The following is a 60,948-nucleotide window of genomic DNA, read 5'->3' on the forward strand; positions in this document are numbered from 1 at the left end:
TAGCTGTTTCCCTACTATTTGTTTCTTTTTCTTTCATTGATGAAGTGAGTTTCAACTCACAAAAGCTTATGCCATAATACAATTGTTAGTCTTTAAGGTGCTACCAGACTTCTTGTTGTTTTTGCTGATGCAGTCTAACATGGCTACCTCTGAAAAAGATCTAAGCTCAGAACGACTTAGGATGACCTATCCTTTGATCAAGCCCCTGACAGAGTCGAAGAGCCCCACATTCCCATTTAAGAGCCTAGAATCTGTTACAAATAGTAACTCCACTAAAGTTAGTAGAATTGCATCAGCGTAAAACCATGATATGGGAAAGCCTAAGATGCACTAGCTAGCAAATCTCAGACTTGGAAAGCTGGTGGTTTGGACAAGGGTATTCTCCCTAGGTGGCCTTCATCTCTGCAATTCTCTTCTCATATTGGTCAAGATTGTTAACCTTCAGGGTTCACTGCAAGGCCTGTCTATTTTCTCAGGATTTTGTCCTAGGTGGTATGTGGGCTTTGGGGGGAAGCGAGGATTATATTGAGGAATTTCTTTCGAATGCCACAGTTACTACAACTATATTTCAGTCTTAAACTGACCACCTATGTTTCAAGGAAGTAAAAGACAACAATAATAAATTCAAGACAAAGTGTATTTGTTTGGGATCCTTAAACTGTTTTATTTGTAGTAGTGAAATATGGGCAAAGAGAATCCTTAAAGCAGGACCTGGGATTAGGCATCAACATGCCTCGATAGAAGGACTGGCTAGGCGTGAAAGACATGGAGATTTCCAAAATGCATGGCACAGGATTGTTTTGAGTTGTGGATAGAATACTTATGATTTGGATTACATGCATCTTGCAGTATATTGGGGATCAGGGCTTTGTGGGACTGACCTGGGTTTCAATTACAGAGCTTCTGCTGCCTGCTCAAAAATGGTCCATTTCAAAAAGTCCTGTTACTTTTCTAATTCCCCCACCCCCACCTCTCAAAAACATCATGTTACTCATTAGCTTGTATTTGTTATCACTTTATTTTTAGGATTTTTCTGTTTGTTGTCAGTGTGAGGGGGAGGGAAATTTATTGAAGGAGGAAAGCAAAAGAGACTGCTTGTCTAGAAGCGAGAAAAGACTCTGACATGGGATCAGGTTCTTTCTGTTGTCCATCTTGAACTAAATATCTTTAGGCTGTGTCTAGATTGCAGGATTTTTTTGAAAAAAGTAGCTTTTTTCGAAAAAACTTCACCTGCGTCTAGACTACAGCCATGTTCTTTCGAAATTAAATCAAAAGAACGCAGCTTTTCTTTCTATGGTGGTAATCCTCATTTCCTGAGGAATAACGCCTTTTTTCGAAAGTGCTCTTTCGAAAAAAGGCGTTCTTGAATGCAAACAGGGCTTTTTCGAAACAGAGCATCCAGACTGCCTAGGTACTCTCTTTCGAAAAAGCAGCTCACTTTTTCGAAAGAAGAGGTTGCAGTCTAGACGCTCTCTTTCGAAAGAGGCTTTTTTGAAAGATTCTTTCGAAAAAGCATCTTTCGAAAGAGGCTTGTAGTCTAGACGTACCCTTAGTGTGGCTAAGCCAGGGAACATAGTCAGGTATCTGAGGAATATAAACTTCAGGGAGGAAGAACAGTTCTCTAAGGGTATGTCTACACTACAAAGTTAATTTGAACTAACAGCCGTTAGTTTGAATTAACTTTAATAGCGGCTATACATGCAAACCGCTAGTTCGAATTTAAATTGAACTAGCGGAGCACTTAATTCGAACTAGGTAAACCTCATTCTATGAGTACTAACGCTTAGTTCAAATTAAGTAGTTCGAATTAAGGGCTGGGTAGCCACTTAATTTGAACTAGTTGGAGGCTAGCCCTTCCCAGGTTGCCCTGGTGGCTACTCTGGGCCAAACCAGGGAAACTTTTCTGCCCCCCTCCTGGCCCTGGAGCCCTTAAAGGGTCACGGTCTGGCTACAGTGCTCATGCCAGTGGCAAGCCTGCCACCACCCAGCCAGCAGACCCTGCACCTGGCACGACATGAGCCAGCCACCCGCTGCCACCCAGCCCTCCGCCTCTTCCCAGGACCAAGCTGGCGGCTCCCAGTCTGGTATTTTTGCCTCCTGTCCAGTAAAAAAATTCAGAAAATACCAGACACCTAAAATGACCAGTATTTTCTGATTTTTTCCCAGCCAGGAGGCCAAAATACCGGGCACCTGGCATCCCTATCACACACTCAGCAAGTGGGCCCAGTCTCTGGGCCTCCAAACCCGGGGTAGCTCCCTTCTGGCTTGACCAAGAAAACAAGATGGCCACCAGCAGAAAAACCTAAAGACCTGAGCAAGGGGAACAATGCCTTCCCTGGATCTTAGTGCTCAACCTCTCCTCTTCCTATCCCTATTCTGACTCTACATGCAATTAAATGGACCATGCTGTTTTATTTTATTTATTTATTTATTTTGCTTAATAACTCTTGGGGTCCTTTTTTTTTCTTTTTTGCTCAACAACTTTGGTCCCCCCCCTTTTTTTTCCCCTCAACAGAATCTTTTTCCCCCAGTGGTTTTTTTTTTTGAGGTTAGGGGGTGTTCGGTATTTTTGTTGAAACCTTCTGGCAACTCTATGAGTGTAACTCTTAGAATCAGGGTCCTGGTGCAAAGATTCACAAGCAATCTGATGTTTTCATTCTTTGTATATTCTGCATTATCCCCATAAAATATTTTAGTACATGGTCACCATTTAGTGACTAACAAATAATAATGAAACTGGTTGTCAGTTTTGCCCCAAATGGCCTCCACAAGGATTGAACTCACAACCTTGGATTTAACAAGCTAATGCTCAAACCACTGAGCTATCCCTCCCTCCTAATGATGATTAAGTTCAGATAAGTAAGAATTCAGCAAGTATTTATCAAAGCCCTCTAAGACAGTTCAAACTATAATGAGTTCAAAAGCAAAAGACTTTTAGTCTTCATACAACTGACAGGGTTATAATGTTTCAAGAATCTCAAGAATTCATGTGGCTGTTCCATTAAACACCCCTGATTAGTGAATGTGCTGATAAACTTCAAGAGTCAGAGGTCAACATTGTGAAGTCGAGGGTACCTCAGGTATCTGCAAGTGTCTTCAGAATTCATACTTCTCTTGTTAGTTAACCTTTCTTTCACTTTACAAACTACTGCTGAAAATGAAAATAAAAAGACAAAGAAAACATCTTCCAAATAATATTTTCAACAGCATTCTCTATTATTATAGATCTATTTTGAAAGCTATGAGAAAATGATCTAAGATCAGTGATTTGGGCTGCAATTTTTTTTTTAATGTCAGACTGTTAATGCTGCAGTTTGAAGAATGAATAAACATATTAAATACTGCATTTACCCTCCCAGCTCATCCAACCTCCTAATCACCCTCTTTCTGTCCCTCCCCTTGCATACCACATCACATACCTCAGATGACAAAATTGTGGCAACAGCCCATCCATTTAAATACCTTAATCTATCAAATGGCAAACTGAAATGGAATTTCAAAATACCTGACCAGGAGCAGACATGCAGCTATGCCAACAAAGTTTTCTGCTTTCTTAACTATTTCACTGCAGTAGCTTCTCCTGCTAAGTGACTGTAATAATTTTAAACAATCTACAAACGAGCTAGAAATGATTGGTAAAACCAGAGACTCACAGCAGCAACTGATGTTTGCTCCCATATAATAGACATGCTGACCAAAGGGCTAGCAGATGCCATGTACCAGTGTTAGGTTTCCTCTGCCCTAGTGTTAGATTCTATCTGTTCTTAGGCCATATCTGTATTAGAAAATTTTACAGGTAGTATTTGTGCCAACACATAACTGCTGAGGCTACATCTAGACTTCAGGCTTCTTTTGGAAGAAGCTTTTCCAGAAGAAATCTTCCAGAAAACCACACTGCCAAAACTCATTGAAAAAGTGATCTGCTTTTGCGAAAGAGAGCATCCATACTGACTTTACACTATCTTGCATATAAGGCCATCCAGAACCAGTTCAGCCAGGGCTTTAGGTCACCAGTTGCTTCTGAGTGCTGGTGCCAAAGCCTAGCTGAGACACATGCTTAAAAGGACCCCCCGGACAGCCATTTCTCTGCTTCTGCTGCATGCTTGCCTAACTGTTTGAGGACAGCAAAGCTTTCTCAGTGCCTGCTGAGGTTGCCCAGCTTTTTTGGACGCCACAGTTTTTTCCCTTGTGCCATGGAGCCAGAGCTGCCTCTGGGCTTGCGATGGCCCCACACGGCCATGCTGCAGTTTCTGCAGCTGTGTGTGTCAGCTGCCTTCCTGGTCCTACACGAGCTTGACTCCGAGTTCATTCTTAAAACTCTCTCCTTGTGTGTGGGAGCAAGACCCGTACAACCGCTCACCATGGAGGCGTTTTTGAAGGCTGGACACCAGTTCCAACTGGTGTGACTGGCAAGTCATAGAACAGTGGAATGACCAGCAGTGGCTCCAAAACTTCTGCATGTGGAAGGCCACATTTTTAGAGCTGTGTGACTGGCTCGCCCCTGCCCTCCAATGATGCGACATCCACCTGCAGCCCACCATCCCCCTGGAGAAGTGGGTCTCAATTACTATCTGGAAGTTGCCCACCCCCGACAGTTACTGGTCAGTGAGCAACCAGTTCAGCGTGGGGAAGTGCACTGTTGGGCCCTCCTCATGGAGGTAAGACATTCTCGGGTTGGAGTCCCTGAGGGGGGACGACTCCTGTAAAAGAGGGGCCCTCAGGAAAGGGGGAATTGAGGGGGCAGAGGCAGGGGCGGATGAGAATGCCGCAGGGCCCCGGGTAGCGAAATTTCATGGGGCCTCTCCTTTGACACGGCGCATGCACCGGGGCCTTGGGAAGCACGGGGCCCAGGGCAGCCTCCCCGCTCGCCCTGCCCTAAATCCGCTGCTGAGCAGAAGGCCTGGAGGTGGGAGTTAAGCCCCATCCCTGTGGGGTTGTGCCATCCCCGTGTCACACAGACCTGTTGCTGTGGGGTGGCTCATGGGGTGTTTGAGAGGGAGAGGAGATGGGAGGGGAGGGGTGTCTCCCAAGGGCTCAGGCACTCTCTCTCATTCTCTGTTTTGTGTGTTTTTTGGTCTCCTGTCAGAACCATCAACTCCATCCTGCTGCACAGGGTCATCTGCCTAGGAGAGTGACCCGATGATCATAGGATTTGCTGCCCTGCGGTTCCTGAACTGTGCTGGGGCCACAGATGGGACCCACATTCTGATCTGCACACCTCAGCATTGAGCGGTTCAGTATATCAACTGCAAGAGCTATTTTTCAATGGTGCTGGAGGCCCTGGTTGACCATCGTAAATATTTTAGTGACATTTATGTCAGATGGTTGGTCAGGGCTAGATGCCCGCATCTTTTGAAACTTGAGCCTCAACGGCAAGCTGGAGGCAGGTACATTCTTCCCCCACCATGACTTTGCAGTTTGGGATGTACAGATGCCGCTGTGTATCATGGGGAATGTGGCTTGCCCCTGATGCGGTGGCTGATGAAGCCATACACCAGCCACCAGGACCTTAACAGGGACCAATTTAACTCCCACCTCAGCCGGGCGAGGATTCAGGTGGAGTGTGCCTTTGGCCACCTCAAAGCCTGGTTCACGTGCCTCCTGGTCCGCCTCGACGTTGGGGAGCACAACATCCCCAAGGTGGCCTTGTCATGCTGTATCCTCCACAACATTGTGGAGAGGAAGGGGGAGGCCTTCCAACTGAGGTGAAGGGCAGAGGCTGGCCGTGAGGGGAGACCCTTTGAGCATCCGCGTACAGCTGCCATCTGCCAGGCCCAACAGGCTGAGGTGCACATCCAGGAGGCCCTAAGGGAGAGGTTCTCTCAAGGACCCCAGTAACTCTCCCCAGGGCCTCCCCCCTAAGTGCCTCTGGCTTGCTCCATTATCCCTTTCCTACCACAACCCCTTCCTTCCCCACTTCCCTGAACTCTGAATAAAGACACCTGTTTGAATTTGTACAGAACGAACTTTGTATTGATCTTTCATTAAAAAAATCTGGGGATAGGGAGGGGCTCATAACCTGGATGGGAAGGGGGACCCATAACCTGGAAGGGGAAGGGGGTTTATAACTTGGAGGGGGGCTCAGGGCTGGGAGTGGCATGGGAGGTAGCAGTCTCTGGTTCCCAAAGTTCCGGCAGTCTCCCCATCACTTGGTGCCTGCACTGGGTCCGACTTGCAGGGTTGCCAGGTGTCTGGTTTTCTACCGGACAGTCCGGTTTTTGGGCCTTCTTTCTGGTAAAAAAAAATCCAGAAAATACCGGACACGTGCAATGTCTGGTATTTCCTGGTTTTCCGGCTGAGCGCCAGACTGAACCCTGGCGGCAGCGGGGGAAATGACTGAAAGATGGGGTGCGATCGGCACTGGGAGCCCCTAGTTGAGTCTGATGTCTTGGGGAGCAGGAGAAGCCCTGTTTCTGAGCATGTTGTGGAGCTGGAGCCGATAGGGTTACCAGGTAGACCACCCCCAAAAAAACAGACACACTTGACTGGGGGGAGGGACTGTATGGGGGGGAATGGACAGGAGAAAGGGGGGGCGGGAAGCAGAGCTGGCGGGGGTCAGGGGCCTCAGAGCTGGCCGGGAGGAAGGGGGGCCCAGAGGAAGGAGGTGCAGGAAGCAAAGCTGGGAGGGGAGGGGGGATCGAGGAACGCCAGGTTGGCCGGGAGGAAGAGGGAGGATGGGAAGCAGTTCTGGGGAAGCAGGGGCCAGCCGCACTGCACCCGACCCCGGCATCCCCTTCCCTGGACCAGCCACGCTGCCCCCAGCCCCGCTGCCCCTGGGCGCCCCCGACCCCGGGCCCTCCCAAGCCCGGGCCAGCCACGCTGACCCCAGGCCTGGCCCCCCTCCCTTCCTGGACCAGCCGCGCTGCCCCTGGCCCCCCTCCGCCCCGGGCCAGCCACTCTGCCCCCACCCTGGGCTCTCATGACCCAGGCTGGGCCAGCCACGCTGCCCCCGGGGCCGGCCCCCTCCCTTCCCGGACCAGCAGTGCTGTCCCTGCCCCGGGCCAGCTGTGCTGCCCACGGGCTCCCCCGGCCCCAGGCCGGGCCAGCCGCTCTGCACTGGGGCCCCCTGACCCCAGGCCAGGCCGGGCCAGGCCAGCAATGCTGCCACCTACCCCGGGTCCCACCAACCCCAAGCCCAGCCATGCTACTCCTGACCCCCGCCCTCACCAGCTGCGCTGCTCCCGATCCCCTGCCCGGGACATAGGCCCCACCTTCCTGGCCAGGGTTTAAACTTACCCAAATCTGCACCGTCCTTTGTGGGTGATGAATCTGAGGAACTGTCCTAGATTGAAGTGTCATTAGAGGATGTTTTGGAACAAATAGAAAAACTTAATGTAAACAAATCTCCGGGACCAGATGGCATTCATCCAAGGGTTCTAAAAGAACTCAAATGGGAAATTGCTGAACTATTATCTGTGGTTTGTAACCTATCCTTTAAATCGGCTTCCGTACCTAACGACTGGAAGGTAGCTAACATGACACCAATATTTAAAAAGGGCTCTAGAGGTGATCCGGGCAATTACAGACCGGTAAGTCTAACTTCAGTACCGGGCAAATTAGTCGAAACAATAGTAAAGAATAAAATTGTGAAGCATGTAGAAGAACATAATTTGTTGGACAAAAGTCAACATGGTTTCTGTAAAGGGAAATCCTGTCTTACTAATCTATTAGAGTTCTTTGAAGGGATCAACAAACATGCAGACAAGGGGGATCCAGTAGATATAGTATACTTAGATTTTCAGAAAGCCTTTGACAAGGTCCCTCACCAAAGGCTCTTGTGTAAATTAAATTGCCATGGGATAAGAGGGAAGGTCCTTTCTTGGATTGAGAACTGGTTAAAAGACAGGAAACAAAGGGTAGGAATAAATGGTCAATTTTCAGAATGGAGAGGGGTAACTAGTGGTGTCCCCTAAGGGTCAGTCCTGGGACCAATCCTTTTCAACTTATTCATAAATGATCTAGAGAAAGGGGTAAGCAGTGAGGTGGTAAAGTTTGCGGATGATACCAAACTGTTTAAGATAGTCAAGACAGAGGCAGACTGTGAGGGACTCCAAGAATATCTCACCAAACTGAGTGATTGAGCAACAAAATGGCAAATGAAATTTAATGTGGATAAGTGTAAAGTAATGCACATTGGGAAAAATAACCCCAACTATACGTACAGTATGATGGGGGCTAATTTGGCTATGACAAATCAGGAAAGAGATCTTGGAGTTATTGTGGACAGTTCTCTGAAAACTTCCACACAGTGTGCAGCGGCAGTCAAAAAGGCAAATAGGATGCTAGGAATTATTAAGAGAGGGATAGAAAATAAGACCCAGAATATCTTACTGCACCTGTATAAAACTATGGTATGCCCGCATCTTGAATAATGTGTACAGATGTGGTCTTCTCACCTCAAAAAAACCAAGAGATAAAATGGTGACCTTGGCCTCTGTTTGTCCGAGGCTGGAGAGGGATGGCAGGAGACAAATCGCTTGATCATTGTCTTCAGTCCACCCTCTCTGGGGCACCTGGTGCTGGCCACTGTCGGCAGACAGGATACTGGGCTAGATGGATCTTTGGTCTGACCCAGTACGGCCATTCTCATGTTCTTATGTTCTTATGTGGTGATGATCCTGCTCCCTGCCTCCTGTTTCCGTGGGTTCCTAAGACCCGCTGGTTTTGGCCAGGCATGCGTGGCAAACCCGGCGCAGCGTCCGTTCCCCAGCTCACCAGGGCTGCCCTTTGAAACATTAGGGTGTGCCTGGGCACACCCGGCACATCCCGTGCGCACGCCTATGATGCTGGTGTGCTGAGTGTGGCACTCCTCAGTGTGTATGGAGTTGTGCCTGTGCCCTTGTGACTAGCCTGCTTTCAGCCATGGCAGGTGGTGGGAGGGTACCCTTCCCCCTTGGCCAGATGTGTATGTGGCCTCCCCAGTGCCTCGGAGCAGGAGCCTGGGTGTGCTCAGGGGCTGCCTGCTGAGTCTGTGTGGCACACAATAACGCTGCATGGGATTCCATGTCCATGAACTGCAGCACGATGTCCAGCCCAAGCAGGTCAAGTGACACTCACCACCCTCTGTGTGGCTACGTCTAGACTACATCCCTCTGTTGGCAAAGGGATGTAAATGAAGCACTTAGAAAGTGCAAATGAAGCTGGGATTTAAATATCCCGCGCTTCATTTGCATAATCATGTAAAGGTGCTTTCGAAAAAGCGCTATTTTGAAATTGAAACCTCATTTTTTGAGCTTTACAGGATCTTTCAAAAAAGTGCCCCATTTTTGACAGAACTGCGTCTAGACTGCGGTTTCAATTTTGAAATACCACTTTTTCGAAAGAGCGCCATTACGTGATTATGCAAATGAAGCATGGGATATTTAAATCCCGGTTTCATTTGCACTTTCGAAGTGCTTCATTTACATCCCTCTGCCAACAGAGGGATTTAGCAAAATAGGCATTGTGCCCTATGCCACCATCCAGTGCACTGCCCGTGGGACTTTCTTCAGTGCATTGTGGAATACCAGTTCTCCTCCCAAAGCATTATGGGAGTGAAGTTCCCACAATTCCCTCATTCCAACCCATAATCTTATCTTTCATGTCATTTTTTAAAAACTCCTACAGGTCCTTCTGCCCCATAATTTATTGTTTTTCACAAGAATTTTCAGTCTCAAAACATACAATGATTCAAACTACATGATGTTTTTGACTATCCAGCATGCACAAAAGTTCATTGTTTTTTCAGGTTAGGACCATAGCTTGGTTTACCAAGAAGTTTCTGTCCAATGAAATGTCCAAGACTGTGAGAAAACATAAACAGAGCAGGGAAAAATCATCTCGGAGACAAGCAATGTCCTGTAATGGCTACAATGATTTTGAAAAACACAAGGTCACAGACAATTAGGAATCTAATTCTCCTTTGAAAGAATCTGTCAAGCTGCTCCCTTACCACAAAAAAATCACTGATTGACATTATTGCTAAGCTAACAAATTCATTGAAGATAGTTATACTGCCCATGCAAAACAGATGAAGGTCAGTAATTACTGTCTTGCCTTCAGGTAAGACCAAATGAAGATTTCCATCATTTGAAATATTTATAACAGAGCCTGGGTTTTCAGAGGTGCTGATTGAGCACAACTTCCAGTGAAGTCAAGCTGAGGTGCAGGTACACAGCACCTCTTAAAATCAGGCCCGGGATTGTTTATGACGGATAAATCGATGCATCCAGGTACTTTGTAAGGCTGTATCAGAAAGACTGAGTTCATTTTCTTAGAAAGAGACAGAAATGATTGTCATGCAAATGTAATATTAAAAAATGAGGAAACAAGCAAAGAATAACATTAATTTTCACCAGTGTCTGGTCACAGCTGGCTGATTACTATGAAAGTATGTACTTTTCTTTAAAATTCTACCAAGAACTCAGGTAGGAGAGGGCTGGCAAAGGTTTTAGCAGAAGCTTTGCAGCAAGAGAGAGAGAAAGATGGCAGATCTGATTTTGAGAGCACTGCTTTGCTAGATAGCAATGTACCTTCCTTTCCTAAAGACTTCTGAGCACTTGATAAGCTATAGATAGTACCAGTCAGCTCTGGGGTAGAGTACACTAACATAACAGTACTGGAGATGGATTTTGATCAAAGAGGCAATGAAACACCTTACTCTTATGGAAAGTACCATGGAATATGTAATGTCTATGCAGAATCAACATAACAGCCATTTGGTGTAAACAATATAGATATCATTGTATCTACCTAAGAAAGATGCAAGGATAAGAAGATCATGCTCCAATTTAATACTGTGGTTATTAGCAATCTAACAATTTCATCTGAATGGGATCCCAGAGGATGTGAAGGGAGTAAGGGAGCAGTTTAGCTGCAGTACATTGGACCCTGTGAAGCTTAGAGTTGTATATAGGACGACCAAAGAAGGAGTTTGCAATATCAAGGGAAGAGATAATAAAAGCATGGCTAAAGAATATAGCAGAAGCAGGGTCACTATAAGGTTGACTTCAGAGGGGTAAGAAGTGGGTTGCTCCCACAAAAGCTCATGATACCATCTACATATTTTAATAGTCTTTAAGGTGCTACTAGTCTATTTGTTGTTACTTAAGTTTTATAACGATGACATCTGGCTATATCCTGGAGTGAGATGCAAGCTTAAAGCTAAGAGAAGGATAGGAGGCAAAAGCTGTGTGCAGGTTTTTCTATTTGTCAGAAGAAATACAGGGCCAAATCCTTAGTTGGTGCATAATGGCCTAGCTCCATTGAAATCACCAATTGACACTAACTGAGAATCTAACCTATTGATTCAAAGCAGACATTCTACATACATGGTTTGTTCCCAAACAATTAAACAAACAAAACTTTGTTTCCAAGACCAGCTGAGATTGCTAAGTGACAACTCAAAGTTATATGGCCCATAAATTACAGAATCTAAGCTGCTGGACTCCCCCCAGCAGACCAGGGACACCCGAGCAAAGCCGCCGTCTCTCTCTGGTATTTATCCCTCTGAGGGTACGTCTACACTACAGAGTTAGTTCGAACTAACTTAGTTCGAATTAGTTAATTCGAACTAAGCTAATTCGAACTAACGCGTCTAGAACTAAAAACTAGTTCGAATTAGCATTTTGCTAATTCGAACTAGCAAGTCCACATTGAGTGGACCCTGAACAGGGCTTAAGGATGGCCGGAAGCAGTGCCGGCAGGGCATCAGAGGAGGACTTAGAGCGTGGAGATGCTGTCTCAGGCTAGCCGAGGGCTGCGCTTAAAGGGACCCGACCCCCACCCTGGACAGACAGTTCTCAGGGGTGCCCCGCTTGAAAAGCAGTCCTGGCTTGGAGTGCCCGGAGTGCCCACACTGGGCACATCATAGCACTCGGCCATCAGACCGGCTGCACTTGCCGCAGGCTGCCATCTGGGGAGAGGGGGCAATTGGGGGGCTACAGGAGAGCTTCCACCCCCAGAAGCCCGCAGAGCCAGCCCAGTCCTCCCCATCGGGGGCTCGTACCCCATTCCTCCCTCCCCTCCTTCCACTTACCCCTCCCTAGCCCCTTTTCTTGATGTACAAAATAAAGGACAATTGTGGTCAAAAATGGAATCTGTCTTTATTGAACAAAACTGGGGGTGACTGGGAAAAGAAGGTGGGAGAGGGGAAGAGAGAGGCTGGGAGAGGGGAGGGCAACTACAATGATCAGGGGTTGGGAACAGGTCCCATATGAAGAGAGGCTAAAGAGACTGGGACTTCTGAGCTTAGAAAAGAGGAAATGGAGGGGTACAGGATAGAGGTCTCTAAAAGCAGGACTTGGGTGGAGAGGGTGCATACAGAAAAGTTCTTCATTAGTTCCCATAAAGAAGGACTAGAGGACACCAAAGGAAAGGAATGGGTAGCAGGCTTCAAACTAGTAAGAGAAAGTTGTTCTTCACAAAGCAAAGAGACAACCTGTGGAACTCCTTGCTGCAGGAGGCTGTGAAGGCTAGAACTGGAACAGAGTTTAAAGGGAACTGAGATCAAGTCATGGAGGTTGGGTCCATGGAGTGGTATTAGCCAGGGGGTAGGAGTGGTGTCCCTGCCCAAGGTTTGTAGAAGGCTGGAGAGGGATGGCACAAGACAAATGGCTTGGTCACTGTCTTCGGTCCATCCCCTTCAGGGTCCCTAGGGTTGGCCGCTGTCGGCAGACAGGCTACTGGGCTAGATGGACCTTTGGTCTGACCCAGTACGGCCATTGTAAGCTCAGGGCTCAAGGTCGGGGGTCTCAGTGGACCACCTTGATTTTCATGCACACCTGCTCCTGGGTGGCCAGGCTGGCAGCTCTCCTGCCCTAGACGGCCACTTTCCTGTGCCTAGTGCGGAGGTCGTGGACGAGGTCCACGATGTCCGCACTAGCCCAGGCGGGTGCCCGCCTCTTGCGGTCCCGGGCAAGCTCCCGGAAGCCGCCAGCCTGGTCCCGGGAAGACGGGGAGGGCTGGGGGGCATCGGGTGGATGGCTCGAGCCGTGCTAGGTGCAGGGTCTGCTGGCTGGGTGCTGGCAGGCTTGCACCTGGCACGGGCACCGTAGCCAGCCCGTGCCCCTTTAAGGGGTCCGGGGCCGGGAGGGGGGCAGTAGAGTTTCCCTGGTGTTGGCCAGAGTGGCCACCAGGGAAAGCTGGGGAGGGCTAGCCTCCCACTAGTTCGAATTAAGGATCTAAACACCCCTTAATTCAAACTAGTAAATTCGAACTAGGCTTAATCCTCGTGGAATGAGGATTACCTAGTTCGAACTAAGCGCTCCGTTAGTTCGAATTAAATTCAAACTAACGGAGCGCTGGTGTAGCGCCTATGAAAGTTAGTTCGAACTAATGTCCGTTAGTTCGAACTAACTTTGTAGTGTAGACATACCCTAATATATTTAAAAAGTGCAATCATGTCCCCCCTCAGCCTTCTTTTAGTTAAAGTAAACAAGCCAAGCTCCTTGAGTCTCCTCTCATATGACAGGTTTTCCATTCCTCGGATCATCCTAGTGGCCCTTCTTTGTACCTGTTCCAGTTTGAATTCATCCTTCTTAAACATGGGAGACCAGAACTGCACACAGTATTCCAAATGGGGTCTCACCAATGCCTTGTGTAATGGCACTAACTCCTCCTTATCCCTACTGGAAATACCTCGCCTAATACATCCCAAGATCGTATTAGCCTTTTTCACGGCCATGTCACAATGGCGGCTCATAGTCATTCTATAATCAACCAGGACTCCGAGGTCCTTCTCCTCCTCCGTTACTTCCAACTGATGTGTCCCCAGCTTATAACTAAAATTCTTGTTATTAATCCCTAAATGCATAACCTTACACTTCTCACTATTAAATTTCATCCTATTGCTATCACTCCAATTTACAAGATCATCCAGATCTTCCTGTATGATATCCCGATCCTTTTCTGAATTGGCAATAGCTCCCAACTTTGTGTCATCTGCAAATTTTATTAGGACACTTGCACTTTTGGTGCCAAGATCAGCAATAAAAAGATTAAATAAAATTGGCCCCAAAACTGATCCCTGAGGAACTCCGCTAGTAACCTTCCTCCAACCTGACAGTTCACCTTTCAGTATGACCCGCTGTAGTCTCCCCTTTAACCAGTTGCTTATCCACCTCTCAACTTTCATATTAATCCCTATCTTTTCCAATTTAACCAATAATTCCCCATGTGGTACTGTATCAAATGCCTTACTAAAGTCAAGGTAGATTAGATCCACAGCATTTCCTTTATCAAAAAAATCTGTTACTTTCTCAAAAAAGGAGATCAGGTTGGTTTGGCACGATCTACCTTTTGTAAAACCATGTTGTAATTTGTCCCAATTGCCATTAGCCTCAATGTCTCTAACTACTTTCTCCTTCAAAATTTTTTCCAGGATCTTACATACTACAGATGTCAAACTAGCGGCCTATAGTTACCCGGGTCGCTTTTTTTCCCTTTCTTAAAAATTGGAACTATATTAGCAATTCTCCAGTCAAATGGTACAACCCCTAAGTTTAGAGATTTATTAAAAATTTTTGCTAATGGACTTGCAAGTTCATGTGCCAGTTCCTTTAATATTCTTGGATGAAGACCATCTGGGCCCCCCGATTTACTCCCATTAAGCTGTTCAAGTTTGGCTTTCACCTCGGATATGGTAATATCTACCTCCTTATCCTCAGTCCCATTTGTTAACTTACCATTATCCCTAAGATCTTCATTATCCTCATTAAAGACTGAAGCAAAGTATTTGTTCAAATATTGGGCCATTCCTAGGTTATGCTTAACCTCCACTCCATCCGTAGTAATTAGTGGTCCTACTTCTTCTTTTTTTGTTTTTTTCCTATTTATATGGCTATAAAACCTTTTACTATTGGTTTTAATTCCCTTTGCAAGGTCCAACTCTACCTGACTTTTAGCCTTTCTCACTTTATCCCTACATGCTCTAACCTCAATAAGGTAGCTTTCTTTACTGATCCCTCCCATTTTCCACTCCTTATATGCTTTCTGCTTTTTCTTAATCACCTCTCTGAGATGCTTGCTCATCCAGCTTGGTCTAACACACCTGCCTATAAATTTTTTCCCTTTTCTAGGGATACAGGCTTCTGACAGCTTCTGCAACTTTAACTTAAAATAATTCCAGGCCTCCTCCATATTTTTTTTAATGAATACTGTTACAATGGAAATATCAGTTAATGTATTTATTGACAGTGGAAATATTTTCATTATGTATTTATATTGGCTATTTACAGTAGATGGAATTTAATAGGAAATGCATAACATTACTGATTTATAATAAAACTGCAGGTGAACTTACGTTTGAGACTACTTACTACAACATCATCATTCCTCATGCTTCTTGATTTTTCTCTCTACAGATGCTGTTATTTACTCTGTAATTGTATTATTTACTGTAACTCCTTTGGAAATAGATTTCATGGAAGATGCTAAACAAAGTTAAATTGTACTGTATATTGTCTTTTGAATATCCAAACAAACCAGATGGAGACATGTTTATTCAGTTTTTCTTCTATCCTTGTGGGCTTGTTTCTCCTTTATATTACAGCCACTTTACATCTCTCTAGCAATGTAAAGAGACTTGTAAGTAAAGGTAATTAATATGAGAATCAGACCCTTATGTCTCCAAGTTCTTGTCTTCCTCATATTCTTTCCCATTAACTTTATTTTAGCCTTACTGTCTTCAAACAGTATTGCTGGCTAGCACATGTATACAGAGAATTGGATGCAGGGGCAGATGACAGTTTTGCGGGGCCCTGGGCAGCGTAATTCCGGGGGGCCTCCCTTTGCCACGGCGCATGCGCAGTGATGCCATGCGCATGTGCAGTGGCGCCACCGCACATGCGTGGGGCTTTCTGAAGCGCGGGGCCCGGGGTGGCCGCCCCGTTCGCCCTGCCCTATATCCGCCCCTGATTGGATGTATAGAGGATTGTGGCCTGTATTTCTTCTGGCATAGAAGCTTGTTTACCTATTAACTTTTTTCTCTTCCCCTGGATAAAGAGTTAAAAAACTACAAGCAAGAGCCATCACATCTACTATCCTGTTTGGTTTGGGTTTTTAACCCTAGCAACTAACAATATACTGTCCAGCTATGTCTAGACTGGCATGATTTTTTGGAAATGTTTTTAACGGAAAAGTTTTCCATTAAAAGCATTTGCGGAAAAGAGTGTTTAGATTGGCACGGACGCTTTTCCGCAAAAAAGCCCCGATTGCCATTTTCGTGATCAGGGCTTTTTTGCGCAAAACAAATCTGAGCTGTCTACACTGGCCCTTTTGCGCAAAAACTTTGCCCGAACGGGAGCAGCATAGTATTTCCGCAAGAAGCACTGATTTCAGACAGTAGGAAGTCAGTGTTCTTGCGGAAATTCAAGCGGCCAGTGTAGACAGCTGGCAAGTTTTTTCTGCTTTTGCGGAAAATCATGCCAGTCTAGATGCAGCCTCCCTGTCTTTGTCTAAGCACGATCATTTCTATGCAAAGGATTGTTTTTAATATTGTAGAATGGAAGCTGATCATAATATTTATTGTGCCTATGGCCATCTGACAAGATCAATTTCAATTGATATTGTTTATGTCTACACAATGGAAATCTGTTTGTTCACACTGACAGCACAAATACCATGCACATAAATTTTGTACTCAGAGTTTCAAGCAGCTTTTTGTGGATGCACAGTTCTTACATAATTTTATAAAGTTTTATGTTAACAATTTGATCTGTCTTTTCCTTCTTTTAAATTTCTGAGGCTTCCTTCCAGATGTGTTTCTGCCTGCCTGACCCTGCTGTCAATATGTGTTAATTTCATGGCCATTTTTTCATGTGCATTTAGAAACAGGGAAAAATAAATTCAAAGTCAAGAATGAGCTTACTGCTTCTGACAGAGGGAACAAAGTTATTAATCATCATCACTATTATCACAATCCTTCTGTATCTTCCTTCATCTGATAGTATCAATATGCTTTACAGTCATTAATCCTCAAAACATTCTGGTGAGGCAGAGGAGCAATACACCCCATTTTAGGCTATATTTAGACTGCAGGCTTCTTTCGGAAGAAGTTTTCTGGAAGAGATCTTCCAAAAAAACTTTTTCCAAAAAAGAGCCTCTGCACAGAAAAAGTGCTTTTTTGAAAGCTAGCATCCACACTGAATGGACACTATCTCGCATGTAAGCTGTGATTACTATGGACAGAGTTGCCACCTGGGTGCCTGCGCTTTTTCCTCTTTCCTCTTCTTTTGAAAGAACTCCCTCTTCCCCATCCACACATGCCTTTTTCCAAAAGAACTCTTTTGGAAAAAGGCTTCTTCCTCATAGAAAGAGGTTTACCAATGTCGGAAAAACCCCTCTGTTCTTTCCATTTTTTTTTCAAAAAACACAATTGCAGTGTGAACGTAAGAGAAGTTTTTCTGAATAAACAGCTGTTTTTCCGAAAAAACTCTGCAGTGTAGACATACCCTTACAGATGAGAGCACGGGGTGCACAAAAAGACTGAATGACCAAAGTTAGACAGTGGTACCAATGGGACTGGAACACAGAAGTCCAGACTGCAGGTCCCACACTTTAACCAATCTACCTCTCAGTAACCAGCAGAGAGATGAGACAAACATTTTGCCCATCAAGAAGGCTTTAGTCTTTGAAATAATCAAGAATAGGAAAACTTAAAAACAATGAAGGTTCATCTAGACTACACTCATAGCTCGAAATAAGCTATGCAATTTGAGCTATGTAAATTGCGTAGCTTATTTTGCATTAATTTTAAAATAGCTTATTTCAAAATTTGATGCTGTCTACTCAGCACCAAAGTTCGAAATAGAACACTATTCTGAAACATCCCTTACTCCTTGTGGATCAAGGGAGATCTGAATGGCAAGCTCATTATATTTCTAAATAATGGTCTTGCTGAAAAGATGTAGAATAGCTATTTTGGATATTAGAAGTATCCTGAAATAGTTCTGCACTGTAGATGTAGCCTGAGTGGTCCTGTAGAGACTAACAAAAATGTATAGATAGTATCATGAGCTTTTGTGGACACAACCCACTTTTTCAGGGACTACAGAACCACTCATTGTTTTTTAAGTTTTTTTTTTAAGTTTTATGACTAACACAGCTACCCTCCAAGAATAGGAAGTTTGTTGTAGCTAGGAAGTGAGATTATTTAGTTCAGTTTAAGCATCTATCCAAAGGTCTAGCATTATTGATTACATAATTTTAAATAAGACAGATGAGTGTCTTATGAAACTCAGTCTTAAAAAAAATAATCTAAATATTTAAACTAGATGAAACGTGTCTTCCTTTACCAAGAAAGGTGGAAAGAGGCTGCTTGCTTTTTTATAGTGGCCCCTATCAGACAGCTAAAGATTTGCTGGCCAAGAGAAAATGAAGAGACAAGAACTAATTGAAAGGATGGAGAGGTGTCAATTTAGAATGGACTAAAAGTTGCACCTAATACTGCTGAATTCATTAATGCTTGTGAGAAGGCATGAACCTCATCTCTTTCTTAATGGCCTGAACTCACCCCCAGAACAATGATGGACATTAATGTTAGCACAGTAGCATACTGACCCCTTTCCTCCTGCACCAAACTCATTCAACAAAATTTTTAATATACTACCTATTAAATGCCTAGTACCTCTGGTGTAGCATTAATTCTGTGATGCAAAACCAAGTAGCCCTTGTAAAAGGACTAGGGCTATGGATCTCCAGCCTTTTCTCATGGTTCATTCTGACTGTCACGTCCAGACTACAGGCTTTTATCAACAGAGACTTTGTCAACAGATACTGTCGACAAAGCCTCTGTCTACAAAGAGCATCTAGACAACATCCAATTCTGTCCACAAAGCAAGCTGCTTTTTCGACAGGGAGTCTAGACGCTCTCTTTTGAAAAAGCACAGTGTGGATGCAATAGCACCTTTTGTTGACAGAACTCTGTTGACAAAAGGCGTTATTCCTCGTAGAATGAGGTTTACCACCGTCAACAAAACTTCTGCGTTCTGTCGAGTTACAGTTGACAGAACTCAGCGGTAGTGTAGACGCAGGTATAGTTTTGTCGACAAAAACCCACTTTTGTTGACAGAACCCTGTAGTCTAGACACACACTCAGACATTTGGCAAGAAAGAGTTTTGCCAGTCCTGGAGAATGCATGGCCGCAGTTCAGCTATCCGGTTGAGAGATGATGCTGTTGGGAAGAGAACACTGTAAGTCCGGACCACTGTTTCCTATCATTGCACTGACAAATGTAAGAAGAGTGCTGTAAAATGTGTGTCTCTGAGTCTATGAAGCGTTCTTCCCCATTCGTTCACTCCGGCCATTGACTTAACAGTTTTCAAGATCTTCATTTCAAGCTGTAACCAACTGGACCCCAGAACCTGGCTAACAAATATGTTGCAATGTCACTGCCCTCTAGTGGATAAAATATGCTAAACCTACTGTAGTACAGCAAAATATCTGAAGATGTTTATCTAGTTGGCTGCGTCTAGACTGGCATGATTCTGCGGAAATACTTTTAACGGAAAAGTTTTTCTATTAAAAGTATTTCTGCAAAACAGTGTCTCGATTGGCATGGATGCTTTTGCACAAAAGTGCTTTTGCGCAAAAGCATCCGTGCCCAGTATAGATGCGCTTTTGTGCAAGAAAGCTCCGATGGCTATTTTAGCCATCGGGCTTTCTTGGGCAAAAAATTAAGGTGCCTGTCTACACTGGCCCTCTTGTGCAAGTATTCTTGCGCAAGAGGGCTTATCCCTGAGTGGGAGCATCAAAGTATTTGCGCAAGCACTGAATTCTTACATTAGAACATCAGTGCTCTTGCGCAAATTCAAGCAGCCAGTGTAGACAGGTAGCGAGTTTTTGCGCAAAAGTGGACTCTTTTGCGCAAAATCTTGCCAGTCTAGACATACTCGTTCAGTCAGTGGTTTTCAACCTGTGGTCTATGGCTCCCTGGGGGTTAGAAGACTATGAACATGTCTGTTTCAAAATAACATGCACAGCCTCCACACTACCAATCCTATTATTTCAAAATAAGGGGCTGGTTATTTCAAATGGTGCACCTACACTACAGGGCTTATCTCAAAATAAGCTACACAAATTGAACTATGCCAATTGCAAAACTAATTTTGAAATAACTTATTTCAAAATAGAGAGTGTCTACACCACAATCATTTTGAAACAGAGCATTCTTCTTCTGACTTCCCTTATTCCTCATACCATGAGGGTTATAGGAGGCGGAGTAAGAAGTCCTCCAGATTGACAGTATTTTGACACTATTTTGAAATAATTGCCTGCTGTGTAAATAGAATCATAGAATACTAGGACTGGAAGGGACCTCGAGAGGTCATCAAGTCCAGTCTCCTGCCCTCATGGCAGAACCAAATACTGTCTAGACCATCCCTGATAGACATTTATCTAACCTACTCTTAAATATCTCTACAGATGGAGATTCCACAACCTCCCTGGGCAATTTATTCCAGCGTTTGACCACTCTGACAGTTAGGAACTTTTTCCTAATGTCCAGCCTAAACCTCCCTTGCTGCAGTTTAAGCCCATTGCTTCTTGTTCTATCCTCTGAGGCCAAGATGAACAAGTTTTTTCCCTCCTCCTTATGCCACTGTTTTAGATACCTGAAAACTGCTAGCATGTCCCCCCTCAATCTTCTGTTTTCTAAACTAAACAAACCCAGTTCTTTCAGCCTTCCCTCATAGGTCATGTCCTCTAGACCTTTAATCATTCTTGTTGCTCTTCTCTGGACCCTCTCCAATTTCTCCACATCTTTCTTGAAATGTGGTGCTCAGAACTGGACACAATGCTCCAACTGAGGCCTAACCAGCACAGAGTAGAGTGGAAGAATGACTTCTCATGTCTTGCTCACAACACACCTGTTAATGCATCCCAGAATCATGTTTGCTTTTTTTGCAACAGCATCACACTGCTGACTCATATTCAGCTTGTGGTCCACTAGAACCCTAAATCCCTTTCTGCCGTACTCCTTCCTAGATAGTCACTTCCCATTCTGTATGTGTGAAACTGATTGTTCCTTCCTAAGTGGAGCACTTTGCATTTGTCTTTTTTAAACTTCATCCTGTTTACCTCAGACCATTTCTCCAATTTGTCCAGATCATTTTGAATTATGACCCTGTCCTCCAGAGCAGTAGCAGCCCCTCCCAGCTTGGTATCATCTGCAAACTTAATAAGCGTATTTTCTATACCAATATCTACATCGTTGATGAAGATATTGAACAGAGCCAGTCCCAAAACAGACCCCTGCGGAACCCCACTTGTTATGCCTTTCCAGCAAGATTGTGAACCATTAATAACTACTCTCTGAGTACGGTTATCCAGTCAGTTATGCACCCACCTTATAGTAGTCCCATTTAAGTTGTATTTACCTAGTTTATTGATAAGAATATCATGCGAGACCGTATCAAACGCCTTACTAAAGTCTAGGTATACCACATCCACCGCTTCTCCCTTATCCACAAGACTCGTTATCCTATCAAAGAAAGCTATCATATTGGTTTGACATGATTTGTTCTTTACAAATCCATGCTGGCTGTTCCTTATCACCTTGCCACCTTCCAAGTGTTTACAGATGATTTCCTTAATTACTTGCTCCATTATCTTTCCTGGCACAGAAGTTAAACTAACTGGTCTGTAGTTTCCTGGGTTGTTCTTATTTCCCTTTTTATAAATGGGCACTATATTTGCCCTTTTCCAGTCTTCTGGAATCTCTCCTGTCTCCCATGATTTTCCAAAGATGATAGCTAGAGGCTCAGATACCTCCTCTATCAGCTTCTTGAGTGTTCTAGGATGCATTTCATCAGGCCCTGGTGACTTGCAGGCATCTAACTTTTCTAGGTGATTTTTAACTTGTTCTTTTTTTATTTTATCTTCTAAACCTACCCCCTTCCCACTAGCCTTCACTATATTAGGTATTCCTTCAAACTTCTCAGTGAAGACCGAAACAAAGAAGTCATCAAGCATCTCTGCCATTTCTAAGTTTCCTGTTACTGTTTCTCCCTCCTCACTGACCAGTGGGCCTAACCTGTCCTTGGTCTTCCTCTTGCTTCTAATGTATTTATAAAAAGTCTTCTTGTTTCCCTTTATTCCCTATACTCTATTCCAAAATTTTTAGGGGTCCACAAATGAATAAAGCTTGAAACCACCTGGCTTAGTGTATTGCATGGATCAGAGGCTCTCAATCTTTCCAGATTACTGTATGCCTTTCAGGAGTCTGATTTGTCTTGTGCACCTTCAAGTTACATCTCACTTAAAAACTACTTGTTTATAGAATCAGGCATAAAAATACAAGAAAGTTGCAGCACATTATTACTGAAAAATTGCTGACTTTCTCATTGTTACCATGTAAAAATAAAACAAATCAATTGGAATACAAATATTATACATATATTTTAGTGTATAGCAGGGGTAGGCAAAAGGGCCTCTGTGGGCTGGATCCAGCCCACCAAGGGGATGGATCCAGTCTGTGGAGGTCCTACGGTCCCCTGCACCCAGGCCAATCAGGGCATGGGGGTGGGGGAAGAGCACAGTTTCCTCTGCCCTGGCCCAGTCCTGTGAGGAGCACACAGCACTTAGAAATACCACATGCTCCAGGTGAGGGTGAGGAGACTTCATGCACTCCTGAGTAGAGGCTCACCAGACACAGCTGAGGGAGGAATTTACTACCCTATTTCAAGTTGCTGCCAGTGCCTCTCCGATTGCTACGTATGATGCAAAGACAATGCTTCACAGCTTATTTATTCAACTGATTTTTAAAGTGTCATCATGATATTTCAGATAATGTGTGCAAACCATCAAAGACAAGTCAGATCCTGAGGAATCTGCATGAAAATAGGGCTAAAAATTAAAAGCAGGAAGATGGAATGAAAACACTCCAGGCCAAATCGAGGCCATTAATTGATTCCTGAAAATATCCTCAGGGAAGGGCTTATATAGATAAGTTCATAAGAACATTAGAATGGCCATACTGGGTCAGACCAAAGGTTCATCTAGCCCAGTATCCTGTCTGCTGACAGTGGACAATACCAGATGCCCGAGAGGGAGAGAACACAACCGGTAATCCTCACATGATCCCTCCCCTGTCACCCATTTCCAGACAAACAAAGGCTAGGGACACCATTCCTACTCATCCTGGCTAATAGCTATTGATGGACCTAACCTCCATGAATCTATCTAGCTCTTTTTTGAACCCTAAAAGTCCCTGAACTGAGATGCCACTGGCCCTAGCCCAGTTCAGCTGGAAGGGGAGGAATGCTTGTCAAGGAATGCTTGTCAGCTCAAATTACTGGTTCAAGGCAGCGTTTCCTATTGACACAAAGCAACTAGTATGAATACAAGAAATTAAAAAGGAGGGAGGGGGGGTTGTTTAACTTGTCATCTGGGCCTGTTCAGTGTTGTCACAGGTGGGTTGTGACAGGTCAAGTAGGGCACATATCACAGTGACAGGAAACTAGATAAGTACCTAGATAGATAGAGTTTAGTGACTTGCCTGGGGGCACAGTTGCTTAGTACATTAGGCATTGGCTGTAGAATCAAGAGACCTGTATTGTGATCTTGGGTCTGACAATTTACTATTTGTTAGAACTTTTCACCAATATTTGTCTTGTATTCATAGACTCATAGACTTTAAGGTCAGAAGGGACCATTATGATCATCCAGTAGTTTGATCTCCTGCACACATATGCCTTCGATGCACAGTCATAGTGTGTGCCTTGTCAGTGTGCTTGAAATGAGACAGAACTAAGCTCGGGCCATTACCAACTAACTTAGCCAGTACTATTCAAGACTTTAATTGACATGTCAATGCTATTTATTTAAAATCTAGAACACCGTTCCCCAGAACCTAAGTTGCAGGTGAAGAGCACTCAGCACAATTCAGAGAGCATATCATGTGGGTTTATCTATTGCAAGTGCAACATAGAGCACCCCTAGGGCTGCTTAAGAATCCAACTGAGCATTCCAGCAACTAGGATAACAAGGAAGTAAGGTTATCCTGGCTCTGTCTACACGGCAAAGGTATCCCGGAAAAGCTCTGCCATGTCCAAGGAACATGTCTGCTTTTCCTAAAAAAAAAAATTAGGAAAAGCAAACGCATTTTTTAGGCATCCCTGTAAACCTTGTTCTACAAGAAAGAAGGGATGTTCTGAAAGAGGGGTTTTTCCTGACATTTGGCCCTGTGTAGACGGGCCAAGTGTCAGAAAAGCTTCTTTCGGAAGAAAAGCAGGAAAAGATACACAAATGTTTTACTTTTCCCTGCAGTGTAGACATAGCCCCTGGCTTTCCTCTTTGGCAGCTTGACATTTGTCAAGGATTCCCCCTATACTGGGAGTAGTCCTCTGTACCCTATGTAAGACTGTTTTACATCTTTGAGCTGGCAGACAAAGAGATGCTGCTCTTGAATATACAGAACATGTAGTAAAAGCATTAGTAAATATTCTTTAGTGCAAAGGGCCCATTTCTAAGGGTTATTTGGACATAGGTTAGTATAATACCTGAGGAAAGTGGGAAAGGCTGCTGCATGCCATTTTTGTGGCTCCCTGAATCTGGTATTTTGGCCCCCGCTGCAAATTATAGAAAACTCAAACTCAAAGCTGATCTTATTTGCACTCAGCAGCAAACAATACAAAGGGGAATTGCTAGAATCTCTGACACACTACACATGCTGGGATGCAAACGGTTGACATAGAGGTGGCTATGTCAGCTCTGTGCTAAGTTGAAATTCCTCCAGGCCTCACGTGGCTAGATAAGCCACTGTATAACCCCTTGCACCACCAGAGCTGCACACACAAAGGGACCAGAGCACAGTCAAAGAGCAGGCCCATGGTTTGCCAGCCACAAATTAGAAAGATGCAACTGCATTTCCATAGCTTAGTGTCACAACTCTTATGTCAAATTAGTCATTTAAAATATTGTTGTTTTACCACAGGAAATTGAAAATATGTATTTGACATATATGAAGACTGTTTTAACTTGCATTCTGATTATTCCAGATGCTCTCCAGATGTCTGAGGGATATACAGTTTGAAATTGCAGAATGTGTTGGCTTTAACAAGTCCCAACTTCAGAGCAATCAAAGAACTAAGAACTTTGTATTCATTTTGATTTTCCTTTTATAGGTAACTTCATTTATCAGGAAACAAAGCTTACTTACATATCAGTCAGATAAAATGATTTGTTCCTATTTATTTATTTCTACACAGAAAATGCTCTTGAAGAAGTCAGTTCCTTTCCCCATGGCTTCCCACTCTGTTCTGTTGAAGTTTGTATGCTGCACTCATCACTACACAATCTAAGCACTCCTGGCACTACCCAATAAGCAGTGGAAATTGTGTTGTCCCTTTGTGCAGCGGCTGGGGCCTACTGAGGTCCTGCACAAAAGGTGTGCAAAATCTGCATATTTGGGGGCTATACTTTTCATGCATTTCTTCCACTGCAACAAACATGGGCATACTGGAGCGTGGAAGTTGATATGCAAATACACTGATCCATTAATCAACACTCCAATTCCTGTTACTCTGGGGAGGGTAGGCGTGACATAATCCTTCTACAGCAGAGGTAGAATGATTCTACTGCCCTTCTCTGGTGTGGGAAGAATATTCCATTCCTACCTCCAATACAGAAGAAATCTAACCTAACCTGTCCAGGGGTCTGGCCCAGAATTTGCTGTCTCCTCTCTGCAGAGAAGAGTGCAGATGGAAACAAGGGCACCATTTATGGGAGTTGGGGGGCAGCAGTAGCCCCCTCCCATGTTTGAACCCCGGGATTTCAGAATTGAAGTTTTCTTAAAGTGCATGTTCTGACTCCAGAAGCAGCTCTTAATTGCAACAGAATTTGAGCTGCTTGCTGCTTTGCCTTTGGGGCAGGGAGCTTGTTATAAAGAGAGGGAAGCAGGGTGATAAAGAATAACAAAAGGCTGGGTATTCCAGTAACTGAAAGAGCATTAGATCATCACGAAAATATTGCTGAGTACTCCACTTAAAAGATAGGAGAAAAGAGTAGGAATGAGTGTTGTGCTGCAGGGATCTGCATTTATATCACTGCTCTTAAACATCTCATGTTCTTGAAAAATGGGTAAACAATGACTAATTCAAAGGTGACTGCAGAGTTACACAGGGATCTCACAAAACTGGGTGACTGGGCAACACAAGAGCAGATGGAATTCAGTGTTGATAAGTGCAAAGTAATACACATGGAAAATATAATCTCAGCTATAGATACTAGGAGGCTGTGCCCCCTGCTCGCTATGCTTGCCAGCCCCCCTCTTGCTCTCTGCTTTCATGGCCAGAGAGTTTGTTAATCTTGCAGAGTCCAGCTGTGCTTTCCATAGCCCCAAGTCACTCACAACCTTCTCCACTCCTGCCCCACCCCACCCCTGGACTGTCTATATCTGAACACTTTTAGCCCATCCCACCTACTCGTGCCCTTCAATTGCCAGTCAGTCTCCCCATCCAATGCCTTTCCTGCTGTTGCCCAATCTGCCAATAACTCCGTTCCCTATCCTTGGTGTAGGCCTGATGCAGTTCTTTAATTTTCATTTGCACCTGGTCCAGTGTGTGTGTGTGGCCATTCTGGGCCAGGCTGGCGGCCATCTGACCATAAACATCCACAGTCCTGAGTCTGATGTGGAGATCCTGGAAGTTGGACTGCTCACCCAACACCTCAATGAAATCCAGTATCTCTGCACCGGTCCAGAATAGGGCACTTTTTCACCCCTGGAGCTTCCAGGGTGGCTGCTGGCATGCGTGCAGCCATAGGAGGCTTGGAGGGAGCACTGGGGTCTGTCGTGACAGCAGCGTAAGCTGTGCAAGGTGCTGCAGTGTGGCATGGGGCTAGCAGGAATGATATGGTGCCACAAGCCCTTTCCCTTCTTCCTGCAACTTTAAACCCTGCAGAAGAAGGGAAACTATAGAGTTTTGAGGGGTGTGAACAGAGTGGCCACTAGAACAGCTGTGAGATGCCCTTGAGGCCAATTATTTCAAAATAAGCACAGCTGACCCGTCCACAGTCACCCTATTTTGAAATAGCAATTTTTAAATAGGCATTACACTTCGTAGAATGAGGGGATATTATTCTGAAATAACAAGCGCATTATTTTGAAATAATTTCAAAATAACAGGCTTGCTGTGTGGATGCTCACCTTGTTATTTCAAAATAACAGGAGTTATTTATAGCTCAAGCTGGCTTTACAGTTCAAGCTGTAGAAGTACCTACACTAAGCTCCAGAGGTCCCTGGTTCAAACCTGCTTGTCGGTGATTAAAACTAGAGCGGGTGGGCAGGCAGGCGGGCGGGGGGTTCATCCAAGATTGCACCTGAGTCTCTGGAGCTTAAGATGTGCTTCTTTAGCTATGGGAAGTATGTAATCCACAGACCAAGTGGGTGTGGTTCATTGTCTCATGTAGCAGCTCTTAGCCCACTTAGAGAAGGGAGTGTGCCAGCTGACTTTACAACTCAAGCTGTAGAGGATCCTACATTAAGGTGCCAGGTTCATATCTGCCTGATGGAAGTTACACATCTATGGCAAGAAACCAGTGAATGAAGGATGAAAAGCTTGTCTAAAAACTGAAGTTGTGCTGTTTTAGTTTAAATCAGTTGAATTAACCCAGTGCAACTTTTATGTGTGGACTGTTTTATATTGATTTAAAATGGATTCTATAAGTTTTGCTTGCACATTTTATATAAATAAAATTTAAAGTGATAGAAGTCTATATACAATTGCACTGGCTTAAATAAGTTGGTATAAAATAACACTGTTGTTATATTGGTAACAACTTTGCAGACTAGCTTAAGGGAAAATCTTAACTGTGAATTTCCCTGTTCTTGTAAGAACTACCAAGATATTTAAGGTTACTTCAATATCATTTTTGCATGTTTCTATTTTATGAAGAATCCTTGAATTAAGGAAATATTTATATGAGAGTCTGAGACTTTTAGAATTTATATTATTTTCAACTTACATTACTATAGTGTATTAGACAATAGTACTTACAAAATTAAATTATTGTAGGATAGGAAAAATCACCATTCTATTCAGAAACACTAAACAGGTTGAAACTCTGCAGTCTGGCCCCCTCAGGACCTGACTGAATGTAGATCAGAGAATTTGCTGAATCATGGGAGATCAATATTTGTCTATCAGCATGCCGACACTTTCACTGCTTATTGGGCTCTTAAAAAACGGTTGGAGTAAATTAGAGCTAAATAATAGCACAGGACACTGAGAGCCAGGACTGATGGCTGTAAACAAACTTTATTGGACTGTGGGAAGGTTGGCCACACCCCTGATAAGCGGACATCCAGATAACTGAAATCATTCTGGACCACAGATGTTTCTGGCCCAGAAAGTGCTGGACTAGAGAGATTTAACGGCTGCATCTAGACTGGCATGATTTTGCAGAAATACTTTTAATGGAAAAGTTTTTCCGTTAAAAGTATTTCTGCAAAGGAGCGTCTAGATTGGCACGGATGCTTTTGCACAAAAATGCTTTTGTGCAAAAGCATCCATGCCCAATATAGACACGCTTTTGTGCAAGAAAGTTCCGATGGCCATTTTAGCCATCGGGCTTTCTTGCACAAAAAATTAAGGTGCCTGTCTACACTGGCCCTCTCGCGCAAGGATTCTCGCACGAGAGGGCTTATCCGTGAGCGGGAGCATCAAAGTATTTGCGCAAGAAGCACTGAAATCTTACATTAGAATATCAGTGCTCTTGCGCAAATTCAAGCGGCCAGTGTAGACAGCTCGCAAGTTTTTGTGCAAAAGCAGCCACTTTTACGCAAAATCTTGCCAGTCTAGATGCACCCAACCTGTATTTAGTTCATTGTGCTGGTGGAACTTAGTTTACATGAGTTCAAATTGTGAATTGGTTTGTACATGTCTGCCACAGCCCTCTATTGGATTTAAACATAACTGTTCAGCTGCATAAAATCTAATGTAAGGTGGCCCCTACTGAAACCATGGTCTTTTCATTTATTTTAGTGTGGCAGAAACTAATGTTTTGAGGAGAAACAATAACTTTAGTTTTGCATTATTCATTCCACATAGGAGACAGGTGGCAACAGGAACTGCTACGGAAATCAACTTAACAGGGCAGCTTTTATTGCTTTAGTTAGTATGGAGAAAATTAGCAGCAGAGGGGATTAAGAATGAAATTCTCTCTCACCAAAGAGCAGCTATTGTCCATCCCATTTTAACATTTTTCTCCACTTAAGCTCAACCTGGAGTCAGACCAGGGGTGATGTTCAAAAAGCTCCATTTGTGTCAGCAACATTTGGGAGTCATAGTGCCTGATCTTCTGATGCCCTGATTCTCGTGTAGTCATTGTGGGTACAGGCTAAAGTTGAATTAAGCTGCGCTACTTCATCTACGTCAATTGTGTAGTTTAATTCTGAACAGCTTAACTCAGCTTTAGGCACAGTCTACACAGCAAGAAGTCGAAGGAAGAACACTCTTACTCCAACTTTCCTTACCCCTCATGAAATGAGGGTTACAGAGTCAGAGTAAGAAATCCTCCAGCATTATTATTTAGAAATATAGGCTTGTAGAGTAGATGTGCTCTGTGTTATTTCAGAATAACATAATTTATTCTGAAATAACACTGCTGTGTAGACGCACCCTGTGAGTGCAACATAAACCTCCTTTGGTCTTTGTGCTGGTGTAAACTGTTCAAGGTTCAGGGCAATGAAAAATCCAATCCATCTTGTAGAGAGGGCTTCTGTGGCTGCCCGTGTCATAAGCACTGTGTCCATAAGACCTACTCAGATGCATGTTAGATGATCTGGGCAATCCCCCTGGAGCAAGCCTCACTCTGCTTCACCCTACCCTACGCCTGCACCCCACCCTTTCCCCACCGCCTTGCCCATAGACTACTCCCCCAACAAGGCCAACTGGGTGATTACTAGGGAGCCTGGCTCAGGGTAGCAGCACGGGGTTGGTCTCCTGTCTCCCAGCAGCCTGTTCTGCTCCATTCTACCACCCTTTCCCGGTCCACTGTGCTCTGCTTCACTTCGGTGGTGAGAAGTGTTGCACCCTGAGGCCAAGGTGCTCTGCTTCCTGCTGCCACAGTGAAGTGGATCACAGCAGGTTGGGCAAGAGTGTGAGGGCAGGGTGGGTGGAGCAGAGTAGGTTGCCAGGTTGCTCCAGCTCCTTCCACCATAGTGAATGAGAGGGCACCTTGACTGCCACCCTGCACTAGGTCCTCCCTCCACAGGTAATCCCCGAGGCCACCCTGGACAGGACAGCTCTGTCTGAAAATATTTATCTCTACATCCGCAGCTGCAGATACCTGAGTATATTAAATAGATAATTGCAAATCTGCAGGATTTCTAGATACAACTTTTGTATCTGTATCCACAAAAATGAGCTGCAGATATCCACATTCACATCTACAGATGTAGAAACCTGTAGATATAAAGCAGATATCTGCTGACATAAAGGGTACTAACCGTCTCCCCACTGGGAGGGGCAGGACCTGGGCCAGTGAAGAAAAGCATTTCTCTGGGGGGCAAAGATCAGGACAAATGGAGGATAGCCTCTGACTGAGCACAGAGCCAATGAGTGGAAGCATCACCCTGAGGACAAAGGGTGGGCGCCAACTGGAGAAGAAACGGCTCTCTAAAGGCAGAGGGAAAGCCAGTGGGCATCTCCCTTAGGGCAAGAGCCAAGAGCAACAGGAGGACAGCATCTCTCAGAGGAAGGCGGCAGACCAGTGAGTGAACAGCATCTCCCTATGGGCATAGGACCAGTGGGCAGACAGCATGTCTCAGGGCAGGGGCAGGCAAAATAAAGCCCACAGGCCAGATCAGACCTACTAAATCTCTGCATCCAGCCCAAGGGAGTCTTTCCCGGGCACCCTGCCTGCCAGCCTGCTCCTGCGCACTGCTCAGCGCAGCTCTGAGCCCTGCACGCCCAGAGAAATGGGGAGAGACGCTGCACGCACAGCTCCTCCCACTGGCAGGGGGCGGGGCCAATGGGCAGCTCTCTCCTCCGAGCGCCTTTGCCCATCTCCCGGACGGGCTTCCGGCGCAGTGACCCGGAAGTGGAAGCGGGGCTCAATGGCGGCGCGCGGGGGCTGGTGAGCGGGCCGCTGCGGGGGGCGCTTTCTGGGCCCGGGGGCTAGCGGCGAGGCCCGGCTCTTCCCCGGCGGCACGCGGGCCCCGTTGCGGGGCCGGTGTCCCGGGTGGGCGCAGGGAACCTGCCCCCAGGCCGGGCAGCTGGGTCCTGACCGGGCTCGCGCCTGCGGTGAGAGCGGGCCGGGCACCGCGCTCCCTGGGCGGCGCCGGGTCTGCGGGATCGGGGCCTGGCAGCGGGCAGACCGGAAGCCGCCTGCGGGGCGCGCGAGGGCTGCAGTCGCTTTGCCATGAAGTGAACCGGCTTCCTGTGGACTTAGCGGGGTGGGGAAATCCGGAATCGCTCCGGGGTTTCAGGCTGAATCGGCGCAGGACGGCGGGAATCGTTCTGGGGTTTAGATAGCGGGGAAGAGGGGGCTGGGGATGGGAGAGCCGCTTAGTTGGCTTTGGACTTGGAAAAACAGCAAGAACGCTAGTTCCCATTCTGGATCAGCCATCCTGGAAAGCTGCATTTGATGGGCGGGTAAAATAAACCATTTTTTCCCAGTCACTGAAAAGAATTCTTCAAAGGAGTCACTGGCTGGTAAATTATAGTAGCTTTCATCCTGGAGTGAATTGTTATAGCCAAGCTATAAACCACTGCGTGTAATGGAAATGCTGATACAGCTTGTATCCATAGGACCACCTAAACACGATGACAGCAGAACGGAATAGTTGTTTGAAAATGATTAAGTGACAGGAAAATGTGTATTGTTGGCATACACATATAACATTTTGTATCCCATTTTTTTCTACACATGATTTCATTTAAACTCAAGCTGTTTTTCCCCCTCTTTTTAGGCAGAAAGATAATACAGTGAGAACAAAGTGAAGTTTATGCTAGGCTAAAATCCCTTGATTAAGTCTTCCAGCCCTTTGAACTCCATAACTAAAAATGAAGACGGTGTTTATGGTTGCAGAGAAGCCTTCTCTGGCTCAGTCTATTGCCAAGATCCTCTCAAGAGGTAAGACAGAAAGCTTGCTAATCTCTTCAGTCTTTTTTGTTTCTCTTAGAAAGGGTATGTTTGTACTGTAAGAAATAAATTTATTAAAACACATATGTGTATCTCTTTGTTTGGAAGTAAAGCAATTTACTAATTGCTGCATATTACAAAGACTACTAGATTTCAAGGAAGGTGGAAGCTAAAAAAAAACCCTACTATTTGGATGCAGATGTTAATCTGAGCTGCCAGCTGCAGATGAAACTGGATGACATTCAGCATTTAAAAGGTTGTCAATAGAACTCTCCTCCATCTTTCCTTTTGCTGCTGCTTAGTTGACTGGGTTTTTCTTGCTTGGAAAACCAACAAGAATGCTACTTTCCTTTCTGAGTCATCCAACCTGTAAAGTTGCATTTATTGGTGGGAAATTTTTCAACAATTTGAAACAAAGTATAAACCTGTGTGCCAGGAGACTGATTTTGTTACTTAATATAATGTTTTTACTGTTCTATTGTACTGTTCAGAGATTCTAAGTAAGTAGTAGATCCCTTGCTCTGAGGTTTTTCTGGCTTAGAGGCATGAGCTGGTATAGTACAGCTCTCTATATATAATGCAGAGTGTGTTCATTATACTTTGTGTTGATCCACAGGATAAGTTTGGGACATGTTAAATGGAAGGTTGTTGCAAATATATAGTGAGATGTTAATAATGGCCCAAATGAGGGAGTTCGCAAGAGAGAAACTTGTGTAGAGAATAGAAGGGGGTTCAGGAAAATCTGGAGATACAGAGGAAAGACAGAGTTTCATGATGCAAGAAACAAGATTACTTTCAGTATTTTAATGTCTGTTCATATTTATTTTATTTTTTTGTACAGGAAACATGTCTTCTCATAAAGGGCTGAATGGGGCATGCTCTGTTCATGAGTACACTGGATCATTTATGGGGCAGAGTGTCCACTTCAAGATGACATCTGTGTGTGGCCATGTGATGACTCTGGATTTCATAGGTATTGTCTATTTGTTGTCTGTTTGATTTTGAGCAGTTTGCAACTTTTTTAAAAAAAAAAACAGCACTGATGCAAAATTAACTGTGATTAGTAAAATCAGAGTCACTGCTTCACTGTAAATTGGATAAGAGAAAGGAGTTAAGTCAAAGTATAGTCTTCAGATTAAGACATTGTCTAGATTAGGAAGCTCTAAGTTTCATTCCTGATATTGCAACAGACTGTGTGATCTAGGGCAGTGTTCTCATCCAGGTGTCTTGATCCTCGGTGTAGGGAGGGACAGGGGCGCAGCAGGTTCCAGAGACATCCAAGCTGGGCCAGCATTAGACTTTCTGGGGCTCAGGGCAGAAAGCTGAAACCCTACTACTGCATAGTGCTGAAGCCCAAGGCCTTGAACCCTGCCACCGATGCTGAAGCCAAAGCCTGAGCAACTTAGCTTCATGGAGCCCCATGCAATTGCCCTACTTGCCTAATGCCAGCCTTGGCATTTATATGCAGAAAACCAGTTGTTGTGGCACAGGAGGACTATGGAGTTTTTATAGCATGTTTGGGGAAGAGAAGGGGATCAGAAAGAAAAAAGTTTAGAACATCAGATTTTAGGGCAAATCACTTATCTTCTCTGTGCTTTCATTATTTTATCTGCAAATGGGGAGATGAGTCTAAATTTTCTAATGTTTTCAAATACTAAGATTCTTGGATGCAAAATATTATTAAAAGGGCCTGGTGTAAAAATGTGATGGAATATTCAAAGAGGTATGTAATGGCTTAAGTGCATGACTAGGAACTCCTTGGATTTTAATGTTGCCTCTCACTGACTGTGACATAGAGATTGTCATTTGACAACTGTTTTTCCATCTGTAAAATGAAGATAATACTTAACTACCTCACAGGTGTTATGAGGAGTAAATAGTATGCACAGTGCTTTGAAGATGTCCGACAGTATGTTAGTGCTAACAGTTACAATCAAGAATGACTGAGATATGGAAAACAAAAGAAACAATATAATGGAGCCCAACAGATTATACAGGAGAAACAATGAAACTGACTATTTATAAAGGACTGTAAAAATGCTCAAAGTGAGTAAGTTGCAGAAATAGAGGAACATAACTTTTTTTAACTCCTCCCTCTAATGTTTCAGTTATAGTTACTTGTCACAAAACAAATTTCCTTTAGAAATGTGTTTTTGTTGCTATCCCTTTAAAATATGACTGATCTCAATATAAATCAAAGTTAGAGGCCATTGCAGCACTTGGTGGAGAAGAATGAAGCACTGAACTTTCTAAAAGAATGCCATTTCTATAGTCAGCATACTATGATTAGCTTTGCAAGCTATGTCTTTGTACAATAAATGTTTTATTTAAGGTATTTAGAACTGTTTCCCATTTCAGGAAAATATAACAATTGGGACAAAGTGGATCCAGCAGAGCTTTTTAGCAAAGCCCCTACAGAAAAGAAAGAAGCTAACCCCAAATTGACTATGGTGAAATTTTTACAGGTATTCTTTGAGATGTATTTTAAACTGTTTTGGGATTTTTTTTCAAATGGTTAGTGTTCTCTTTAACTACAAGCCTGACTAAATGGACTCTTGTACATTTCAAAGGAGGTATGCGGAAGTGCCTATCGACCTGTCGTGTAGGCAATGGAAATTCCATCAACAACTTGACTAGTAAATTAGTCGTTCGTTAACATCCCTAGATCACGGTGCATAATCAGCTCCACATGAGCTCCCATGTGGTGCTGTGGCCACAAGGGCTAATGCAGTCTGTGGATGAATAATAAATGGAATCTCAAGCAGGAGTAGAAAAATCATCTTCCTTATTTGGCACTAATGCAATTACTGCTGGAATACTGTTTCCAGTTGCAGTGTGCACAGTTCAAGAGGGATGTAAAATCTCATTTAGTTGAGTAACCGGTTAAACATATTGTTTAACCAGTTAATCAATTAAAGGGGAACAAGCTCGGATGGGGGTCTCCAGCCCAGTTGGACCACTTTCCCACCATTCCTCCCACTAGTGTTGCCAGATGGTTGAACTAAAAATACTGAAAACACCTTCCCCCCTCTACCCTCCCCAAAAAAACTACTGAGGAAAAAATTCTGTTGGGGAAGGGGAGGAGACCAAAGTTGTTGAGCAAAAAAAATTAAATAATAAAACAGCATTAAACATCATGGCCCCTTTCAGAGTGAGTGCAGAATTAGAATAGAGATAGGAACAGGGGAGCGATTGAGCACTAAGACCCAGGGAAGGCGTTGCTTCCCCTTGGTCTTTAGGCTTTTTGCCGGCAACCATTTTGTGTTCTTGTTCAAGTCAGAACTTAACTTCCCTATGGAACCAGGTAAGCATGAGGTCTGGGGACAAGGGGCTGGGGCTGGGCCCAGGTGTTAGGGTTGCCAAGTGTCCGGTATTTTCACCTCCTGTCCAGGAAAAAAAATCAGAAAATACCGGACATTTTAGGTGTCTGGTATTTTCTGAATTTTTTTTACCGTACAGGAGGCGAAAATACTGGACTGTCAGGGTCAATACCGGACACCTGGCAACCCTACCTCCCACTGCGTGGGAACAGAGCTAGCTTTTAAGCCAGCTTCTCCCAAACACCGGCTCCCTCAGAGCTACCTCCCCTCCCATGCTGCTGCATCTGTATCAGAAGCAGCAGCAGAGGGGTTGAAGGCAGGATCCAGTGCTCGTGTTTAACCAGTTAACTAATGAAACAGGATTTTACATTCCTTAAGGGAGACTGTGGTATTGATACTCTTTAAATAACCTTGTACTGAAACTCCATTTTCCACCAGGAATCCCAATTTGAAAAACTCTCGTCTCCTTTGTGAAATTTATATCCTATAGGGTAAAAATACACAAAAGATGGATTTCGTGGTCTGTGATGCACTTTTCATGGCTGTGAATTTGGTAAAACCCTAATTATATCATGGATCAATGCTCTGACATCAGTAACCAGCCTACAAGTATAACCCCACCTTGGCTTCCCCTAGCAGTTTCTTTCTTTTAAATAATCTCAAGATTTATGTTTCTGTAATAGTTAAATTCTCTTTCCTAATCCAAGCAACCTGTTTCCTCCAAACAGTTTCCCAGTGTGCCTTCTATTTTAGAGGGGAGGGCATCCATTGCTCCACAGCATCTTTCTTGTGTGCTGCCCCTCAGTTTCCAGATAGCCTTCACTTCAGATCCTGTGCACTCTTTTTTCCGTTTTCTCAATCTATGGTAATTCATGGTTATGTGTGTGTCTATCAGTCAGACTGGGTGGGAGCGGATGTCTCTTTTCAGTTTCAAGTTGTTTTAGGGCTTTCCCATTAACTTTAATTGTCCACTGTTGTCTTTTCTTGACTGGACAATGCTATGTGTTTCCCTTGACAGGCTCCATCCCTGTCCCTCTCAGCGGTATGATGAGGCAATGATGCTATACTTGAACTATAGTTACAGTTACAACTTTCTCCACACGTGTTAGGGATGTTAAAAATTGTGTAATAGAGTAACCATGTAACTGCTGAAAATCTCATGCTGCAGGCTCTGCAGCATGAAGCTTAGCTTTATCCTGCAGAGCCGGCAGCAAAGTCACCCCAGAAGCGTGGCTACCAGCTCCTACCAGCCTGACTCCCAGATTAGAGGCTTCACTGTGGCAGTAAAGCCAGGAGTGGAGTGGGCAGCCCTCGTCTGTCTGGCTCTCCTTGCTGAAGCGAAGCCTCCTCACCATCGGTCAGCCTTTGCCCAGCCAGTTCCTAGGAAGGTGGCTTTGCTTCCCTGCCACAGTGAAGCCATCTTCCTGGGAGCTGGCAGAATGTAACCAATATTATTAACTGATAAGCATCAGCTTATTGGCTATGCGGTTAATTGGTTATACTCTGATATCTCTAATATGTATACAGGTTATAGTTATGAACAGGGCTCGCCAAGTGGCAGCGAGCTCTGCTCGCCAAGCGGCAGCAAGCCCTGCTCGCCAGCCGTGTGGTTTGGCACGCTGCGCATGTGCAGACCACGCTGCGCGGCTGCGCCAGCTTGTAATCTCGCCGCGGGCAAGTAGATTACACTAATTGTCGAGCCCTGGTTATGAATATACACCTATAGCTCATAGTGACCATCAGGTCTAGGATATTATAAGCTTTCATAAAAAAAAACCTTACTTGACATAGTTGTATACACAGTACCCAGTTGACTCAGTTCCTTATTCTTTGGGATTCTCCCTGTCTTCATCTTGAGGCATCTGACTCCTGACTAGGGATGTAAAATCGGTTAACCGGTTAAACATAATGATTAACCACTTAACTGATTAAAGGGAGGGGGTAAGGAGGCTTCTCCTGGTCAGCTGGGCTGGAGTGACACACCCCTTCCTGCTGTGGTCAGGGACTCCTCCAGCCAGCCAGAGCAGCCCCTCAACCCGTGGCAGGCAGGGAGCTGCTCCAGCACCCACTGGTTAACTAGAACCATTAAGCCTCACCGGTTAACCATACACATCCCTAATCCTGACTGTCACACAATGTTCTCTGCATCCCATATCTTGGGAGCATTGCCTTTCAGTGTGCTAGAATATCTTCTGGGAAGAGAGAGATGACTGTGCTTCCAAATCTGGGGCTATGGCTACTGTAACGAGCTTGCCCTGTACTGAATGGTAAATTGTTGGCTTGGGCTAAAGCAGCCCCCCATACAATGAAGAGGACGCACCGCAGGCATAGGGATTTGAACAGCTAGTTGACTACCCGATAAGCAAATGCTTATCAGGTAGTCAAGTAGTGACTTGACTAGTTGCTTCCCCCTCCCTTGCTACCTCCATCAGAGAGAGACAGTGTGGGGGTGGAGAGCCGGAGTCAGTACTCGGGGGAGCCTCCATGCTCTTAATACATTTAAAAGACAGTCACAGCAAGGGCTGGAGGGACCAGGCATGAGCAGGACCCCCACTGTGCCTCTGCCTTTTAAATATATTAAGAGCCTGGCAGCTCTTAATATATTTGAAAGGCAGGGTTAGCTCCTGGGGCCGGGTGCTAACCCTGCTGTGGCTCTGCAGTTTCCACCCTTATGGACTAATCAAGTAGTCAATGGAAATTCCATCAACTACTCTTTAGCTGATTAAATGCAATTTAACATTCCCTATGCAGGCAGAGGAGCTCCAGCCCACCTGCCCCATTTAAGTGGTTAACTGATTAAATGGGATTTTACATCCGGAACTGTGGCATAGCACTATTTGTGCAGATGCTTTAAGCTGAGGAGAGAGAGCTTTCCAGTCGACTTAATTACTCTAATCCAATTACTCTAATCCCTGCAAGCAGTGGTGGTTATGTCAAAGGGAGAATCTCTCTCACTGACAGCAGTGTCCACACTGGTATTTACATTGGTGCAACTTAAGTTGCTAAGGGAGGTGGCATATTCATAGCCCTAAACAACATCACTTACACTAACGTGAGCTGTAGTGTAGCTTTAGCCTCAGTCATTTTCACTACAGGAGGCAGCTCTTTGTTATCTACCAGGCCTTTTCTCTTTTATTGTTTTAAGTGGCTGTTTGGTTAGTGCTAAGTTTTTGACCCACTCGATTCAATTTTGCTGTTGCCTTCAGAATTTGACCTTTGATGTGTCACTAATTACAACAGGCACACAATTCACTCTATTTGTAGTATGCACATGCCCTGGAAAGTGAGATGTTTATTAAAGCTAGTTATGTCCTTTATCACTCCCCACAAATGCAATATCCAGAAGGCAGCTGTATTGCTATGTGGGCAGCAGTTCTTTTACAAAATAAATTGTAACAATTAACACTTCTGCCCTTCTGAGGGTTGAGTGCTTTTTCAAGTAATGAATTAAGGCAGTGGTCCCCAACCTTTTGCGGTGGCCAGGGGCGCTGCCGTGCATGTGCCACGCGGCCAGGGCCCGGGGCGCAAGAATGGCTTGGCCGACCCTGGTCACTCGGCAGGCATCATGTTGGGGACCACTGAATTAAGGACTGTGACTTCCTTGTGAGATAATGTAGTAGTATCCCAGTTTTTAAAATGTGAAAACTAAACACAGAAAGGTTAAAGCTCTAGCTCAGGAATGGGCAATAATTTTTGACCAGGGGTCACTTCAGAAATTTTTGAAGTAGCTCCTGGCTGCTCCAAAAGGGCTTGCACTTGCTCAGGTGCGAGTTGGTGGGGCCAGGACTCTTCCGAGTTTCCCCACCCACAGGCCCTGATTGGTCTGAGGATGGGGGAATATGATAAGTCTTTGTCTCCCACACAGAGAGAACTGCCAGCTGTTCAGAACAGCTGGCAGTTTCCTCTAGGTACCCATGCCCCTGGTGGTGGGAGGAGTCTTAGCTCCCAACCCCTGCCCCAGGTCAATCACAACCTAGAGGAGGGGGAGTACATGAAGTCTCTAGCTCCCTGCTCCCACAGCTGGAGGTTAACTTTAAGTGCCAAGTCCCTTGCAGAGCAGGAGAAGACTTAGTGTGTTTCCCCTGCCCCCAAACCCTGATTGGCCTGGGGGTAGGAGGGAGTACATGAAGTCTATTGCTCTCTGTCCTCTGGCGTCCAGGGTTGACACATGTGCTCTCCTGTACCTAGGCTCTGATTGGTCTGGGGGCGGGGGAGATCCAGCCTCTAGAGGCCCTTTTGCCCATCCCTGGTCTAGCCCAAGATTATACACCCTGTTGCAGAGCTAGGAATAGACTCCAGATGTAATGAAGCTGTTGAAGTGTGCAGTCATTGAGAAATGCCAAATAAATAATAGTGATAGAAATGTAGCCGTGTTAGTCTGGTGTAGCTGAAACAAAAGACAGGACTATGTAGCACTTGTTAGTCTTTAAAGTGCTACATAGTCCTGTATTTTGTTTCAAATAAATAATAGGTCTTTGCTCTGAAATTTTTCTGGTTTAAAGGCATGAGTAATCACAGTACAATCATACATCAGTGTGTGTTCATACTAGCAGTATTAATTCACAGAACAAGGTGGGGGTTTTTTAAGACCGATTTTTGAAAAAGGAGAGGAAGATGGGTGATCCCAGATTTCCTGGCTCCCGGTCCCATTCTTTCACTACTGTACTCCTTTTCCCCTCTCCTACACCGCTTCTGAACCTCAAAGTGTCTTTTTCATAACTCATTTGAAATTTGAGTTCACAAATGTGGAAGATAAATAAACACTGAAAGTTAAGAACAGAAGGTAGTTTCTTGTCTATTGTTGGAAAACTTTAATTTTTTTATAGGTGGAAGGAAGAGGCTGTGACCACGTTGTTTTGTGGTTGGATTGTGATAAGGAGGGGGAAAACATCTGTTTTGAGGTAAGATTTCCATTACTATTTTATTATAAAACTATAACACATGTAGTTTTACTATTCATTGTGTTACTGGCCCATTTCTAGTTGTGAATATGTACTAATGGCTACACAAATTGGACTGGTAGATTTTTAAGTCATGGAGTAACTTGGTGAATAACTGGGACTTTCAACCTCTAGGGCACTAGCTGAAAATCATAAATCTGTCTCGTAGCTTTTGTATATGTGGTGAAGGTCCTTGTACATCTCTCAGTTGAAAGAGTTGTATTATTGTCTTTGTAAAAACTTTGCCACCTCAATGCTCTGTTAATTGGGAAGGTAGACATTTTAGTAGAGGCCACCTTACAGTGCACAAGAGGATATCATTTTGCAGGCTTACATCTGTATCTATCCCACAGCTATAATTAACACTACATTAGGGGATTTTGTTATGTTTTATTTAATGGGTTAAATAAACTTAAGTGTTCATCTAGGGATGTCAACATGTCGACGACTATATGATTAACCAATAAGCTTGGGCTTATCAGTTAATCCTGTTGACTACATGTATTTCCCGCTCCCCCTCCTTCCCCCCCCCCCCCCCCCGCTTGCTGCCTGTGTATTAGAGATGGGAAGGGGGGCAGACAGTGCCTGTGCAGAGGGGGGGGAAATCCAGCTTTTAAGACGGCTCCCTACCTTTCCATCCCTGTGCTGCTGCCTCTGATAGAGAGGCAGCAGTGCAGAGGGTGACCAAAGCAGGCAGGAGCTGATATGTGTGGGGAGCCGTCTTTTGTGATAGCTCTGTGCGTGCGCTGGCTCCGCTGACCTGCTTGCTCCCTGGCTTGCTGCTGCCTCTCTAACAGGCTGCAGTGGGAGCAGGCAGGAATCAGTTCTGGGGGGAGCCAATTTAAAAGCCGGTTCCCACCAGTACCAGCTCGATGGTGCCACGTGCCCCCTCCCAAGTTGCTGCCTCAATGAGAGGCAGCAGCATGAGGGAGGAGGGGACAAGGAAGGCTACCACAAAGCAGCCTCTGTCCACAAGGAGTCTGAGCTCCCCATGTATGGGCTACTGCTGAAAAGCAGCCTCTGTCCATGGGGAGCTCAGACCCCCTGTGGTCAGGGGCTGCTGCCGCCACCCTGTGCTGTTGCTTTAGAGCAGGGGTCTCCAAACTTTTCAGCCCGAGGGCCGCATTAACTATCAAACAGCAGTTCGGGGGCCGACTACACACTTGAGGTCCAAATAAAAAACAATCAAAACATGGATGTTGTTTTTAATTATTTATTTAATATTATTTTATTCAGTTATTATTTAATAACACATTCATACACTACACATGAACACCTGTATTAGTGTGAATGGTGAAATTGTTTCCTGGATGCCAAAATAGCAGACATTTCTGGCTTTAGATTTGTTGTCCCTAACATCAACAGTGACCTGAGATTATCATCGGACAAGTTTGTTCTCAAATTGTTCTTCACGTATTTCATTCTTGAAAATGTTTGTTCACACAGGTATGTTGTTCCAAAGATTGAAAGGTACCTTGATGCAAAAGTTTTGACATTAGGAAAGTCTTCCTTGGGCAAAAACTGGTAAAAACCCACCAGTCCTATTTTGAACTTGTCCCTAAGGAGGTCATTTGCTTGCAACTCAATGACTTCCAGCTGCAGTTCATCTGGGCAACTGGCCACATCTGCTTCAAATGGGTTTTGAAACAATCTCACTTCTTCTGCCTTTGAATCCAAAAAGGTCTCCACGGGCCGGATGAGAGGGCCTCGCGGGCCGCATCCGGCCCCCGGGCCGTAGTTTGGAGACCCCTGCTTTAGAGGATCAGGCAAGAACCAGTCTACATGAAAAACTAGTTTTAAATTGTCTCCCCTCGCAGATCAGCTCCCACCTACTACCTGAAAGAGAGGCAGCATGGTGAGATGGTAGGGGTTCCCCAGAAGTGGGTTTGAGAATGCACTGGCTGCCAGGCTGCCTCCGGGGACTATTAAGTAGTCATGTAACCACTAACATTTAATATAACTACATGACTATTCAATTACTTGCTATTTAACATTCCTATGTTCATCTGCAGCTTTATTTAAACTGTCATAATGACTGAATTGTCTTTGAAGCCTTATGAGGTGTTTTCTGATTGAAGCTGGTAAATTGGTTGCAAGGTGGTGCTGTGAACTCTGCCAAGTAAAATCCCATGGGTGTGGGTTTTGGGGTTTTTTTTGCACTTGTCTAGTAATATTACTTCACTGTCATCATCAGTTGCCAGTTCTAGTAAATAGGTGCTTATGATCTGCTTGTTTCTAAAATGTATATGGGAAATATTGCTTTTGCCTGTCTATTAATGGAAAACTTAAACTTTCCTCCTACCCTCATTGGTAGGTGGAAAGTGGTAGTTTATTTGCTATTGTTCTGTGTAATCTTTACTCTAGAGATGCACAGACTCTAAAACCCTTGCCCTCCTATGACTATTAACACACGCTTCGGTTTCCATTAGGTTCTTGATGCTGTTCTTCCTGTTATGAATAAACCTCGTGGCACTGAAAGGACAATATACAGAGCAAAGTTCAGTTCCATTACTGACACAGACATCTGCAATGCCATGAACTCCTTGGGAGAACCCAATCACAATGAGGCTCTGTCAGTGGACGCCCGCCAGGAGCTGGATCTGAGAATTGGCTGTGCATTTACAAGGTAACAAAGAGAATTTTTCTTGTGCTGATATATGCATAAACTAGGTAAACAACTAATAGCTTTTTTAATTAAAACTGTAATCTGAATTTTCTTTTTATTTTAACTTTTTTTGTGAAATACGTTAATTGCATTTTTGGGAAAGAGTGCCACTGATTTGTCCATTGCAGTTCTGATATGTATCTTCTCCAGCTAAGATGTCTTCCTGAACCATGCTCAAAAATGTTGTATACTCTGTCTTCTATCTCAATTCTGCTTCCCAGTTTTTTGAAGAGGTAACAGGATCCTATGTGGAAGGATTGTTATTTATTACATGGACTGTTGATTATTTTGGTGACTCTTGAAAAAATATTTCAAGGTCTGAGTGATTAATTAGAGCATTGACATGTATGTAAGTTTATGAAAATGTTCCCTTTGAAGGGATTAGAATTAACATGTAAAAATTTTAAACAGTGTTGTCTGTATGTTGTCTATTAGGTTTCAGACTAAATACTTTCAGGGAAAATATGGCAATTTAGACAGCTCTCTCATCTCCTTTGGGCCATGTCAGACCCCGACACTTGGATTCTGTGTAGAAAGGCATGATAAAATCCAGTCTTTCAAACCTGAAACTTATTGGGTGCTGCAAGCCAAGGTAATTTTTTACGCCATTCATAGTTGTCTGATTTGTTTGTATATATGAAATATAGTGCACATTTTATCAGTAAAATTAATTTTATTTTGCCTCTCTGTATTAACTTATAAACTTGCAACAGCTCTCTAGAATTCAGATAGGCTGTTAATTACAGGCAAAAGAACTGATGGATTTTTATTCATTTTATATGTATATGATCACTCTTCATTAAACATACATGTCAGTTTTAAATAAACTGTGTATATAATCACTTCAATCAGCCTTCTTGAATCCTAGCAGTCTAAACTCAGATTCAGCCAAAATGATCACTCAAAATGGGTTACTTCAGAAAAGTGGAGCCCCTACACTGATTCTCTACTTAAAGTCAATATAAGATATAATTAGCCTGCCAAACACATAGTGCTGAGCCCAGGAGTTCTGAAGCAAAGTGTAACACTCAGGCCAAGTCTATACTAGACCCAGAAGGTTGGCTTAAAGTACGCAAGTCTAGCAACATAAATGCTGTACCATGAGTTGATGTACCTTAAGCTGAGCTTGGAGCCATCTTCACAACAGGAAGTCAGTAGGAGCAAACGCTCTCTCAGGCTTCCCTTACTCATGAATCAAGGGTACCAGCGCCAACCGGGCGCACCCTCAGCATTCAATTTAGCAGATCTTTATTAGACCTGCTAAATCTAACACTGGAAGATTGATCTCTGGCAGGCAAGTAGAAATGCGGCCTCAGTATGCTAATTTCTAGGTGAGTTCTGTGACTACTTTGGCAGCTCTCACCAGTTTCACTAGTCTTGTTGGTGTTGAAGCTCTGAGAAGTAACCAAAGTTGCAGTTGTATTTGTGTGTACACAGGCTTCTTTAAACAAATAGTGCAGGTTGGACATCCCTGGTCCAGCACCCTGGGGACCTGATTGGTCCCTAATGAGGGATTTATTGGACCAGAGGATGTCCCCTTGTCACTGGCCTCCCAGCCTGCTGCCTCTTCCTGCTGTCAGCCTAGCCAGGGAGGCCTGGCCTGGGGGATTCATGGCTACCTCATACTCCACTGCTGCCTAGCGCAGCTGAGAACCCCTGGGACTCCCCAGCTGCCACCAGCCTCACTTCAGCTAGGGATCCCCAGGGCCAATGCTCAGCGGCTACTTCTGTTGCCAGTGCAGCTGAGAATCCCCAGCCCTGGGGATTCCCAGTAGCTGCCAGCCCTGGTGCTTCTTGGGATCAGGGATCTCTGTCTGCCACCAGCCCTGGTGCTGCTGACATGTCTGAAGATCACTGCTGCTGACTCTGCTGCTGCCAACTGGCCAGGGATTCTTGGGGCAGAGCTCCCTGGCCAATGCTGGTCCCTCTGCTGCTGATATGTCTGGGGATCCCTGGACGGGGGCTCCCCAGTGGCTGCTTGTTGGATGTTGCTGGACCAAAGATCCCCAGCATGCAACAGAACCACACATGTTGCTGGATCAAAGAGACTCAGATTTGGGAGGTTGAACCTGTAGCAAGATAATGAAAAGGTGAAAGCTAATAGTCTATTGGCTTTTTATCAAAGTTCTAATATGTGTCAGTTCATGTTGCCTTTGCCAGGCCTCAGTCCTGCATGATCCACTTCTGAATATCAATATAAAATACTGATTTCTGTTCTCAGAGAGGCTAAGATTATTAGCATCTTTACCAGGATGGTAACTGATGCTTATTCTTAGGATCAGGATTTTAAACCTGAATTGTATTAGTCATACCCATCTAAAATAGTGACAAATGATATCAGGTTGCACCTCGTCGAGCACTCTAGCATTGGTGGCTCCTTCATCCATAGGCCCTGTGGCTCCACAGACTATGCAGCCCTGTGGGCTCTGCTGCCCCACCAGCCCATGAACTCTCTTGTCCCGCTGGCCAGCTCTACTGTCAGCCACCAGTAAACTGTCACTGGGGCTCTCTGGTCCAGCAACATCCATGGTCCTGCTAGACCATGGATATTGCTGGACTGGAGAGTCCCGGGCCACAGAGGTTCAACCTGTAGTTTTCTCTATTTAGAAACTATTCTGATTTATCAATTGCCTATCCCATGCCATTCTAAATATCCACAGTCATGAAGGAACTTTAAATCTGTAGTTCAGTATTTCAGTTATTTGACTACTCTGCAAGAGCAATAAAATCTATCAACCAGACCCTGAATCTCCAGCTAGGCCATCTGCAATCCTGGTCCTAATCCAAATCAGATGTCCATGCCAAAGGGACTGTGCCTGGCAGTTGTTAATGCTTGAGTGTCAGTCAGGACTTGAATCTAGGTTGCTTGTATTTATTTATTTTTTCCTCTAGGTGAACCATGAAAAAGAAAGTTCTCTCACATTGGAATGGGATAGAGTGAGGGTGTTTGACCGGGAGATTGCTCAAATGTTTCTAAACATAACAAAGATGGAAAGGGATACAAAGGTAAGTACAAGTAAAGGCATGTATCATATGGCTTAGGTACTAAATATTTTTTGTTGGTATACAGTAGTTTTAATTCTGAAATAGAAAAAAGGTAGTCAATAAAATGTTAACTTTGTCTTGATTTTTAGTTCCATTTACTGTGCATACTGAATGAAAGAGATCTCTGTAGTTCACGTTGTTTTAGTGTTATAGGCATATAGTCTTTTCAGTAAAATCCCTTTTCCAATAGCGCCTAGCACATGGGTAGGACTCTTAGGTGCTGCAATAATATAAATAATATAGACTTGGGGAGCTGACATCACTCATGGTACAAGGCTGCTTCCTTTAGACAAGAAGTCTGTATTACTAAACATGATGAGGAATACTGTGTAGGTGTTGCTGAATATTTCCCAGCAGACGGGTTCTAAATCTGAAATTAATTTATATGGCAGTATTCCTGCAGTGAAATTCTTGGTCAGGTGTACATTTAGGGATTCTAGTTTCTGGGGTTGGTTTTTAGGCTTTTTAAAATTTTACATAGATGTCCAAAAATTGGGAGGGTTTCCAGGTTCTCTTCGTAAACAGTAGTCTCTTTGTAAATGTTTCCTGCCATGCTTTAACATAGTACTGTTTCAAACAGCACTGTATTAAAGTGTATGGGAACCTTTTGTGTGCAGTAGCAGAGCCTACACGGACCACTTAATGTGCTTAAATTAGTGTGTTTTAGAAATCACACCCAGGAGTCTTTATTACTGCGTGGACAAGCTTTTACGTACAAATAGTAATTTCTGGTGGTTTTCTAGTGTTTATTGGATAAAGACCTGGGTTTTTTTGTTTGTTTGTTTGTTTTTGGTATAGTGGGTATTTCTTGTGAAAACTTAGAATCAGACTTATATACATAGTATGGTATAATCTGTATAGCCAATTAACTGCCAGTTCCATTTTATACAGGACTTGTTTGACTTAAGTACAGGCAGTCCCCGACTTACGCGGATCCGACTTATGTCGGATCCGCACTTACGAACGGGGCTTTCTCGCCCCGGAGGTCGAGGTGGCGGATTGCTGCCTGTGAGCTCCGGGGCGAGAGAGCCCCGTTCGTAAGCTGCTCCCAGTGCCCCTGGTCTGCTGGAGACGGTCTCCAGCAGACCAGGGGCACCGGGACTGAAGCCGCAGTGGACCCTGGGGCAGAGCAGCTGGGGCGCTGCCGATTGGTCCTGCAGCGCCGCTCTGGGCACTACTGGACCAACCCGGCAGCACCCCAGCTGCTCTGCCCCAGGTCCTGATTCAGCCGCTGCTGGTCAGTTTCAGCAGTGGCTGAATCAGGACGCCTGAGGCAGAGCAGCTGGGGTGCTGCTGGGTTGCTCCAGTAGCGCCGAGGAGCGGTGCTACTGGAACAACCCAGCAGCACCCCAGCTGCTCTGCCCCAGGCGTCCCCAAGTCAGCCGCTGCTGAAACTGACCAGCGCTGACTACAGGAAGCCCGAGGCAGAGTTGCTCTGCCCCAGGCTTCCTGGAATCAGCCGCTGATCAGTTTCAGCAGCAGCTGACTTGGGGACGCTTAGGGTTCTTAAGTTGAATCTGTATGTAAGTCAGAACTGGCGGTCAGTTTCAGCAGCGGCTGAATCTGGACGCCAGTTCCGACTTACATACAGATTCAACTTAAGAACAAACCTACAGTCCCTATCTTGTACGTAACCCGGGGATTGCCTGTACATCTAGATTGGTTGAAGCATTTAAACATGTGGATTATTATAGTTAAGACTGATACTTGGATTAAGGATTGAGTTGTCAACTGCACTGAAGTGTCATGCAGCTGTGGGGATGAGAGGTAAAGAAGACAGCAAGCTACTTCTCCCCATTCCCCAACCTTTGGGCTAAATTGGCTCAGAGGACCCTAGGAACAGGTTTTCACCTTTTACTAAAACTTCCCTAATCACATGTCCTTGAAATAAGAAATATTATGCAGCTATGGAACACAAAATGGATAATACAAGCCTGTGTAGTACTGCTAGATGTATTATGAAACTTATACTAGTATCATTCACCATACAGAATCAGGACTTACTGGAGAAATGCTGTTCTGGTTTTTTTGTTTGTTTGTTTGTTTGTTTTGGTTTTTTGTTTTTGTTTTTTAAGGTAGAATCTGTGAGTAAGAAGGAGAAAGCCAAACAGAGACCTCTGGCACTGAACACGGTGGAAATGTTAAAAGTTGCCAGTTCTGCTTTGGGTATGTAAATAATGTGGAGATATCAACATTTCAGTTTTCAAACTGTTCTCAACAGAAAATGTGTTGCATTCTGACGCATCTCATGAAACAAATGAAGGCTGTTTATCATTGCAGGCAAGTTATTACTGGCTACACTGTAAAATATAATTGTGCTAGCAAAGCAGAGAATTTGTCAGAAGTGAAGTGTCCAGTATAGTAATAGATTCTGATCATGAAATACTTTTGTAGAAAATACACACGCCTTAAGACTGCATTTAAGACCTGTCAGTGGGAAACCTTTGTGGCGACAGAGATTAAATCTTCTACATAGCTCCATGACTTTTTTTTTCCCCCAGGAATGGGTCCACAACATGCTATGCAAATAGCAGAACGACTTTATACTCAGGGTTATATTAGCTACCCTCGAACAGAAACAACCCACTATCCAGAAAACTTTGACTTGAAAGCATCTTTGAGACAACAGACTAATAATCCTTACTGGGCAGAAACAGTAAGTATATGAAGCAAAATTTAAAATGCTTTATAAGTTCTTTCTTGGCCGGTGTTCTAGAAAAAACAGTATCAAGAAATCCATGCTCTCAAATACCAGAAACATCTCTTAAGATCTGTTTGTATATTGATCTCCATAGTCAATATACAATTTTCTAACTATTCATTTTCTGTGGTTTGTGTTATGGATTTGATCTGAAAAGAAAAGCATATTAATCTGTAGAGAGATTTGATGTGGTGTTAATTTTTTTTGCTTTCTCTTTTTCATTTTGTGTAGGTAAAGGCATTGCTGTCAGAAGGAATTAATCGTCCAAGGAAAGGCCATGATGCAGGGGACCATCCTCCAATTACTCCAATGAGAGCTGCAACAGAAGCAGAACTAGGTATACCCAACTCTCGTCTTAAAAAATCTGCTGTATGCAAGAGGATTGGGTACCTGAGGGGTGTGTTAGAGCCCGTTTGGAAACCCCAACTGGTATTTTCATAAAAAACTGAGTTACTAACTGTTACTGGTGTAACCAATAAAATAAGCAAAAGCACCAGAACTCCTGAAAAGTTGAAGTAGAAGTATAAGGAACACTAGATTAATGTACAGAAAACTACATTACATTAATGTTGAAAATTGACTTAACCTTCTTGGCATTATGAGTTTCAGAGATAAAGATGAAATACAATTCTTGTGCCTGTGTATTATAATACATTGATTGCCCACTGATCTTAAAGGTATGCTGTAGAACCAAAGCTCAACAAAAGGAGTTTAGAATAGAATGTGGTGTTGAAGTTTGAATTTATTTTCTTTGGGACTGTAAGTGAATTATTTAGTAAAGTAACTGACATTTTTGCATTTTCTATCATTTGTCTTTTTTATTTAAATTAATATTTGCCTTCCTGTACACTCTGATCTCTCAGTTGTACTCATAACAAAATTAGCCCACAAGATAGCACAACTAACATTCTTTACTCGAGAGTTTTGACAACAGTTTTGCACAAGTTTCCCTTTGCTTGACCTATGCTTAATTTATTCCAGTGCTACTAATCTTTCTCTGTCATGAGAACAAAAGTTACTTATAATTTAAATAAATGAAAGGTACTATTGTGCAGAATTAGGGACTTCAAGAAAGACATTAAAGGGAAATAAGTTAATTTTTTAGATTAGTTTTCTATAACTCTGCAAGAAAAACTGTTTTTAACAAGTATTCTGTTGGGCAACCTGTGCTGATTTTATATGGGTAACAAGGTGTTGTGTATCTTCAGGTGGCGATGGATGGCGTTTATATGAATATATCACTAGACATTTCATTGCCACTGTTTGTGCTGATTGCAAATATCTCCAAACCACCATTTCTTTTATTATTGGTCCTGAACATTTTACCTGTGTAGGAAAGATGATTATTTCACCAGGTAAGGAAAACATGGGAACAGCTGTTCGGCTAATTATGACCTTTTCCCTCCGCCTTCAAATAAAAAGTTGAGGAATTGAATTAGAAGCCAGAGTTGTGATGAGGAGGAGGAGGAGGAACTTATGCCTTTGGAGCCATAGTAAAATTTCAGAATTCCTCCAGGACTGATAGTTTAAAAAAAAACAACCAACTTTTGCTTTCATCCCCACACTTGGATTTCTCAGTATGACCCATTTTAAAATTTCTGTCCTTGTGCTCACAATATGCTAAGAAGCATTGCCCCTGCATGCAGGAGGATACACAATCTGTTTTAGATTGCTTGCTTCTTAGTCTGTTTTTATTTGCTAGGCATTAGCATTCCAGAATCAGCCCACAGTGATTGGTGTTGGGTTGTTGGGGAACTCCTTTGAGGTTCAATGTATTATAGTTTTAATGCTCCCAGCTTCGTTTTAAGGAATAAGAGTCTGGCATCCATGATTTTTGTGGCAGTGCAAACTGTCATTGGCAGCCTCTCAGCTTTGACTTTGTGATAAAACTCCAGTTAGAATTAGGAAGTATCTTGCCTAATGAAAGTTGTTGAACTGTTTAGTTTCCATTTGTTTTTATTTACAGGATTCACCGAAATTATGCCCTGGCAAAGCATCCCATTAGAAGAAAACCTCCCCAAATGTGAGAAGGGAGATGTTTTCCCACTCAGTGAAGTAAAACTGCTAGAGAAACAAACCAATCCTCCTGATTACCTGACTGAAGCAGAACTCATCACTTTGATGGAAAAACATGGCATTGGTAGGAACTAGTCTCCCTTACATGATGATGTAGTACTCCTTTCAGAGGGCAAGGTGTTGCTCTAGTTCAGGAATGGGCTTTTAGTATCTGTGTTTGATGGCTCATGCTTCCTCTCAAATCACGCAGCCTTTGGCATCTTTTAGGTAGCCTTCAAGAATCTGACCATACATTTTTCCCTCCTTTTCTCCCATTCTTCTCATTTTCTATTCACTATTGTGACCAAGCAGCACCAAAGAGTATTCTTTGCATAAGCTGTTTGTGTTACTCCTCAGTCAGCAAGAGATTCTATTTGCTCTCTCCCTCCAGGGATTAACTTCTTACCTTTCTGTAGCATGCTTTGTTCATGTGGGATCTGGTATCTTAATATAGCTTATACATTTCAGCATTATATTTATTTAACTTAATTTGTTTCCTAAGTACAGTGACCTGCATAACTCCAGTCCTGCTGCATACCTCCCCTTATTCTAGTGGAGTTTGTCATATATATATTGGCCGACAACATCTGATATGAGGAAGCTGCTGCCATAGTAGTGGTCTCCCTGGAAGCAGTAAAACAGTTAATATGTATTGTGGAATTCTTGTAACTAAAAAGCCATTCCTGCACATTTGAAAAGAATATGACTTGTTGAGCAAGGAGAGAAGTAGCTGAGAAATGGAGAATGATGTAGAAAAATGGGGAGAACTGGATGTTAGCCTATACCATGTGAAAGAGCTAATGTCTGACTTATAAACCAAGGAAGGGGAAGAAAGACAATTATAAAGTTATAATTTAGAATTAATTAATTGTGTGACAGGAACTGATGCAAGTATCCCAGTACACATTAACAACATCTGCCAGCGGAACTACGTCACAGTGGAAAATGGTCGCAGATTAAAACCTACAAACCTTGGCATTGTTCTGGTTCATGGTTACTACAAAATAGGTCAGTTACTGATACTTTATCTTCTGTTATTGTCTTTTCAATTAACTATGTTCCTGGACAGTTCTGGACACCAAGGTATTTTAATTATCATTCACTACCTCAAACTGCAGAACTCATTCTTGTTGTGGAAGTATAGGATTTAGGCTGTGCACAGTTTGTACACCACCACATGTTCACCTCAGTGATATCTGGAGAAAGTCACTTTTCCACTTGGGAGAGAGGAAAAGCATGTCTGAATCTCTAAAGATAGGAGTGTTCATAGAGAAGAAACCAGATAGTGGACCTTGAAAGGCTATTGCCAACTTACATATCACATTTGTCTGAAAATAATGTACTTGTAACATTATTTAAAACTAAAAAATACTTTTTTCAATTGCTTTTTTGTTCATTTGATAGTTTCACTGTCCCTGCTCCATCTTCCCTGCTTGTATTCTTGGTCAATCTCCTTGTTTAATTGCTGCTCTCCGTTCTCTCTCTGGTTTTCTATTAGATGCAGAGCTGGTGCTTCCTACAATCCGCAGTGCAGTAGAGAAGCAACTCAACTTGATAGCTCAAGGCAAAGCCAATTATCATCAGGTTCTGGAGCACACCCTTGATATCTTCAAAAGGAAGTTTCATTATTTTGTTGATTCTATTGCAGGTAAGGCTCCTTTACACCTGAAGTTCTTCAACTCTGGCTACTTGTTGGTTAGGAGTTGAGAAAATCCATTATTCTTTAGGAGACTTTCTAGGGACTAGGCCTGTCTTTGGTACACAATGACCTTGAATGAGTAGCTGTAACAGGAGGCTCACCTAGGTGAGTGGCTTTGAGTGTCAGGATGCAGTATCACAATCTTTTTCCTTCCCTCATGCCCTGCAAGCCAACATGGTATGGCCCTTCCGTGGTTTGGACAGTCTCTGTCCTTGCCTAGGTCTTAAGCCCCAGAACTGGGCTCTTCAGATTCATCCCTTTATCAGGTTCTCTGAAGTATATGCTGTACCCTTCTTGGGATTTATGCCATGTTACCCGTGGCCATTTAGGAACCCAGAGCCACCCACTACCTTGGGTTCCAATGCAGGGACCCTATAAACAGTAACCCAGTACTTCTCAGTTCTATTAGTTGTTCTCTCCTAGACTCGGTACCTTCACCTTTCTCTCAGATTAAGGTTCTTACATCCTCTTTCTCCCTGCAAAACCAGCTATTCAGAAGGCAGCCAGAAATGAACTGTAGCCATCTCTCACATTCAGAGAGAGGCAACTTGCATTGTCCCTCTGGTCCTACTTCTAGTAGGAACTGAACAGCTGATGCCAAATATCTCCTTTTATCTGGGCCAGCACAGTCCTGATTGGCTGTTATTAGCCCATCAGGCCCTTTAAAAGCCAGGTATGTGGTTTTCAAAATGGCCATTTTGGAGAAGCCTCTATTGGCAAAATTGAAGGATACTCTTCACTGCTCTTTTCCTCTTAGTAAACTTGCTTCTTAGGTCAAGGTGTAGTAGGACTATGGGGACCCCTGCTGGCAGCTGCTAAGGCTGAATACATCGCATCACAGCAGCACACATGCAGTCAAACTTGAAATCTGTCAAGCAAAACACTATAACTGTCTAAAATACGTAGGTACAGTGTCTTTTGCGTTCTCATTATAGCTCTTTTAGTATACTTTTTAGTACATAAACTTGTGCAGAGTGTACAAATAAATAAGTTCTCTTCTGGGACAACAGAGTGCTTTCTCAGACTTTGTGCAGAGAGACAGGCAACTTACACTATGAAAAAAGTCACAGTAGGATTCAAAACCCGTGCAATTTCTTTTCTGCAGGTATGGATGAATTGATGGAAGTGTCTTTTTCACCATTAGCTGCCACAGGCAAACCTCTTTCTCGCTGTGGCAAATGCCATCGTTTTATGAAATACATCCAGGTAAAGTAATCTAGAGTTTGTTTGTACTTCAAAAGTTATTTGCAACAATCAGTGGTTAAAAATATCTTTTGCCTTAATACTTCGGATTTATCTGTATCATGTCTCAAATGCATCTCTGTAAAATATATTTAAGCTTATCAGAAGGCCCAAAGAGATTCTCTCATGGAGTAGCCTAGGTGGTAATACTAGAGATTTGAACCTTATAAGCTACAGCTCTGATTCACTGTATATTTGAAAATTCGTATTCTGTTTCCAGGCCAAGCCAAGCCGTCTGCACTGTTCTCACTGTGATGAAACATACAGCCTTCCCCAGAATGGTACCATCAAACTTTACAAAGAGCTGCGTTGCCCCTTGGATGATTTTGAACTGGTACTGTGGTCTTCTGGATCAAGAGGAAAGAGTTATCCTCTGTGTCCATACTGTTATAACCATCCACCATTCAGGGATATGAAAAAAGGTAGAAATTTCATTGGCATCTAAAATAATCAGCCACACTGCAACACTTTTAAAATCAGTTATTTATTTGGTGTTTTATGGTGTACTTTTAATAGATTCCCAGTCAATGCAAAAGTTGATATGCTGCTCTGTTCAATGAAATAATTTCAAAACCAAATCTTAAGTGTCTATAACTGTTGCCCCCTGGATGCTCCATATCTAATATACAGAATTCAGAACTGAAAAAGTGCTTTTTTCCAACCAAGTTTCTAAAAGTCTGTAACTTTTTAAAAACAGCAAGTAGTCAAGGACATCTTAAGAAGTTGGGTTTTGCCCACAAAAGATTGTGATACGAGTTTCTAAAAACAAGTTGTGATTCTCTCTGCCCCATAGTCAACACTCACAAAGTTTCTGCATTTAGATCTTAATTTGGTTAAAATAATGCATGAAGAATAGTAGGAAACTAATTTGTTCTTCTACAGCTTTATTGGCTCTTCTGTACTAAAAGTTTTTAAAAATTCTGTTTTTAAAAATTGTTCATCGGCAAAATAATTGTTTATGACTTACAGTTACACGGGAACTGAGTAAAAGGGTGCTTTTAATTACCGTAGTCATATTTCTGGCTGTTCCTACACTTAAGAATCTAACAGGATTTCCTTGATAAATCCCTGACTATAGGAATTTAGTCTTGATATTAAAATTATTTTTTTGAAATTTGCTGTGAATTTCTTTTAGTCTGAGAGAAGATAGTTGCTAGAGCTGGTGAGCAATAAGTTTAAAGCAAGGGGAAATGGGCAACTAACTAATTTTAAAATTATATTTATTCACTAACTTTTAAATTTTGGTCATTATTAACTTACCTCTAATTTTTAAATGTTATTTTTGCCCAATTTACTTAGAAAAAATTCACCAAGTTTGTCAGCAAAATATTTGCCAAAACACCACAACATGAACAATTTATTTGAAAACCATTGTGATATTATTTCAGTCAAGTTATCTGACCATTTTTATTAAACATAGAGCCTTTTCCTAAATTCCCATAATGTGGAGTGGATGTTTGTTAATATGAAAACCCTTGTACTGTCATTTGCAGTAATATATGTTAGGGATGTTGGATACTGATTCATTTAATAATCATGTAACCGCATCAAATCTTAGCAATTACACGATTATTCAGTAGTCCCTAGGGTGGGGGAGGGACTAGCAGAGCCTGTGTCTCCTGGCCTCATTCTTGGGGAGCCCCCTGCCATTCCACACTGCTACCTCTGCATCAGCGGCAGCAGTGATACAGGAATAGTAGGAAATAGTAGCCCATGGACAGAGGCTGCTCCAGCAACCCATGGAGCAGCCTCTATCCACAGCAAACTGAGGCCTAGGCTTATCGGGTAATTGTGTAGTTGACTACCCATTGACATCCCTAATGCATGTATTATTTTTCAGTTTATAAAATGGGCACCATGAACGTTCAATGGACAATTATAGCTGCTTTTATAAATAAAAATAAATTAGCTGCCCCCTGAACAAGCAGGATATCTTCAGAGTGCACCATGTGTGCAGTGTATCTTATTGAGCGATCTGGTGAGGATAACTTTGAAACTGATATATGAAGTTTCATTGATCTGATTGTGGCAAATGAGCTGCTGTGTAATAATTTTATTATTTTTGTGTGTGACATGATCAGTGAGATTAAACCCAATACAGCTTTGCAGTGATATCAGGCCATCCTGTAGGAATGTTTTGGCCTAGCTTAATATGAGGCTATTGTGAAAGCAGGCAAAAAGGAAACAGAATGGCTCTAGCTAAAAAGATCCTCTAGGAAGGGCGGGAGGAGTTGTCGATGTCCCTGGAGAACGCAGACTGACACAGACAAGTCTTGCTGGATTGTTTGAAATGACTTGGGCCTTCCCTGGCTTCAAAGAAATGGTAAATTTAAGGGAAAGACAGGTATGTGTATAGATTTGGTCAGTATCTTAAGATCTTTTTCTCTAAAATATTTTGGTTCTAAATAAACAATACTTTACTTTTAAGCAGGCTTTCTGGGCATGAGCTAGGTGTAGCTCCTGGAGGGAAGGGGACTGTAGGCACTGAACCTAAGTCAGTCTTGCAGAGGTATTCATGACTGGTACTGAAGGGACTGCAACCCACGGATTGGTCTGAGTGCGGGAATCGTGTAATTTAACATGGGCAAAGTGGCATCTTTAAAGCCTGATGATCGGAAAGAGGAATGAATTTGATGAGAGACAGGAAGGAGTCAGATGTGCATTTATCCTGGGAACTCAAGAGACTGACTTGCAGCTAAAACACTATTTTTTCATTATCCTGAATCTTGTTCATGATGATAAAGAGCTTAGAGGCCTTGATTGTGGACAGGAGCTCCATGTTATGAAACTCCCTCTTCCCCCCAAAAAAGATGGTTCTCTGCTCCAAAGAGCTTACAATCCCTGTATGAGACAACAGGTGGAAATAATAAATCTGTTTTCAGTGAGGCATAGTGTATTTTCAATATAAGCTTTTCCATTATACAGTGACAATGAGAACTCTGTCAGTGCAGAGCAAAAGTTTTCTGTGTCCCACTTCACTTCTGCCTTAGCTATGACAACTATAAGTTCCACTATTCACTTTCTTGGAGCAGATCCCCAGCAAACACCCCAATAGTAATGGATTGATTGGAAAAGGGTCTCACCTCCATAAGTCTTGGACCCAGTTTATATCATTGGATTTTTTTTTTAAAGATGGGGGTGGATCTGTTACTCTAGAACCACTAAATTTTCCTTCTTTCCACATGCAATCTTCTGAGCCAAGAGGATTGAATTTAGCCTGAAATTCCATCTTTAATCTTAGGTATTGTGCTTAGAATTGTTTGTGTAAATAGAAACAATGAAGGAATCCTGTGGCACCTAAAAGACTAACAGATTTCTTTTGGCATAAGCTTTTGTGGGCAACGACCTACTTTTGGGTTTAAGTCTGGATAGTATTTTCTGCAAAATGTAAAAATAGAACACAGGAAGTTTCTGATGTGGTTTTACTTCTTTCCCTAGGAATGGGCTGTAATGAGTGCACCCACCCAACGTGCCAGCACTCACTTAGCATGCTTGGAATCGGGCAGTGTGTCGAATGTGAGAACGGGGTTCTGGTGCTAGACCCAACATCAGGTCCTAAGTGGAAGATGGCCTGCAACAAATGCAATGTGATTGTGCACTTCTTTGAGAATGCTCACAAAGTGCGAGTGTCGCCAGAGACCTGCGAGTCATGTGATGCAGCCCTTGTGGATGTGGATTTTAATAAAGCTAAGTCTCCCCTCCCTGGTGACGAGACACAGCACTCAGGCTGTGTGTTCTGTGACCCTGTGTTCCAGGACCTGGTGGAGCTTAAGCATGCAGCCATGAGGCACCCTATGCACCGTGGAGGACAGGGAAAAAGGCAGGGTCGAGGAAGAGGAAAGGGCAGAAGACCTGGAGGGAGACCCAACCCCAAAAAACCCAAGGACAAAATGGCAGCGCTAGCTGCATACTTTGTATAATGCTCACATAACACCAATTACAAGATTTAATTTGTATAAAATTTGTTTTCTTCTCAGTACATTTTTAAAATACCACTCATCATTAAAACTTTTCCTTAAAGTAAAAACGCTTGGATCGTGTACAAAATTGTTATTTGCATAAATGCAAATACTAAAAAATCCCCCTGGGACCTTGACCAACTACATGTTTATAACTCCTTTAAGATTTTAACTGAAGTTAATTTATTTGGGCACAGAACATGGAGGGGAAGAAGGACATTTCAGGAAATTTACCTACAAGAATTATCTGTACATGGCAGACATAGAGACTTAACTCTCCCTATGTATCATTCTTGAGTAGCTTTTGTCAGAGGTGCAAGAATGGATTAACATCAGTGTCCCATTATTTTAACCTTAAGGTGAGTCTTTGAAAATGAGCTTCATTTGTATCTTTTAATGATGAGCCCTCAAAAATGGGGAATAATGGTGGTCTGTTAAATTGCCAAATCAGAACCTGCAATAGGAAAGGAGCAGCACTGATCACTTCAAATCTATAATTACATACTGTATGAGGAAGAAGTTGCCCACAGATTTATAAGAAGGTATGAAAATGAGGGTATGGCAGAGAGCATTATCAAATCATAGAAATAGAGCTAGGAGGGACCCTGAGTCATTTCATCCATCTCCTCCTATACTGGGGTAGGTTTAAATATACCTTAACCATCCCTGAGTGGTGTTTATCTAACATTCTTAAAAGTCCTTAATGGGGATTCCACTAGGGATGTTAAATATCAGTTAATTGAATAGTCAGTTAACCCAATTAATGTATTGTTTAGTTGACTATTCTATAGTCCCCAGGGATGAGGCTGGCAGCCAGTGCACTCCACCTCCACCCCCGAGGAAACCCTTGTCACTCCGTGCTGCTGCCTTTGTATCAAGAGGCAGCAGCATATGGGGTGCCAGGCGGAGCTGGTCCATGCAGGGAGCCAATTTAAAAATCAGTTCCACTTGTACTGCTCTACTGCATGGGGTGGTAGCAGCTGCCTCCTAATATGTTTTAAATGCAAACTCGAAGCAGGAATAGGTCCTGGACCTGGTGCAAGCCAGGACTGAGTCAGGTTGCTGGCTACGCTGCTAAAAAATTTACTGGCAAAGAGCAAGGGAGAATATCTGTGTAGTCTATAGCATTAACCTATAAGCTTTTCCTTATCAGTTAATTGATTACACTATTACATCCCTAAATTCCACTACCTCCCAAGTAACCTGTTCCAATGCATAAAATGTAGTGCCCAAAACTGGACACAGTATTCCAGCTGAGCCCTCACCAGTGCTGAGTAAAGTGAAACAATTACCTCTGTTTCTTACAAATGACAGTCCTGTTAATATTCTGAGCCCCTGTTCTTGCCTCTTTTACGTTGGTCTTGTAGCATGAAAGGGAGGAGCAAATACAAAGGAGCGTTCCCAAAGGGGAAAGAAATGTAATGGGCATATGAATCCCCCAGTTTATGGCAGGCCTAGATGCATCACAGGCGGAGGCTGTTCTGGCCCTTCTGTGGTTTGCGGTGGGTGGGGGGCACTTCAGTTTAGCCCACTGTTATTTTTAGCCAGTTAATCAATTAACTGGGATTTTACATCCCTATTGTGCACGTGGGAAGGAATGGTAAGAGTATTCTGGGCTCTACATTCTGGATTGCAGACCGGCTCATACCTAGCCAAGTAAAGCTGCTGTAAATTAGAGCAGGCCATAGGAGCTGAACTTACCTTCTGAAAGGCATACCATACAACCTGACACTCATCATACATCAAGTGCCATCACTGGTTTCTCAGATTTTTTTTTTTTAACTGTTGATCTGATGAACACTAAAGTCTTGTTTTATCACTAGTTAACTGAGTTCAAAACAGGATGCTATCATACTTTTATATGTAACAGATGCAGAAGTGACAGGTGTCAGATAAATCTCTATAAACATTTATTCATAAATATATTGGTGAGGTTTATACCACAGCTCAGAAATGAAGGTGTTTTCTCTTGTATCCTTTAAAGCAGAATTGTCACATTATTTGCTGTCAATAAAAATATGGTAAACCACTGCCAATACCACTGGAGTACCATGTTGTGTATATGCATTTTCTGAACCACTAAATTCAAAGAGACATGAGGTTATGTTCTTGAAACCTGCCTCTGGCATAAAGTATTTTGTTGTTCTATAAATACTGAATCTTTACTGAATAAGAATTTTAGAGCATTCACATGGGATAGCTTCTTTTCAGGTCTTAAAGTTCAGTTTGCAAGAGTTTTTTCTCAGGCCCATAAAAATTAAACATTTGTTGCTAGCCCTTGAGGGATCTTTCATTGACTCCATTCTATTTTAATCTTTTCTGCTTTTCTAAGCTTCTTCCTTGAGTGGCATTGTAGTTGGGCCAGAGTGAAAATATCTATCTGCTTTAATGGATTACACTGCAGTGTGCTAGTCTGGCAATTGGTGGTGACTTTGCTGTGAGATATATGTACAGTAAAACTCCATTAGTCCGGCATCTAATGCTCCGGGACTCCTGATGGTCCAGCACCATCAGGAACCCGGAAGTGCTGGGGCAGCTGGACAGGCTTCCCACATTCAGCTGCTGCTGAAACTGACCAGCAGCTGAATCGGGGAAGCCGGGAGCAGAGCAGCTGGGGTGCTGCCAAGTTGGTCCTGTAGCGCTGCCCCTCGGGGTTGCGGGACCAACCCGGCAGCACCCCAGCTGCTCTTGGGGATGCCTGGGGCAGAGCAGCTGGAGTGCTGCCGGGTTGGTCCCGCAGCCCCGAGGGGCAGCGCCACAGGACCAACCGGGCAGTACCCCAGCTGCTCTGTCCCAGGTTCCCCAAGAGCAGCTGGGGTGCTGCTGGGTTGGTGCCGTAGCGCTGCCCCTCGGCACTGCGGGACCAACCCGGCAGCACCCCAGCTGCTCTATTGCAGGCATCCCCGATTCAGCTGCTGCTGAAACTGACCAGCAGCAGCTGAATCAGGGACGCCTGGGGCAGAGCCGGACTATAGTATAGCTATGAGGGGTCTGGGGTGGCATCCCCTCCCACCCTACTCCAGACCCCTCATAGCCCCCCCTTCTGATAGTCCGGCATATCTGATAATCCGGCCCCACCTGGATCCTAAAGGTGCTGGATTATCGGAAGTTTACTGTACTATGAAGACACCCAAAGTGTGGGATTCATAAACCCTTGGCAATAAAACACTCATTGCTTTTGAACAATGCCTGAGAAAATTTTCCTTTCAAATTTCTGTCCAAATTGTTGAGGTAAAATGGAAGGTTCGAGAATGTGGCCA

General features: G+C 43.6%; 1 protein-coding gene across 4 annotated transcripts; it reads left to right on the forward strand.

Annotated features, from left to right (window-relative positions):
- The first annotated feature begins 30,944 nt into the window (after positions 1–30,944).
- TOP3B (DNA topoisomerase III beta) lies at positions 30,945–59,726 on the forward strand. 4 transcript variants are annotated; one of them, XM_075898278.2, is made up of 18 exons: positions 30,945–31,054; positions 31,890–32,053; positions 32,904–33,035; positions 34,421–34,527; positions 40,209–40,283; positions 42,752–42,948; positions 43,423–43,579; positions 45,880–45,993; positions 48,108–48,198; positions 48,534–48,688; positions 48,965–49,070; positions 49,942–50,088; positions 50,700–50,873; positions 51,668–51,796; positions 52,287–52,436; positions 53,593–53,693; positions 53,950–54,151; positions 57,168–59,726. In XM_075898278.2, exons 2-18 carry the CDS (start codon positions 31,984–31,986, stop codon positions 57,647–57,649), a joined length of 2,589 nt encoding a protein of 862 aa, XP_075754393.1. In that variant the 5' UTR covers positions 30,945–31,054; positions 31,890–31,983; the 3' UTR covers positions 57,650–59,726. The 4 variants fall into 4 exon arrangements, with proteins under 4 accessions (XP_075754393.1, XP_089631279.1, XP_006110596.1 ...); XM_089775153.1 differs by lacking the exon at positions 30,945–31,054 and adding an exon at positions 31,081–31,221; XM_006110534.4 differs by lacking the exon at positions 30,945–31,054 and adding an exon at positions 31,099–31,344.
- Positions 59,727–60,948: the final 1,222 nt, after the last annotated feature.

This window comes from Pelodiscus sinensis, chromosome Z (genome assembly GCF_052426305.1).
Source record: "Pelodiscus sinensis isolate ZL-2025 chromosome Z, ASM5242630v1, whole genome shotgun sequence".
Lineage (NCBI taxonomy): Eukaryota > Metazoa > Chordata > Testudines > Trionychidae > Pelodiscus > Pelodiscus sinensis.

Excerpts from the sequence above, each read along its gene's own strand:
- TOP3B (XM_075898278.2), top strand. The coding sequence starts at position 31,984 with ATGAAGACGGTGTTTATGGTTGCAGAGAAGCCTTCTCTGGCTCAGTCT. Across the intron at positions 32,054-32,903 it reads TGCCAAGATCCTCTCAAGAG|GAAACATGTCTTCTCATAAA; the intron begins GTAAGACAGAAA and ends TTTTTTGTACAG. Across the intron at positions 48,199-48,533 it reads AGTTGCCAGTTCTGCTTTGG|GAATGGGTCCACAACATGCT; the intron begins GTATGTAAATAA and ends TTTTTCCCCCAG.